Source organism: Oncorhynchus mykiss, chromosome 2, assembly GCF_057628025.1.
Source record: "Oncorhynchus mykiss isolate SJ-2025 chromosome 2, ASM5762802v1, whole genome shotgun sequence".
Classification (NCBI taxonomy): domain Eukaryota; kingdom Metazoa; phylum Chordata; class Actinopteri; order Salmoniformes; family Salmonidae; genus Oncorhynchus; species Oncorhynchus mykiss.
The window spans coordinates 57115123-57187211 of NC_143023.1; the positions used below are offsets into that span (position 1 = coordinate 57115123).

A 72089-nucleotide genomic window follows, 5' to 3' on the forward strand; every position below is an offset into this window, starting at 1 on the left:
CAGGTGTCTTAATCATGGCCGGCTGTAGCTTGATTTCATTGGTCGATTTAGAGATATTTTTTATTTTTTTATTTCACCTTTATTTAACCAGGTAGGCAAGTTGAGAACAAGTTCTCATTTACAATTGCGACCTGGTCAAGATAAAGCAAAGCAGTTCGACACATACAACGACGACATGGAGTAAAACAAACATACAGTCAATAATACAGTATAAACAAGTCTATATACGATGTGAGCAAATGAGGTGAGATAAGGGAGGTAAAGGCAAAAAGGCCATGGTGGCAAAGTAAATACAATATAGCAAGTAAAACACTGGAATGGTAGATTTGCAATGGGAGAATGTGCAAAGTAGAAATAAAAATAATGGGGTGCAAAGGAGCAAAATAAATAAATAAATAAAATACAGTAGGGAAAGAGGTAGTTGTTTGGGCTAAATTATAGGTGGGCTATGTACAGGTGCAGTAATCTGTGAGCTGCTCTGACAGTTGGTGCTTAAAGCTAGTGACGGAGATAAGTGTTTCCAGTTTCAGAAATTTTTGTAGTTCGTTCCAGTCCAATAGATAGATGGGGGGCAATCAGTTCACATATGGTGTCCAGAGCACAGCTGGGGGCAGAGGGTGGTCTATAGCAGGTGGCAACGGTGAGAGACTTGTTTTTAGAGAGGTGGATTTTTAAAAGTAGAAGTTCTAATTGTTTGGGTACAGACCTGGATAGTAGGACAGAACTCTGCAGGCTATCTTTGCAGTAGATTGCAACACCGCCCCCTTTGGCAGTTCTATCTTGTCTGAAAATGTTGTAGTTTGGAATTAAAATGTCAGAATTTTTGGTGGTCTTCCTAAGCCAGGATTCAGACACAGCTAGAACATCCGGGTTGGCAGAGTGTGCTAAAGCAGTGAATAGAACAAACTTAGGGAGGAGGCTTCTAATGTTAACATGCATGAAACCAAGGCTATTACGGTTACAGAAGTCGTCAAAAGAGAGCGCCTGGGGAATAGGAGTGGAGCTAGGCACTGCAGGGCCTGGATTCACCTCTACATCGCCAGGAGAACAGAGTAGGAGTAGAATAAGGGTGCGGCTAAAAGCAATGAGAATTGGTCGTTTAGAACGTCTGGAACAGAGAGTAAAAGGAGGTTTCTGGGGGCGATAAAATAGCATCAAGGTATAATGTACAGACAAAGGTAAGGTAGGATGTGAATACAGTGGAGGTAAACCTAGGTATTGAGTGATGAAGAGAGAGATATTGTCTCTAGAAACATAATTGAAACCAGGAGATGTCATTGCATGTGTGGGTGGTGGAACTAATAGGTTGGATAAGGTATAATGAGCAGGACTAGAGGCTCTACAGTGAACTAAGCCAATAAACACTAACCAGAACAGCAATGGACAAGGCATATTGACATTAAGGAGAGGCATGCTCAGTCGAGTGATCAAAAGGGTCCAGTGAGTGGAGAGGTTGGTTGGGGGTCACGGCGATTTAGACAGCTAAATCGGTAGCAAGCTAGCATAGGAGCAAGCTAGCATAGAATGGAGGTCTGTTATTAGCCAACTCTTGCGTTCCGTCAGTAGATTAGTGGGTTTCCGTGTGGTAGAGGGGATTAATCCAAATCACACAACAACAACAAAAATAAAAACAATAGATATAGTTATAGAGGCCCAAGAAGAAAAATAAATAAATAAATAAAAATAAAATAAAATAAAAATTGTCCGATTGTCTATTCAGATAGCAGCCGATAAGATAGCCAACGGCTAGCAGGCCGCAGATGGGCGCCCAGGCAACGTTGCGCCGGAGGAGCCAGCCGGACAATTCCCTCGGGTAGACAACGTCGGCAGTCCAACTGTGAAGGCCCGGTGGGGCTCCGCGTAGGCAGCAAAACGGGTCCGGATAGGTGACTGCAGCCCAGGAGTGATTGATGGTACTCTTCAGCTGGCTAGCTCCGGAACAATTGATGTTAGCTCCGGAATCGACGAAAGCCGATAGTCACACGGATAGCAGCTAGCTAGCTGTGAGATCCAGGTATGGATGTCCAGAGCCAGCGGCCGAAATCCGGTATGTTCCGTTCCGAGCCGCGCTGCGCTGCACCGCGCCGTACAAAACTGCCGATAGATTCTCGAGCCAAAGGACAGCCGATGACCACAAACCGTGGTTAGCTGGGTACTAACGATTAGCCAGTAAATAAGCTAACTAGCTTCTGAACCAGCTTCAGAGTAGCTTCTGGACCAGCTTCTGGCTAGCTCCCGGCTAGCTTCTGGCTAATTTCTGGCTAGCCTCTCGGAGGATTACAGATCTGAGGTAAATAATAATTTTTTATATAAAAATAAATTGGTGATGCGGATTGCAGGAGAGTGTTCTGAAGATGAGTTTTTGGAAAATTAAAAATGTATGTGAAAAAAAAGTTGTAAATATATCTATATATTTATATACACGACAGGACGAGGACAAAAATACGACTGAACTGCTATGCCATCTTGGAAAGACAAGGAGTATATAAATATAACATATAAAAAAGCATGAATTGATAACATAAGGCCTACAGACATTATTTACAATGAATAGCAAAAACACAATAATCCCAAGAATGGCTTCAGATAAAACTTTACGTTGAGACTGAAGGGAGAAAGGGTCAAGGACCCTAGCTCCCTTCGGTCTAAACGTAGACTTTGATCTGAAGCCATTCTTGTGATTATTGTGTTTTTGCTATTCATTGTAAATCATGTTTGTAGGCTGCAGTGCGTTACGTTACAGCTTTATTCTAAAATATATATATTTTTTATTTCCCTCTCATCAATCTACACATACCCCATAATGTTAAAGCAAAAACATATACATTTTTGTAAATGTATAACAAATAAAAAACTATTCAGAGCCTTTACTCAATACTTTGTTGAAGCACCCTTGGCAACGATTACAGCCTTGAGTCTTCTTGGGTATGATGCTAGTGTAACCGATGTGAAATGGCTAGGTCGTTCGCAAGGTGTGCGCTTTCAATCGGTGACGTCACTCGCTCTGAGATCTTGAAGTAGTTGTTCCCCTTGCTCTGCAAGGGCCGAGGCTTTTGTGGAGCGATGGGTAACGATGCTTCGAGGGTAACTGTTGTCAATGTGTGCAGAGGGTCCCTGGTTCGAACCCAGGTAGGGACGAGAAGAGGGACGGAAGCTAAACTGTTGCATTGGTGCCGTAACTCGGATCACAGGTTGCTGCGGAAAAGGAGAAGGTCAATGTAACTGATGTGAAATGGCTAGCTAGTTTGCAGAGTTCGAGCCCAGGTAGCGGTGAGGAGAGGGACGGAAGCTAAACTGTTACACTACAAGCTTGGTACACCTGTATTTGGGGAGTTTATCCCATTCTTCTCTGCAGATCCTCTCAAGCTCTGTCACGTTGGATGGGGAGCATCGCTGCACAGACATTTTCAGGTCTCTCCAGAGATGTCAAGTCTGGGCTCTGTTTCGGCCACTCGAGGACATTCTGAAACTTGTCCCAAAGCCACTCCTGCATTGTCTTGGCTGTGTGCTTAGGGTCATTGCCCTGTTGGAAGGTAAACTTTCACCCCAGTCTGAGATCCTGAGCACTCTGGAGCAGGTTTTAATCAAGGATCTCTCTGTCCTTTGCTACATTCATCTTTCCCTTGAGCCTGACAATTCTACCAGTCCCTGCAGCTGAAAAACATCCCCGCAATATGATGCTGCCACCGCCATGCTTCACCGTAGGGATGGTATGGGCCAGGTGATGAGCGGTGCCTGGTTTCCTCCAGATGTGAAGCTTGGCAGTCAGGCCAAATAGTTCAATCTTGGTTTCATCAGACCAGAGAATATTGTTTCTCATGGACTGAGAGTCCTTTAGGTGCCTTTTGGCAAACTCCAAGCAGGCTGTCATGTGCCTTTTACTGAGGAGTGCTTCTGTCTGGCCACTCTACGACAAAGGCCTGATTGGTGGAGTGCTGCAGAGATGGTTGTCCTTCTGGAAGGTTCTCCCATCTCCACAGAGGAACTCTAGAGCTCTGTCAGAGTGACCATCGGGTTCTTGGTCACCTCCTTAACTAAGACCCTTCTACCCCGATTTCTCAGTTTGGCTGGTGGCCAGGTCTAGGAAGCATGTTGGTGGTTCCAAACCTCTTCCATTTAAGAATGAATAGAGAACACTGTGTTCTTGGGGACCTTCAATACTGCCCAAAAATGTTGGTACCCTTCCCCAGATCTGTTCCTCAACACAATCCTGTCTCGGCACTCTATGGACAATTCCTTCCTGCTTGGTTTTTTGCTCTGACATGTACTGTCAACTGTGGGACCTTATATAGACAGGTATGTGCCTTTCTAAATCATGTCCAATCAATTGAATTGACCACAGGTTCACTCCAATCAAGTTGTATAAACATTTCAAGGATGATCAATGGAAACAGGATGCACCTGAGCTTAATTTCGAGTCTCATAGCAAAGGGTCTGAATACTTATGTAAATAAAGTTTTTTTTTTTTTTTTTTTTTTAATACATTTGCAAAAATGTATAAAAACTGTTTTCGTTTTGTCGTTATGGGGTATTGTGTGTGGGTTGATGAGGAAAAATGTATTGAATCCATTTTAGAATAAGGCTGTAACGTAACAAAATGTGGAAAAAGTGAAGGGGTTTGATACTTTCCCGAATGCACTGTATCTAGCCAAATTGGATCTATGATATTATGTTATCCATTCATGATTTTTTATATGTTCCATTTATATCTTTAATCAACCAATGAAATCAAGCCACAGCCAGCCATGATTACAGACACCTGTGTATGGCCTTTCAAACTATATAAACTAGTGACCCACAGTGTTTGTTATTATACCCTGACGAAGACAACTTGGCTATAAGATTATTGCATTTGAGCTCCTAGAGGGTACAGCTCTCCTTTTTTGTTCAAGTGTTCTACTCCTCTCACCTAAACATGTGTGCGTTTATTTCACCTCCAGTAGTGTTTATCCCCCTGCACAGTCCCCGCAGCCGGACCATTTTCTGACGGGCTGTGGGGCATTCTCAACCGGTGTTGCTCATTTAGCCGATATACATTTTCACCCGTTTTTCCCCGCTAAGCAAGAGTCAGAGCCCGAGCCTTCCCAAGTCTTTCCTTCACCTGTTACGTGGTCTGAGTCGCCGAAGCCTCCCACCACTAGCTCTGACAAATTGAAATAGCCTAGTCATTGGTGACTCCATTAATCGCAATATTAAGACATACAAATAATCATCCAGCGATCATGGATTGGTTACCAGGGAGCAGGGCTACTGACTTAAACGGCTAATCTGAAGACGGTGCTGGCTGAGGCTAAAATTGGCGAGTGTAGATGGCATAGGGATATTGTTATCCATGTCGGCACCAACAAATTATATTAATCACATGCGCCGAATACAACAGGTACCATGAAATGCTTACTTACAAGCCCTTAACCAACAATGCTGCTTTAAGAAAATAATAGTAAAAAAAAAAAAAAAAATAGTAAAGAAACTATATACAGGGGGTACCGGTACCACACTGAGTCAATGTGTGGGGGTACAGGTTAGTTGAGCTAATTGAGGTAATATGTACATGTAGGTAGGTAGGGGTAAAGTACAAAGATAATAAACAGTGAGTAGCAGCAGTGTAAAAAAAAAAGTGGGTTAATGCAAATAGTCTGGTTGGCCATTTGATTAATTGTTCAGCAGTCTTATGGCTTGAGGTAGAAGCTGTTAAGGAGTCTTTTGGACCTAGACATGCCACTCCGGTACCACTTGCCATGCAGTAACAGAGAGAACAGTCTTGAGTGGCTGGAGTCTTTTACAATTTTTAGGGCCTTCCTCTGACACCACCTGGTATAGAGGTTCTGGATGACAGGACGCTTGGCCCCACTGATATACTGGGCCGTACGCACTAGCCTCTGTAGTACCTTATGGTCAGATGCCGAGCAGGCACCATTCCCGGCGACCAGTTGGTGCAGCTGTATAACATTTTGAGCATCTGGAAACCAATGCCAAATCTTTTCAGTTTTCTGAGAGGGAGTAGGCATTGTCGTGCCCTCTTTCACAACTGTCTTGGTGTGTTTGGACCATGATAATTTCTTGGTGATGTGGACACCAAGGAACTTGAAGCTCTTGACCCGCTCCACTACAGCCCCGTCGATGTGAATGGGGGCATGCTCAGGCATTATTTTCCTCAACTCCACAATCAGCTCCTTTGTGTTGCTCACATTAAAGGATAGGTTGTTGTCATTCTAACACCTGGATATGTTTATTTTTGAACCATTCCATTGTAGATTTTGCTTTATGTTTTGGATCATTGTCTTGTTGGAAGACAAATCTCCGTCCCAGTCTCAGGTCTTTTGCAGACTCCATCAGGTTTTCTTCCAGAATGGTCCTGTATTTGGCTCCATCCATATTCCCATCAATTTTAACCATCTTCCCTGTCCCTGCTGAAGAAAAGCAGGCCCAAACCATGATGCTGCCACCACCATGTTTGACAGTGGGGATGGTGTGTTCAGAGTGATGAGCTGTGTTGCTTTTACGCCAAACATAACGTTTTGCATTGTTGCCAAAAAGTTCAATTTTGGTTTCATCTGACCAGAGCACCTTCTTCCACATGTTTGGTGTGTCTCCCAGGTGGCTTGTGGCAAACTTTAAACGACACTTTTTATGGATATCTTTAAGAAATGGCTTTCTTCTTGCCACTCTTCCATAAAGGCCAGATTTGTGCAATATACGACTGATTGTTGTCCTATGGACAGAGTCTCCCACCTCAGCTGTAGATCTCTGCAGTTCATCCAGAGTGATCATGGGCCTCTTGGCTGCATCTCTGATCAGTCTTCTCCTTGTATGAGCTGAAAGTTTAGAGGGACGGCCAGGTCTTGGTAGATTTGCAGTGGTCTGATACTCCTTCCATTTCAATATTATCGCTTGCACAGTGCTCCTTGGGATGTTTAAAGCTTGGGAAATCTTTTTGTATCCAAATCCGGCTTTAAACTTCTTCACAACAGTATCTCGGACTTGCCTGGTGTGTTCCTTGTTCTTCATGATGCTCTCTGCGCTTTTAACGGACCTCTGAGACTATCACAGTGCAGGTGCATTCATACGGAGACTTGATTACACACAGGTGGATTGTATTTATCATCATTAGTCATTTAGGTCAACATTGGATCATTCAGAGATCCTCACTGAACTTCTGTAGAGAGTTTGCTGCACTGAAAGTAAAGGGGCTGAATAATTTTGCACGCCCAATTTTTCAGTTTTTGATTTGTTAAAAAAGTTTGAAATATCCAATAAATGTCGTTCCACTTCATGATTGTGTCCCACTTGTTTTTGATTCTTCACAAAAAAATACAGTTTTATATCTTCATGTTTGAAGCCTGAAATGTGGCAAAAGGTCCCAAAGTTCAAGGGGGCCGAATACTTTCGCAAGGCACTGTAGGTATACTCTGTGTGTATGGAAGTAGTTTAGTGGCCAAAAAAATAGGTTAAATATGTTTTTTCTTATACCTCCCAGTTTAGGACAGACACTTCAAAACAAACTTCCTGTTGATATATTTTTTGACTATCTGTTTTGCTATTCAATGTTTTGTTATTCAATGCGTTTCTATGGGCTCATAGCAGTCAGACCAAAATCAATGTATAATCCATTTTTATTTTTATACCTACAGGATCCTACATCTCAAAATCAAATAGCAAAATTATCCATTGTATGACCATCTTAAAACAATTCCATATGTTAGCTTAGTAGACCCCCCCCCCCCCCCCCCGTCGCACGCACACACACACACACACTTGAACTTACTCTACTGGATGTCCGTGGTGTTGGTAGAATTTTGAGTAATCAAAGTGACAGCAACACATTCTGTACCGCCTTACACACTCTTGCCTGCATCTAGTTGATCTAGGGTGCAATCATTTGCCCAACAGCTGTTAACGAGAGTTTCTATTGGATAAATTCAGGTATGTTTCAGGTTTATGTAATGTAATGTAATATACACCCCTGAGCACACACAAACACAGTTCACTTTCATAGCAGCCACATACAAACAGCTTGTTGTATATATCATTCCTTCTCAAATCTATCTACGTGCTCTTCTCCTCTCACCTTTTCCCTTTGCTTGTGGACTTCAGTGCATGACACATCAGCTGTCTATGACCAGGCGAAAAAACCTTTCCAAGCCAAACCTTCATATCATGACCACTAACCTCTAAACACAGCCCACATCAATGTCACTTCATAATCAACATAGCTATTAGAACTAACGTGTTAGTAAACCTGCTACAATCATGCAGTACAGTGTACAGTCAGCAGCAAGCAGTTACACCAAAGGCTTACCTTGACTTGGAAGAGTTCCAGTGTTGGATAGCTATAGTCAGCTAGCTAACAAAACATCCCTCTCTTTGAGCTGGGTGTTTGAGTAGGCTAAACTAGCTAACTGCATTCGACGCTAGCTAAGTAAGTGAAAGTGAAAGTCAAGAATATAGCTAGCTCTCTCTCTCTTGCTTCTCCTTAATTTTGGAAGAAAATAATTTGTTCAAAACTGTTGAAGTATTGTCTCTCTCACTCTTTGAGTCAACTACTAACCACATGTTATGCACTGCAGTGCTAGCTAAATGTAGCTTATGCTTTCAGTACTAGATTCAATCTCTGATCCTTTGATTTGGTGGACAACATGTCAGTTCATGCTGCAAGAGCTCTGATTGGTTGGAGGACATACCTCCGGAAGTTGTCATAATTACTGTGTAAGTCTATGGAAGGGGGTAAGAACCACGAGCCTCCTAGATTTTGAATTGAAATCAATGTACCCAGAGGAGGTCGAAACCTAGCTGTCCTCCAGCTACACCATGGTGCTACCCTACAGAGTGCTGTTGAGACTACTGTAGACCTTCATTGCAAAACAATGTGTTTTAATCAATTATTTGGTGATGTGAATACATTTAGAATAGTTTTATCTAAAAAGGAAAGATGTTTCACTTTTTATTTTTATGAAATTCACTGAATAGGATGGTACTCCCCTTCCTCCTCTGAGGAGCCTCCACTGCACTCCACTAAACAGTTATGTGTTTTTTCCGAGGCCTCCCCTTCCAGTATAAGCGCTTGGTCCTACCATGTCTTGAAGGGGACGAGATGGCCTGGTTTGAATTAGACAACTGTTCTGTTGAGGCGACCGTCAGCGCTGCGGTCACCTCTTGATTTCGTTAACCAGCCCTTAACACGCCTCACATTAGCATTGTCCGACTTGGAGAATGGGATCATCAGTTAAAAGGCCTTTCTCGGTCCAAAACGATTTGGCTCAGTGCCCCTCTTGTTGTTTTTTTGTTGTAACTTCTTTTTGGGATCTTTGGGATCTCTTGGCTTCAATCTGATGTTTAGGTATAGGGCTCTGGGGGTAGGATGTACTGTAGTAGCACATTGCTGACTACAGTTAGTAAATTTGTGTCTTTCATTTGATATTGTTATTTTAAGTTGATTAAGGCACTTTCTCATTTACAGCAACAGAGAAGAAATTCACTTTTCTGTCACACGACTCTTAGACTTAAAAAAAAAAAAAAAAAAACTTTTGCCTTTGGCGGTGCTCTTGAGGCCAAAGGGGTCCTCCAAATGGACAGAGATATTGCCCAGAAATTACCTCTCCACACCCATGAGCAAAAGCATAAATGTTTTTGCCCATATTGCATATAATAAGCATATATGGCTGTGTTTACACAGGCAGCCATATTCAGATACTTTTTTCACTCATTGTCATTTTGAACAAATCACATCAGATTTCTTTTCAGAGCTGATCTGACTGGTCAAAAGACCAATTAGTAAAAAAAAAAGAAAAAAGGTCAGAATCGGGCTGCCAGTGTGAACGCTGCGTTCACACTGGCAGCCCGATTCTGACCTTTTTTCTCTGGTAGCCAAAATCTGATGTACACCGTTAGCAACTAGATGTCCATAGTAGATATTTAACAGAGATGAATCCATAGATGACACTCCCTCCAGCTATCAAGAGGGATAGATAAAATGGATAGGCAACACTTTATTTCTAAAATGCTTTTTATGCAATTGTTATGATATGTACTGAAGTGGAGTTCAGCAAAAACACTTGCATTTGCATGCTGCAGTATATACTGTACAATGTACTGTTCGATGTACATTGTATGAACAATTTATTTATCTAATATTCATCTTTTGGGCAACAGAAGAGAGCTGTCTTATAACAAAACAATTGAAACAGAGCATGATGGCAATACCATCTTGAAATAATACAACACTGAAAATCCATGCCAGGGGACATTTAAAAAAAAATCTCAACTGAGCTTAATGTTGAATGAGCCTGGAAATAACCCTCATGATTTTAGTATTAGTTCTTGTTGCTTTGAGTAACTTGGCTAAAATGTAAATGAACATCTTTCTGGCCTGGAAGCCATGTCAATTTGCCAAATGAGGTTATCTCCAACCTCACTGTGATGAAACAAATATTTGGAGAATCAGTTGAAATTACACCATTCTTTTTTAGGAAACTGTAACAATCAAGTGTACATTTTCTGGAAACACACATGGTTATATTGCCCGCATTCTTTTTCAATCTTTCAGCATTATGTGTCGATAAAAATACTCTCTTAAATTCAAATAAAGATGCAGCAGACCTGAACTGTTTAAATTTCTTCGGGCTCGGTTCTCTAACTGAGAGTCAATCCAAAGTATTCTTCCTTCTTCTCAAAGTAGTAGTCGAATCGGGTTATGGCGTACCTGCAGATAGAGGATAAGAGATGAACGACCATGAGGTGTTCCCTGTGTACGATAATAAGGCTGGGATTCAATCCGAGGTGCATTAAAGGCATTTCACGGATATCTTATTCACGGTAAATGCATGTCGGCTCATGTGTAAAATGACCGTAAAACGTATGTTGTAGTGCTCTGCGTTATAATGCACCTTGGATTAAATCCTGGCTTTAAATCGAACTCCCGTCATGAACACACCTGCATGAACACAGGTGGAAAGACATTGGCGGAAAAACACATTTCTTTGTTTACCGTCAACAGTTTAACATAGTGAAGTACAGTTAAATAATAAATATAATTTAAAAAAATAAATATAATTTATACGCCGTAAAACACAAAGAAATGAAACATCTGGTGTTTATTCAAAGATGTTTTCACCTGCTCTGCTAATTAATATTTAAATCATGGATTCACATGCTAATGGGTAAAAATATGATAAATACAATAATTTAAAAAAAAGTGTTGCATTGCTCTGCGAACTACAGCATATCCATTCTGTCAAACGCATTTGGAACTGTATAGGAGATGATTCGGGATCAGTCCCAGTCTTGTTTGGCTGGCCCGGATTGCCTTTTCAGCGCTTTTCTACACTCGTGAACTGTGCTTCAGACTCCAGCGTAGAGACTTATTCATCAACACAAATGTGGTGTGTTGCCATAATGCTTGCTTTCAGGGGAGGAAAAAACATGATTCATTTGATAACCGTTATCACAGTTCTTTCAGTGACGCCAGATAAAAGTGGCTTGTTTCAGTCATGGAAAGGAAGCAAATCAGTGAAAGCACTTTAAATCTTCCTCATTCTACGCTGCCTTTCCTTTCGAGGGGGGGGGGGGGGGGGGGGGGCATGAGAGAGCGCTTTATTGATTTTGACAAATGACAATGATGAAATAAAAATAACATGTTTACAAAAATTGGGATTTATACCAAATGTCATCCTACATTTCATATCCTGTAGATATGCTGATGATATGCTGAGGACTTCACAATCAAATAATCAAACAATACTGATTAGGAAAACTAAGGTTTTCTATTCAATATATTACACATTTTCTTTATTTCAAGGGCAATTTCTCCCTCTTACTTTGGACAAACTGTTTTAACATTTTTTTTCCCCGAAAATGTCTTTTTTTTTCCGAAAAACTGCCTTAATTTTGCTGAACCCCAGGAAGAGTTGCTGCTGCCTTGGCAGTAGCTAATGGGGATCCATAATAAGCACAATAGCATGTTGTATCTTCACAGAAGTTGTCCCAAAATGGCATTGCTTTGTGTACTTGCCTTTCATTACATTAAGTCTGTTTCGACTTTCAACATCTGAACAAAGTACAATTTCTTTTAAAGCCTAGACATGTTTCAAAAGTTTACCAAGAGTAAAGTGGTTTGGTGTTTGTTTGAACCGTGTTGTTCAACACTTCAATACATCTAATGTCTGTGTGTGCTCTTGCCGTTGGCTATTGTGCTCGCCTTTGAAACAGAGTGAAGTTTCAAAAGAACGGAAAATGGAGACATAAAGGACTTTATCGTTAACTCCTCAATGCCTAATCAGTACAGAGTGTGAACGTTACTGGACAGCGTCTTACCTCAGTGATGAAAAGACTCCTTTAGACACAAACAACAGTTGTGTTACATGAATCTCTGTTCCAGTTCTGCCACTTACCCCCTTGGCATTGTGTGCGTTTTGATGTGATTTTGTTGAATTTGTTTGTATGAATCTTTCACTCTGTTAAAATGGTTAGTTTGGGCCTGAAATTGGCAACGACATAATGGAAAGGATGGTAAATTGTTTCCATTGTTCAATTTGAGAAAAAGTTATTTGGTTAACCTCTGAAAAAATGTAGAACTTGTTTTAGAGTCGTCATCTGACTTCTAATAGTAACTTGGTTAATCAGAAAACGGTTATTGTTGACAACGAATGATTACAAATATTTCATTCGTTTTTTTTCCATTGAGCAAGCTGTTGTAATTTGCATTTTTTTCCCCCCTTTTGCTTAAAGATGAAATAAGTCTATGGTTATATGATGAAGGCATACTGTTCGACACGTGACCTCATTGACCACATGAAGCGCAGTAAAGAAAACCTACATGTAACTTCTCCAACAGTATTAAATTAAAATGAAAGTAGAAAAAAATAACCCATGTCATCTTACAATAAAATCTCAAATAAAAACATTTTCCTATTTACTATTTAGAAAAGAGGGGCAAATTCACACACTGAAAAAGCAGGTAAACCATTCCACAATGTGCTTTTGTGCAGGTCCCCATTTTCTTCACTCAAACCATTCCAAACAGTGGGCCTCTTTACTCATTTCCTCATAATAATGTCTTCGTCAAATTGGCTTTGGAAGCATGGAATAACCGCTGCCTTGCCAATACATCCACAAACTCAACCGCTGCCTAGCAGATACAAGTGAAACAAAAAATAAATAAAGTCAATATCAACGGTAGAGTGGGAGGCAGGGAGGGTGGAGATCATGCATTCCCATTGCGTCTCCCTAATATCTCATGCACATGTGGCTTTGGTTAAGTGTGAGGCCTAGCAGTTGCCTGTCACTCGTTGAGTAGTCAGCAGAGACTCGTCTCAGAGGGATAACGCAACAAGTAAATGGGCATAGAGAGAAACACCCCAACAAATCTCCATCGTGAGGACCCTCCTTCTCCAAATCTAGGACATAGGCTCCCTTTTGGAGTCTCTAGAGGGGGACTTTAACCCCTTAAGTGACTGGTGCAAACTCACTGTTGTTTTCCACCTTGTTATGGTTAACCTTGGATTTTGGATATAGGGATGTAATCTGACTCTTGCGACGCACATTGGGGCAACTTGTGCCTGGAGCTTAGTGGGGCCAGACAGGCTAACAGCCACATATGGCCGAACCAGGGGTGAGAGACAGACAGGGAGGACCAATGAGGCTGGAACAATACTGGCTCTGTTCCATCTGCTCCTGCTGGATCGCATTTCCTCCAAAGTTCCGATATAAAGTGGCGGGGCCCCTGTCACTGATCCACAGAGCCGACAGTGAAGCCACACATAGGGGTGGGTGCCGTGTGTCAATAGTGATTAGCGTCAGCACAGTGGTGACTGCTGCTTCTGTGGGGTACAATGGGGCATTGGAGGAGAGGAATATTTTCTGCTCAGAGGACTATGCTGTTTATAATACATTTTTGTCCCCCTGAAAATACAAATATTTGTTACTGGTGCTAATGTGTTACCAGGTGATTCAATTAAAGTTAATGCGTTATTTTTCTTATTTCTCATAACGGTTGTGTGAGTGTTGGGCGGCAGGGATCTGAAGAGAGGAACGGCTATTCATAGTAAAGCTATGTAAACCCTTGTAGATTTGACTTTGTATCAGCATTTAGAAGCAACGCACTGGGGAAAGACATCAGTTCAACATCTAGTTTTGATTTACATTTGGTTGAGTTGTCAAATAATGTGAAACACGAAAACAACAAAATAATTCACCATGTCATTGGATTTAGGTAAAAAGTTGAGTGGAAAAAAAACCTGAAATGCCCTTACGCTGATGACTTTTTACAAATCCAATCAGTTTTCCACATTGATTCAATGTCATCATTGAAATGATGTGGAAACAATGTTGATTCAACCAGTTTTGCCCAATGGGAAAATTGGTCACATTCAAGACTCTAGAGATACAGATCACTCACCTTTCAAAGTCAAAATCAATTGAGGAATATCTGGCCTGCAGGATTGCCCAGAGACCCCATAAAAAGTTGGAGGCCTGCGAATAGATGGAGAAAAACAGAGGGATAAGGAGAAAGCGAGGGAAAGCAAAAGTTAGGATACAGGTTGCATACTTGATCAGGCCAGGGTTGCACTTGACCTCGTCTTCTGTATAAATCGAATGCTTTACCTGGTGACTAACAGAAACAAATGTTGTATGACTATTGAATAGATTTCAGAGTCTTGTCCATCTTAAAGTTCTGAAATTGAAGTACCCACTGAGTGGTCATATCGAGACATTGTATGTAGCCTGCTGTTGAATCTGAAGTGCTTTTGATGCCAAAAAACAATTTTAAAAAATCCTCTCTGGTTATTGTCCTGTATGTCCCCAGCGGCCTTTGTTGAACATTGCTGTGGTTTTGAGGATGTGCCTCTGATGGTGAAAGATTGTGTGCCCACCGGACAGAAATGTAATGAGCTTTCTTATGCCGCGTCCCGGGCGAATCGTGATGGCAGGACAGAAACAGATGTCATTGTTTTCGATGAGACATCGACAACAAATGCTGCAACGGCCGCGACAGAAATACTGCCCACTGCGGCTGGACGGAATTTGAGGCAAGAGCTGAAATAGAGGCCCGGACTCTAACTTGCAAGAGGTGTATTGTTTTGGGATGTTATTTAGGAAACGTTTTCATGACAGGCTTTTGTATACCCATAAACCACATGTGAATTGTGGTTTTCCTTTCCCTGTGTTTTGCTTCTGAAAAATATGAGGAAAAGTCTATAGGTTCCCACGCCTCCATACATTTCTGTTGTCATCCACCCTTATTGTAATTCTCTATGGTGGGACCACTAATCATTTCCTAACGAGTTCCAGGCAGACCTCTGTGCTGTGGCCGAATGATATAATCACATTTTTATTTGATAATCAAATAAAGGGTGGAATGAAATACTGGAGCAGTATGTGGTTTCCCCTCTCGTTTTTTTCTCCTGCCACATGTTCATATGTAACGTCTCTCCTCGGCTCTAGATGGAGATTGAGTGCAGTTTTTTTTTGTGGCTATGATTAATAACATTAAGATGCCATTAGCCTAACTCTAAGCAGAGATGGCCAATGACAGGGAGCCATTCAGAAAAGCCCAGAGACGAAGCATGCTACTAATACGAAATAGAGGAGCCATCACAGAGTCACAGTCTTTGGCCCTTCGGGAACCTGGGAAGGGGTTTCCTGATGGGGACAAAGAAGATTCAGATCAACTTTCTTATGCCACCAGGGGGGGAATTAATTTCGTCATGTGCTTATAAAGACGGTACATAAAACATGAAAACATAGAAATTACACAATGGAATTCATTCAAAGTGCTATAGCTACACATTGAAAGTGCAATATGCTGTGTACTCAAGGGACCAACAGACTATCTATTATACAGGCTGTTGGGAAAAAAAAGAGTCCCCATATCTATCTGTTTTGATTTTCTTTTGAAAAAGTCTCTTTCTCCTTGTCCGGCTGCTGCTGTGACTGAGTTTTGAGTAAAGGGGATGAGTACTGTCCTGTGAAATACACGTTTTAGGAGAATGACTTTTGTGTACCGGTTGGTGGCTGATTCTTGATCTATACCAATTATCCTTTCCACCGTCTTGATCAAGCTTGACTTGGTTTCCAAGCATGCATATATGACCAAAGGACTGCACATTCTGCAGGACAGATTTATAGAACACTTTTAAATATGGCAGTCGATATTATACATTTTCAGTTTGCGTTAAAAAAAAGACATTCTCTTTTGCAATTTCTTTATGTGCCTTGGCTCGCTCTGTCTGGGCTTAAGATGGGGAGAGGAGCAGTAGAGAAGCTCCCATCCCAAGAACATTGGCGGACCAGCACTCCTTAGTGATGCCACAGAGACGATTTGTCTATTAGAGGGCTCTAGGAAATATCAAAACATACCCCAGCAGTTCAGGGGGCATCAGTTCTTTCTCTTTTTGTGATTGATGGAGGGCAATTCCACAGAAATGGATAACGGTAACAAACCATACAACTCTATGCACAGGGACTACTTTGAGCAATTACCATCGAAAAATTCACAAAAATACAGTTACTGGAAGAACTGTGCAGATGCAGCAAAATTTGGTAAGAGAATCGTGGTAAAAATCTTCCTCCGTTTTTTATGCGACCACATTTTCCAAAATCTCTATCAAATATAGTGTTCCGAATTAAGATTCAAAGACGTCTGCAGAAAGAATTGCTTGTCAGCTATGACATGACACCTTGAATTTAAAAAAATCCCTTTTGGTTATTGAACTACAATAAGTGTAGTGGATTTACACCCGGTAAAATATTTACATAATGGGTCCCTGATCTGTACTATACAAAATTGCATAATCGTGGATATATACAGTTGAAGTCGGAAGTTTAAATACACCTTAGTCAAATACATTTAAACTCAGTTTTTCACAATTCCTGACATTTAATCAGAGTAAAAATTCCCTGTTTTAGGTCAGTTAGGATCACCACTTTATTTTATTTTATTTTTGAAATGTCAGAATAATAGTAGAGAAAGATTTATTTCAGCTTTTCTTTCTTTCATCACATTCCTAGTTGGTCAGAAGTTTACATACACTCAATTAGTATTTGGTAGTATTGCCTTTAAATGAATAAAAGTGGGTCAAACGTTTCAGGTAGCCTTCCACAAGCTTCCCACAATAAGTTGGGTGAATTTTGGCCCATTCCACCTGACAGAGCTGGTGTAACTGAGTCAGGTTTGTAGGCTTCCTTGCTCGCACACGTTTTTTCAGTTCTGCCCACACATTTTGGATAGGATTGAGGTCAGGGCTTTGTGATGGCCACTCCAATACCTTGACTTTGTTGTCCTTAAGCAATTTTGCAACAACTTTGGAAGTATGCTTGGGGTCATTGTCCATTTGGAAGACCCATTTGCTACCAAGCTTTAACTTCCTGACTGATGTCTTGAGATGTTGCTTCAATATAGCCACATAATTTCCCTGCCTCATGATGCCATCTATTTTGTGAAGTGCACCAGTCCCTCCTACAGCAAAGCACCCCCACAACATGATGCTGCCACCCCCGTGCTTCAAGGTTGGGATGGTGTTCTTCGGCTTGCAAAGCATCCCCCTTTTCCCTCCAAACATAACGATGGCAATTATGGCCAAACAGTTCTATATTTGTTTCCGCAGACCAGAGGACATTTCTCCAAAAAGTAAGATCTTTGTCCCCATGTGCAGTTGCAAACCGTAGTCTGTCTTTTTTATGGTGGTTTTGGAGCAGTGGCTTCTTCCTTGCTGAGCGGCCTTTCAAGTTATGTCGATATAGGACTCGTTTTACTGTGGATATACAGTGAGGGAAAAAGTATTTGATCCCCTGCTGATTTTGTATGTTTGCCCACTGACAAAGAAATGATCAGTCTATAATTTTAATGGTAGGTTTATTTGAACAGTGAGAGACAGAATAACAACAAAATCCAGAAAAACACATGTCAAATGTTATAAATTGATTTTCTGGAATTTTCCAAGCTGTTTAAAGGCACCGTTAACATAGTGTAGAAATATCCAATATCCTAATTTGCATATTTGGGTATTATTACATTTGGTTGGTTTGTAGCGGACTAAATCTGAACCAATCATAGACGCCTATGTTTCATAAGTTTGGACATCACAGTACAGCACAGTAGGGTAAAGTAGATTACAGTACAGCACATTAGAGTAGAGTATAGTTCAGTACAGTAAAGTATAGTTCAGTACTGTACAAAACAGTTCATTAAACTGTACTATAATCTAGTGTGCTCTACTGTACTGTACTGAACTCTACATGTATTTACTGTACTACACATGTACTATGATTTCCCATTTCCCAATTTGGTAACAGAATTAAGAGATTTAATCACTTATTAATTCATAAACAAAATTGATATCAGTAAAAACACCACAACTAATTGGTAGGTCTACTTCTACATTCCTCTGGGCACCAACTGGTTGAATAGAAGTCGTTTCAATGTAATTTGTCAACGTATTGTGCTGCGGAATCTATGTGGAAAATACATTGAATTTGAAAAAAAGTTAACAGTTGTTTTGAGGGTGGAGTTTCAACCACAGGATTATGTCATCATTGTAACCAATTGTCAACATAGACAAACCTTATATAAAATGTGTTTAATTTGTACCTTTGAAACAACATCAGATCTTCAACGTTATATGCACCTCCTACTGGATAGTTGATCTATCTAAAGCTATTAATTTGGTCCCCTATCCAGGGTTTTAACCACGCCCAGTGCTGCTTAGCTTTGATATTTGCCACTGACTAGTACCAATACACTATCGTGAGAATGATTGCATGATCTCTTAATAACTAAATACATTACAATCTCTCCCTCAAAGTCAGCAAAGCAGAGAAGCTGATCGTGGACTACAGGAAACGAAGCGGCAAGCACGCCCGCATCCACATTAATGTGGCTGTAGTGGAGCGGGTTGAGAGCTTCAAGTTCCTCGGTTTCCACATCACTAAGCAATTAACATGGTCCACACACACCCACACAGTTGCGAAGAGGGCACGACAGCGCCTCTTCCCCCTCAGAAGGCTGAAAAGATTTGGCATGGGCCCTCAGATCCTCAAAAAGTTATACAGTTGCACAATTGAATGCATCTTGACTGGCTTGGTATAGCAACTGCAAGGCATCCGACCGCAAATGTGCTAGAGAGGGTGGTGAGTACGGCCCAGTACATCACTGCCATCCAGGACTTCTATAACAGGCTGTGTTAGAGGAAGACTCCAGCCACCCAAGCCGTAGTGTTCTCTCTGCTACTGCCCGGCAAGGGGTACCAGTGCACCAAGTCTGGAACCAACAGGACCCTGAACAGCTTCTACCCCCAAGCCATAACTGCTGAACAAGACTGCTAAATAGCTAATCATATGGCTACCCGTACTACCTGTATTGACTCTTCTTTGCACGAACTCTCTCGCACTGACTCTCTGGCACACACTGGACTCACTACCCACACACTCACACATACTTACACTGACACCCGAACACACACACTCACACACACTACACACGGGCCACACACATATAAAGCTATGATCCCTTATTGATGTCACTTGTTAAATCCACTACAATCGGTGTAGATGAAGGGAAGGAGACAGGTTAAAAAATTATTTTTAAGCCTTGAGACAATTGAAAGATGGATTGTGTATGGTTTTTCACGCTCAAAACTTTCCTTTGTGTATCAAGAATGGTCTACTACCCAAAAGGACATCCAGCCAACTTGACACAACCGTTGGAAGCATTGGAGTCGACATGGGCCAGCATCCCTGTGGAACGCTTTCGACACCTTGTAGAGTCCATGTCCCGACGAATTGAGGCTGTTCTGAGGTGCAAAAAGGGGTGCAACTCGATATTAGGAGGACTTTCAGTGTAGGCCTAGAGTTTCAAGCTTTGGTTGAGTTCAAATGTAATCTTCAAGTTAATCATTAATATGTTGGACTCACGGCTACATCTCAAACAAAAATAGAAGTTAAAGAATAGGACTAAATCAAATCAAACTTCATTTAAAGTGCATTTAAAGTTTGATTAGATTTTGTCCTATTGTACTGTACAGTACACTCTTTGGAGGCGTAAATCCAATATATCAATTATGAATTTGTCAAACTGGATATTGAATAGTGTTTTCGGTTGTTATCTCAACCAAATATTAACATTTGAAGGAGATATCTTCCGCTTGGATAGTTCCATCTTTGCCACTGACTTAGTCTGGCTTTAATTCCAGTTTGTCTACAAGTGAATCATTTATATGTTCTTAAGTTAAAGAATAGGGCAAAATCATGACTCAATCATGACTTGATTTAGTCCTATTCTTTAACTTTCATTCTTGGTTGAGATGGAGACGTGAATCCAACATATCAATTATTCATTTGTAGACAAACTAAGCCAGACTAAGTCAGTGGCACAAATGTTGATATTTGGTTGCGTTGACAACCAAACACAGTTCAATATTACTTTTGCAATACAGTAAATAGCCTACCCAGCAAACTGGGAACATTCATAGAATATTAGCTAAGATTCCCATTAAGTTCTATGGTTTTATCTAACATTAGGATGATAGAATCCCCCCAAAATGTAAAGAATGATTATGATAATAAAAAAAAAACGTTTCATGTTTTAAATTAAATGTCCTTCGAATGTTCTCCTAACATTCAGTAAAATGTTGTGCACAAACATCCATAACAACCACTACAGAACATCCCCCAAAAGTTGTCATTAGGTTTCTAGGTAATACTGAAAAACATTCCTTTGATATTGACTGAACAGCCTTTCTGAGTTCTTTAAAGGTTCCCAGAACATTTAATTAGGTTGTGGGAACAATGTGGATACATTACAAGACATAGGTTACCAAAACACAAAATATATATTGATTTGTTTAACACTTTTTTGGTTACCTCATGATTCAATAAATGTTATTTCATAGTTTTGATGTCTCCACTATTATTCTACAATGTAGAAAATGGTACAAATAAAGAAAAACCCTTGAATGACTAGGCGTGTCCAAACTTTTGACTGGTACCTTATATATGTTTCATGATTAACTACTCATGGTGTGATGTGGTAACGTACAGGAACTCAAGTTATTTTGTTCTCCCGATCTGGAATATCTCACCATCAACCATATTTCCTCCCGAGATCATTTTCTTTGGTCATTGTCAAGGCCGTGTATACCCCCTCCCCAAAGGGGGTATAAACCGCAACAGCAAGGAAATACACTGGACTTTGTACAAACCGGAAACTGCATATCCTGAGGCCGCATTTATTGTAGATGGGGACTTTAATAAAGAAAATCTGAGGAAAATGCTACCAAAGTTCTATCAACACATCTCCTGTTCTACTCGCGCATCGAGCACTCTTGACCATTGCTACTCCGCCTTCCGGAATGGCTACAAGGTCCTCACCTGCTCACCTTTCAGGAAATCAGATCACGCCTCCATTCTGCTCCTCCCCTCCTATAGGCAGAAACTTAAACAGGAAGTACCCGTCGTAAGGACTGTTCAACGTTGGTTCGACCAATCAGAATCTATGCTTCACGTTTGTTTTGATCACGCGTACTGGGAAATGTTCCGGGTTGCCTCTGAGAATAGTATTGACGTATACATTGACTCGGTGACTGAGTTCATCAAGAAGTGCATAGAGGATGTTGTTCGCACTGTGACGATTAGAAGTTATCCTACCAAAAAAACGTGGATAGATGGCAGCATTCGGCAAAACTAAAAGCGCAAACCGCCGCATTTAACAACGGCAAGGTGAATGGGAACATGTACTGGTACAAACAGATTAGCTATGCCATCTATAAGGCAATCAGAGGCAAAACGAGTGGAGTTGCAATTCAGCGGCTCAGACAAAAGACACCTTACCTGACACCCTAGACCCACTACAGTTTGCATACCGCCCCAACAAATCACCATCGCACTGCGCACTGCCCTTTTCCATCTAGACAAGAGGAATACCTATGTAAGAATGCTGTTCATCGACTACAGCTCTGCCTTCAACAACATAGCACCCTCCAAGCTCACTAAGCTTGGGGCCCTGGGTCTGAACCACACCCTGTGCAACTAGATCCTGGACTTCCTGACGGGCCGACCTTAGGTGGTGAAGTTAGGCACCAACACCTCTGCCACACTGATCCTCAACACAGGGGCCCCACTGGGGTGCGTGCTCAGCCCCCTCCTGTACTCCCTGTTCACCCATGACCAGGTCACCTCCACAAGGGGATAAAAGTGGGCTTACACCCTCAGTTGAAACTTGTGCCCCCTTAGTTTTAGTTTCATGTCCCTATATAAATAGCTAAAGTGTTTAAATGATTGAGTGAAAATCTGTATCTCCGCTGCACTGTGTCAGCACAATGGATAGAGCGGGCCGCGGTGTGTGTAGGGGGGCTATGGAAAGCTACTGGGGTGGTTAGGTATGACTCCTTCGGGTTTCCATAAAAAACGGGGAAAAACATTACTCATCTGTGGTAGGCTAAGTGAATAACGTGATTCACCTGTAATATTTGATTTAGATTTATAAGGGCGGGGTCACATTCACTGTTGAAGCTGCTTAACTCAACTCTACCTCATGCCCCACCACTACAGCGTTTAGTTAGCTTCTTAGCTAGCTGTAAGAAAACGTTAGGGTTACTAGACTTAGATTAGTTGGCTTGAGCTAGCTAAATAGGCTATCAGAAATTGGCTTCACCAAAGTACCTAAACAAAGCCAAAAGTAGGAGAGCAGTGTTGGAAAAATTACCCAATTGTCATACATTAATAAAAATATAGATACCTTAATAGAAAGTTACTCAAGTTACTGCAGCGCCAGCTGTGCCATCAGAGTCCCTGGGTTCGCGCCCAGGCTCTGTCGTAACCGGCCGCGACCTAGCGTCGCCCGGGTTAGGGAGGGCTTGGTCGGTAGGGGTGTCCTTGTCTTATCGCGCACCAGCGACTCCTGTGGCGGGCTGGGCGCAGTGTACGCTAACCAAGGTGGCCAGGTGCACGGTGTTTCCTCCGGCGCATTGGTGCGGCTGGCTTCCGGGTTGGATGTGCGCTGTGTTAAGAAGCAGTGCGGCTTGGTTGGGTTGTGTATCAGAGGACACATGACTTTCAACCTTCGTCTCTCCCGAGCCCGTACGGGAGTTGTAGCGATGAGACAAGATAGTAGCTACTACAACAATTGGATACCACGAAATTGGGGAGAAAAGGGGGTAAAAAAAAAAATAATAATAATTTTAAAAAAAAAAGTTACTCAAGTAAAAGTAAAAGTCACCTAGTAAAATACTACTTGAGTAAAAGTCTAAAAGTGATTGGTTCTAAACCTAAGTATCAAAAGTGCATGTAATTGCTAAAATACACTTAAGTATCAAAAGTAAAAGTAGAAGTATAAATTATTTCAAATCCATTCTTTTAAGCAAAGCAGATGGCACCATTTACCAAAGATGCATTTGTATTTAGTGAGTCCGCCAGATCAGAGCCAGAATGGATGACCATGTGTTGTCTTGATAAGTGCTTGAATTTGTCCATTTTCCTGTCCTGCTAAGCATTCAAAATGTAACGAGTACTTTTGGGTGTCAGGTAAAATGTATGGAGTAAAAAGTATTTTCTTTCGAAATGGAGTGAAGTAAAAGTTGACAAAAATATAAATAGTAAAGTACAGATATCCCCCAAAACTACATAAGTAGTACTTTAAAGTATTTTTACTTAAGAACTTTACATCACTGAAGGAGAGCGATGAGCGGCATCAAACCACAGAGGCTGCTGCCAAGACCTGCAGCAATGATTTTGCCGAGCTCCAGCTAGGCTCCAGTGCAGAGCCAACCCACTAAACCAAAAGCGCCGCCAATAATGGCTCCACAGCCCCCTCTGCCTCCGACTGTTCCTGACAATCTTGGACCAGAGGAGGCAGCCCAGGTTAGCCTAGAATCCTACCCTAGCCGCAGGTTTTCTGTCCAAAAATTGTAATTTAATAGCAACTGGTTCATAGGAAGAGTGGCTGAAATACTTGGTTACTGCAGAATTCAATATAATTCCAATGCAAGAATCCAAAAGGCATCCCTAGGTACAGCTACAGTTGAAGTCGGAAGTTTACATACACTTAGGTTGGAGTCAATAAAACTCAGTTTTTCAACCACTCCACATATTTCTTGTTAACAAACTATAGTTTTGGCAAGTCGGTTAGGACATCTACTTTGTGCATGGCACAAGTAATTTTTCCAACAATTGTTTACAGATTATTTCACTTATAATTCACTGTATCACAATTCCAGTGGGTCAGAAGTTTAAACAGCTTGGAAAATTCCAGAAAATTATGTAATGGCTTTAGAAGCTGCTGATAGGCTAATTGACATCATGTGAGTCAATTTGAGGTGTATCTGTGAATGTATTTCAAAGCCTACCTTTAAACTCAGTGCCTCTTTGCTTGACATCATGGGAAAATTAAAAGAAATCAGCCAAGACTTCAGAAAAAAAATTGTAGACCTCCACAAGTCTGGTTCATCCTTGGGAGCAATTTCCAAATGCCTGAATGTACCACGTTCATCTGTACAAACAATAGTACGCAAGTAAAAACATCATTGGACCATGCAGCCGTCATACCGCTCAGGAAGGAGACAAATTCTGTCTCCTAGAGATGAACCTACTTTGGTTCGAAAAGTGCAAATCAATCCCAGAACATCAGCAAAGGACCTTGTGAAGATGCTGGAGGAAACAGGTACAAAAGTATCTATATGCACAGTAAAACGAGTCCTATATCGACATAACTTGAAAGGCCACTCAGCAAGGAAGAAGCCACTGCTCCAAAACCGCCATAAAAAAAGACAGACTACGGTTTGCAACTGCACATGAGGACAAAGATCGTACTTTTTGGAGAAATGTCCTCTGGTCTGATGAAACAAAAATAGAACTGTTTGGCCATAATGACCATTGTTATGTTTTGAGGAAAAAGGGGGATGCTTGCAAGCTGAAGAACACCATCCCAACCTTGAAGCACGGGGGTGGCAGCATCATGTTGTGGGGGTGCTTTGCTGCAGGAGGGACTGGTGCACTTCACAAAATAGATGGCATCATGAGGGAGGAAAATAATGTGGATATATTGTAGCAACATCTCAAGACATCAGTCAGGAAGATAAAGCTTGGTCTTAAATGGGTCTTCCAAATGGCCAATGACCCCAAGCATACTTCCAAAGTTGTGTCAAGATGGCTTAAGGACAACAATGTCAAGGTATTGGAGTGGCCATCACAAAGCCCTCATATTCCAACGTGTTGCTGCATGGTTTCCCATGTTTGAAGCGGACTTATATGCCTATTTGTTTGGCGAGCCAGTAGTGCATGGCTGCATCTCACTTTAGAAGTGGTAATTTGGATCTCCATTCGCCTTTTGTTGACTGTTTGTTGACTGTTAATGGAACTAGCCTAAATATTGATTGTGTCAAGCCTTTATCAATCTGATATTTTGTTTTACTAGGCCTACTTGGTACCACTGTTCTGTTCGGTTCACATTCATTCGATCGCATTCGCAGTTGTGTCGTTATTCTAAGCCAGTGGTTCCCGAACTTATTCCCACATTTATTTTTTTGGGGGGTGGGACTCAGTCAGGTTTACAACTTACTCTTGAAAGTTGTAATAATAGAATGCACTAGCAGAATCCTCTTGTCATGTCAGTTATTTCATACCTTAGAGTAAGGTTTCCAAAAATCGGTCCCAGGGCCCCACCGGGTGCACGTTTTGGTTTTTGCTCTAGCACTACACAGCTGATTAAAATAACCAACTAATCATCAAGCTTTGATTAGTTGAATCAATCAATGTGTAGTGCTAGGGTGACACGGATCCCTCCGGAACTGTGTCATTACCCACACCTGGTCACCATTCCCACTGATTGTAATTATATAAGTGTGCCCTTTGGTTTAGCATTGGGCTGTCGATTATTGTTCCAATGTCTGTTGTGCCTGTGACTACCTGTGCCTTGTTTTGACTCTGGTGGTGCTTGTATTGCACAGATGATTACGGGTCTTGTCCCATGTGGTATTATTGTGCACTTGTGTACTTATTTGAGGTACTCCTTGCTCTTTTGTTTGGGTTTCGTTCCCGTGCCTTTACATGGCATACTGTAATTTGGGTAAATAAAAACCCCTATTACGCATTCCTGCGTCTGTCTCCTGATCCCTTTATACCAACTTGACATAGGGCAAAACCCCAAATGTGAATTCGGGGGGGGGCCCAGGACGGAGTTAGGGAAACCTTGCCTTGAAGAGCTATTTTGAAATGTCAGCTAATGTTTTTTAGCGCATAGATTTTGTTGTAACATTTGAGTCACTCAAATATCACATGAATGCACTTTAGACATGGAAAAATGTATAGAATTGCTTGAAAAATTGCTTGAAAACTGCAAAATTGTCTCTGTACCTCATGACAAAATGAGTAGAATTGCAGGAAATAAGCTTTAAAACCTGCAAAAAGTTCTCTCTGCCAACAAGAGGGTTGTGAACAATTTGTGTGATGAACAGTGCTTGTGCCCATAGAAATAGACATGGCGGGGGGGGGGGGGGGAGGGGGGGGAAGCTAATAACTAGGCTACTACTTTCAGCATATAGGTTGCATTATTTTGGTAAGACAGCTGTGTGTACGGCTGTATTCACACAGCCTATCTATCCTGTAGCCTATATTCATTACCAAAACGGCCTTGCTTTCCATCTACAGCACCCGGTGTCACAGGAAGGCCAAGAAGATTTTCAAGGAACTCTGTTCAACCCGCTACCATCTAGAAGGTGGAGACAGTACAGGTGCATCAAAGCTGGGACTGAGAGACTAAAAAATAGGCCATCAGACTGTTAAATAGTCACCACAAGCCAACATCCGCCCAGTACCTTGCCCTGAACCTTAGTCACTGGTACTAGCCGGCTATCACCCGGTTCTCTACCCTGCACGTTAGAGACTGCCCTATGTATTTATGTACTGTATTCACCTGTATGTACAGTATTCTAGTCAAGGCGCATCCTATATAACTACTGCTGTACACACCTCTTCTGTGACATCCCTTGGTGGCGTAGAGGGTTAATGATCTGACTTCAGAGCTGAAGACTGCAGGTTCAATCCCATAATCTTTTATCCATGTTTATACAAAATATTTGGGGAAATTGTGTAAAAAATATTTGTTTAACTTTTAACTTTTTTTTATTTTTTAAACACACCCAATATAATTCCTACGTTGAGGTTCTTGATATGGTCCCTTCTGTCTTATTTCCCATAAGAAAAGTGATCCTAAATCAGCACTCATAGTCTTGGATACCTTGTAAATAAGGGCCAAGAAGTATGCAGCATTTAAAGAGGATAGGTGAAATGATGGGGAATAACCCAGTTACCAGTACTTGGGTTAAAAGACTAAAAAGGAAGCATGGAATTCCCGATTGACCATACCGCCATGGCTGTTTACTGAAAAAAAAGAAGGAAGAGAGCCTCACTGGTGGCGCAGCGGATAGAAGACCTGTCTTAGAAACCAAACATTTGAGTTTCAAACCCCACATGTGCAGATGGTCAACATTACAGTACTCAGTATTAAAAATATTGTTCTGTCTAATATGAAATGCTGTTCAATGTTCTATGAATGAAATTAAGATATATCAAATGCACATTTCCATTAAATTAAAGCCAAACAATGGGTATGGATTCCAATCTGCTTTAAGGAGCTACAAATTTGCATGCTGAGAATTTAAGTAAACCTTTAAATGTTCTTGGAGGACCTCCAAGACAAGGTATATTGCATGAACATCAATGGAATATTATGTTTAACCTAAGGAAAATATGCTATGAACATCATAAAATCATACAGTGCATTCAGAAAGTTTTCATACCCTTTGACTTTTTTCCAAATGTTGTTACGTTACGGCCTTATTCTAAAATTAATAAAATAAAATAAAAATCATGCATCCTATTTCCATTGATCATCCTTGACATGTTTCTACAACTTGATTGGAGTCCTCCTGTGGTAAATTAAATTGATTGGTCATGATTTGGAAAGGCACACACCTGTCTAAATAAGGTTACACAGTTGACAGCGCATGTCAGAACAAAAACCAAGCCATGAGGTCGAAGGAATTGTCCGTAGAGCTCCGAGACAGGATTGTGTCGAGGCACAGTATCTGGGGAAGGGTATCAAAACATTTCTGTGGCATTGAAGGTTCCCAAGAACACAGTGGGTAAATGTAAGAAGTTTGGAACCACCAAGACTCTTCCTAGAGCTGGCCGCCTGGCCAAACTGACCAATCGGGGGAGAAGGGCAGTTCTTGGTCAGGGAGATGACCAAGAACCCAGCGGTTACTGACAGAGCTCCAGAATTCCTCTGTGGAGATGGGAACCTTCCAGAAGAACAACCATCTCTGCAGCACTCCATCAATCAGGCCTTTATTGTGGCCAGACAGAAGCCACTTTTCAGTTAAAGGCACTTGACCGCCCACTTGGAGTTTGCAAAAGACACCTCAAGGACTCTGACTATGAGAAACAAGATTCACTGGTCTGATGAAACCAAGATTGAACTCTTTGGCCTGACTGCCAAGCGTCACGTCTGGAGGAAACCTGGCACTATCCCTACGGTGAAGCATGGTGGCAGCAGCATCATGCTGTGGGGATGTTTTTCAACGACAGGGACTGGAGACAAGTCAGGATTGAGGGAAAGATGAACGGAGCAAAGTACAGAGAGATCCGTAATGAAAACCTGCTCCAGAGCGCCCAGAACCTCAGACTGGGGAGAAGGTTCACCTTCCAACAGGACAACAACCCTGAGCACACAGCCAAGACAATACAGGAGTGGCTTTGGTGCAAGTCTCTGAATGTTCTTGAGTGGCCCAGCCAGAGGCTAGACTTGAACCCATTCAAACATCTCTGGAGAGACCTGAAAATAGCTGTGTAGGGAAGCTCCCCATCCAACCTGACAGAACTTGATAGGATCTGCAGAGAAGAATGGGATAAACTCTCCAAATACAAATGTGCTAAGCTTGTAGCATCATACCCTAGAAGACTCAAGGCTTTAATCACTGCCAAAGGTGCTTCATCAAAGTACTGCGTAAAGGGTCTGAATACTTGTGTAAATGTTATATTAAATGTTTTAATTTTTAATAAATGTGCATTCGTTTCTTAACACCTGTTTTTGCTTTGTCATTATGGATTATTGTGTGTAGATTGATTGAGGGGAAAAAAAACAATTTAATCCATTTCAGAATAAGGCTGTAACGTAACAAAATGTGGAAAAAGTCAAGGGGTCTGAATACTTTCCGAGTGCATTGTACTTATTTGGAAATTGTGGAACAATGTTCTGTGCAACCTATGTGAATATCCCAAAAATATTATTGCAACATTCTAGACAATTTCCATAACTTAATTAAATGTTCTGGGAACTTTGTACCAGGTGTTCCGTCAACATTCTTACAACATTATAGGAATGTCTTCTTGGAAGAAATGTGTTATGGGAATGTTCTTGTAACATCAGTTGAACGTTTTCTGCACCCTAAAATAAACATTTTTAGAATCATCCGCACAACTGGACAGTTTTTGTGTTTTGGGCAAATACATTTTGTGATGTCCCTCCATTATGGCTGATTTTTAAGATGGAAAACAGTTGAAAAATGTATCTATGCCTTCTTTTTCCAAAAATATAAACTCTTTATTTGACACCGAATTTGATATGCTCCTACGAACTTCACATGTTGGTGCTCATGGGTCCTTTACATGGAAAGGCCATGGACAAAATAAGCTTCCTTTCAGTGGACCTGTAGGCTTTCCAATTAACTGGCATTGCACTCTAAAATCACTGGCAAACTACAAACAGCCTGTCAAATAACTAAAGACCTTAGTATAGGAGGGATATTGGGATTTTTCTAGTCATATCTCGAAATCAGATTTAAAAGGTCCAATTTTTATCTCAAAATCAAATAATTTCTGGGTAACAACGAAGTACCTTACTGTTGTTTAAAATCAAAATGGTACAAAAACGAATTGCTTCTTAGCTAAGAGCAATATCTCAAGCAAAAATGTTTTTCGGACTGTCTGGGTGTGGTCTGAAAGAGGCGTCTAATTGGATGAGTCTCAAGGGAGGGATATGTAACCTGAAAACTAGCTGAAAACAGACAGGTTTGAAACTCTCTATGTTATTGGTATTATTAACTTATAACGCCTGGTGATGTTGTCAGGAATGCCAAAACTCAATCCCACCACAACAGGCTGAAATAACAGGCGGCCTTTTCAAACAGTTCTTAAACTATAAGGATATTATCAGAACTTTCAAAATGTCACAGTAGTATTCCAACCTCATAGTGTGGAAATATATAGAAACTCCCTAAAAAAAAAATCACGTTTTTGACTGCACTGGGCCTTTAAATGAAAACCAGCTACGCCAAACATTTTTTTCTCGTGATTGTTTTGATCAACAAGCATAACCACCATCTCCACGCCAGACTTGTAAATTACTTGGACTGGAAACTTGACACAGCCATTTGTTGTCAGTGAGTGAGTGACTTCTCCCACTTCATCAATCCAGAGTTCTTGGTTTGTCACAGAAATCTGATTTCAATCAACAAGATGTTATCGCTGCTCTTATTCATTTCCAGGCCATCATTTTTTTCTTTCTCCCTCCACGTTTAGAGGAAAAGAAAATGCCTTGTCATCATTTCTGGGCTATTTTGAGAGACATCGACACTACCCCAAAGATTACCAAGACAATCTTGCATATTGTGTCGAGTTATGAAAGCAGCATTAGTCTAGCCCAGCTCCACTCGAGCCTCCAACGACTGGAAATTGTGGTTGTAAAAAAAAAACCATCTCGGCTGCTGTCTGTCATTTTTTTCTTGCAGTGGTTTCAACTCCGATAGAGTCTGTCAAAGCGCACAGAGCGGTAGGACGATCATACTTTGGTTTTTGGGAATCTGGACCCGTAAACGGACATAGTTGGATGTTAGTTTGAATTTTGAACTACAGTGAAATTCAGGCTCCCCTGCACAAACTACTACTTGTCTCTACATCAACAAATACTCATTAAATGGATGTCAGCCAATGAACACAAAAAAATGATATGCGAGTTAGAAAGTAGATATCAATGCCGGATAATGGGTGCTGTGCCTTTGACTCTCACCAGTGAGAACTTGCAGACTTGAACGTAGAGCTTCTGAACCTCTAGTTCTGTAACTGTGGCCTCCAGCCCCACACTGTGCTTGTAGCTCTCAAGGTAAGCAGTCAACCAGTCCCTCTGCAGTTCAGGTCTGGGATACAGGCTGTAGTCAGTGTCACTCGTACCTTGGGGGATGGATCAAACACACAGATTAATAATGAGAACTTGTCAAACCATAGGGTTTGATTACATAGCCTTAAAGGGACATTTTACTCATAAATGTAACTTGTCAGTTTATCTTTTCTATACATTTGGGGTGGAGGCATATACTGTAGATGGACAGGGGTCGTATCTTGACATTAGAGATCTGAAAAAATACTTCTTTAGAGGTCTGAAAACAAACTTTGAAAGTGTAATGTCCATTTAATGAGCTTGGTTAGTACAAGTTCAATGTTGAAGGCAAAATTAAATATTGAAATACATTTAAATAAAAACATTTCAAGTTCTCTCTGATTCCCCGTCTGTGAGAGAAAGCCTAGTGACAAACAACAATAGCCACTACACCTGTCAAAAAGTTGACTTACTTATGTGATTTTGCAGTTTACACTATGCCGCTCTCAGCTAAGGCTTCAAATAGAACCAGCTGACGTTAGCTAGCTAGTTAAGAAGCCCTTTAGCAAGCGCTTTAGACCAAAGCCTGAGACTGATGGGGCTAACTTGTTGGCTAGCGAGATTAAATAGTCTACTGAGGCCTTCTAGCTAGCTATCTAACATTACATTTTTGTACTGGCTATATTTGTTGGGTTTGTTTCGTTTTGCATAGTGACATTGCTAATCTACTTTTGGCATTAAACTATGCAGTTAACCCGGTCCAGGTAATGAAAATAAGTCTCAAGTTCCTCCGAGATACACAGAAATAAAACAACCAGTCACGGATCAGGGGCCACTCCATATGAATTATAAACTGAAGTAACGTACCTGCAAACTCATTGAAATGGTTGCCTATGTCGAAGGCCTGGTAGTTAAAATCAGCATACTCATAGTCAATGAATCTCACCATGCCTAAAGGAGGAGATTAATGTAGGGTTAATGCAGCTTATTACGATGACACACATGCACATTAGTAAACTGTTCTTTGGCACTTCAGTAATAGATGTATTTGAATCCAGATCTGGGTTTCAAATACTTGTAAAAAAATCAATTTAAATACCTTACCTGGACCTGTTGGCGCTTGCCTGGCTTAATAAATCAAAGTCCCAAAACTGTCAACTCCACCCACCAGGCAGACTTCAAGGATTTGAAACCCAAGTCTGTACTCTATTCATGTTGCTATAATTGATAGTGTGCTTCTGAAAGCTTCAACAAATAGTAATTTTGGGGGTGCTTATATTTGTCGTGTTACACACTTGTACACGTGTTCATCATTCCAAGTTTGTAATGGTTAATGTGCTTCTTGCGAATCCAAACTCCCCCTGAGACACCCGGATGGAGTGGGGTCATGGCCAGGGTCACCATTGTCCAGCGCCCCTGGAGCAATTGGGTTTAAGTGCCTTGCTCAAGGGCATAGCGGCAGTTTTTTTCAACTTTTCGGCTGTGAGATTTGAACCACCAACCTTTTGAGCCTAACCTCAAGGCTACATGCCGCACCTTAGTCAACACCCAAAAGTCAAGGCGAAATTTCCTCAATTAGATACAATGGAATGATTAGATTATGTTCCAGTATCATAGGCTTTTAGTTTGTGTTTTACTGTTGCAACTACAACGTCCCTGACAAGATTCACAGAGAAACATGAATCATTTCCTTATCATAATCGTGTGCCTTACGTGCATCCATAACACTGCCGCAAGAAAAATGAAAAGAGGATTAAGGGAATAGGGTATAGGGTTCGTATGCATGGCAACATAAAGGAGAGCTGTGGGATAGATCAAGACTGTTTTGTGAACCACGTTTTGTCAAAGTTGTCCTACAATCAGACCACTTTATGGAAACAAGTGAAATCGAAGGGACATCAGAGTTATTGAGTCTAAAATATGGCAATCTTGTATTCTTACCGACACTGATGGTCTATTGCTCCAGATTGGCAGAACAAATGCTATACCTAATCAGTTGAATTCGAATGAATCCAGTTATACTTCACGCCGCATTGCTTTTTTTTAACTACTGTACAAAATGAACTCGCTTGGATCGCTTTCCATGTCAGTGTTGCAATTTAAATTCCAGGCACTAAAACACATCATACACCCTCACCCACCCTCTTTGTTGTCGAAGATTATATTTTTAGTCAGGAGGTCGTTGTGACACAGCACGGTTGGCGAGCCGATCTGAGAGAGGTGTCTTTTCAGCGTCTCCATTTCATCTGACAGGGTTTCGATGCTAGGGATCTCTTGCAGCAGCTTGGAACTATGTGGGCAAAAAAAATAAAATAAAAATAACAGTTACTCATTGCAGGCACTGAAAGTATCATCACATTCAAATGTATTTCATGCTATTACACATGCTGTTTTAACATAGATGAAGGAAGGTATAATGTATATTATAATGTACTAAAGATTCATGTGCTGTAGCCTTTCTTGTCACCGGCTATTTTAATTATGTGTCATTAAGACACGTGATGCCAAACTTCCAACATCTCCTTCGCCATTAGGGGCGATAAAGTCCTAAAACACTGTTACTCTACCCACAAGCAAGCGTACAAGGCCCTCCTCCCTCATCCCTCATCTGCCATTCGGCAAATCAGATCATGAATCGGTATTCCTGCTTCCCTGTTTACAAGCAGAAGCTCAAACAGGAAGTACCTGTGACTCACCCCGTTGAGAAATGTAATCAAAATCAGAGATTATGCTACAGGACTGCTTTGCTAGCGCCAACTGGAATATGTTCCGAAACTCCGCCGATAACATTGACGGAGAGTGAAGGTTCGCTGCTTCGGAGCCGGAGAATATTCCTGGGCGCATTCTCAGAGCATGTGCTGATCAGCTGGACTGAACTTCTCCATCTGCAATTGGATCCTGACGGCCAAACTGCCACGCTGCCCCTCAACACGTGGGCCCCACTGGGGTGTGTGCTTAGTCCCCTCCTGTACTCCCTGTTCACCCACGACTGTGTGGCCACGTACGACTCCAACACCATCATCAAGTTTGCTGACAGACACAACGGTGGCAGGCCTGATCACCGACAATGATTAGACAGCCTACAGGGAGGAGGTCAGTGACCTGGCAGTGTGGTGGTGGGACAACAAACTCTCCCTCAACATCAGTGAAACCAAGGAGCTGATCATGGACTACAGGAAACGGGGGGCGAGCATATGGATCCCCCATCCATCGTTGTGGATGGGGGATCCACAACGATGGGGCTGCAATGGAGGGGAGCTTCAAGTTCCTCTGAGGACTTAAAATGGTCTACTCACACAAGTCGAGAGGTTGAAAAGGTTTGTCATGGGCCCTCAAATCCTCAAAAAGTTATACAGCTGCAGCACTAAGAGCATTTTGATTGGCTGCATCACTGCTTGTTATGGCAGCAGCACCGCCCTCGATCGCATGGTGCTACAGATGGTGGTGCGGACATCACTGGAGCCGATCTCCCTACCACTTCTATATTGGGTGGTGTGAATGGAAGGCCCGGAAAATCGTTTAAAGATTCCAGCCACCCAAGCCATTAGACTGTTCTCTCTGCTTCCGCAGAGCAAGCGGTACCGGTGCATCAAGTCTGACGCCAGCATGCTCCCGAACAGCTTCTATTCCCAAGCCATAATTCTGCTAAATACTGTAGCTGACATAATGGCTACATGGACTATCTGAGTTGACCCTTATACTGTATTTAATTTTTTGCACTGTCTCTATGCACACTCACGGAACTCTACACACTCACGGGACTCTACACACTCACGCACACTGACACTCCAACACACACATAACATGCACACACATTAATGCAGACTACACACCCGCATACACACACACACACACAAATCATCATTTATGCTGCTGCCACTCTGTTTATCATGTATCCGGATGCCTAGTCACTCTACCCTTATACATATCTACCTCTACCACTCCAGCACATTGTTAATAAAAAATATTCTATATTAGACTTATTTCCACGTTTCAAGTTGTTGCATCGCATCAAGTCCACGTCGGCCATTAATCTATCAGTAGATACAGAGACAAATAAAGTCCATTACTTCCTGTGCCTGCAAAGACTTGAAGGAAGACTAGAAGAGGAAAATGTCTGGCCCGGTCTTTTATTCTACCAGGGGGAGAATTACTTAATGCAGTAGTTCGCCAACCTGTAGATGCATTCTCCAGGCCTGCATGCGTTTACATAAAAACAAGTTGTTTATGACACTAGACAGCACACAACATATCATCCGGAGAGGTGACATGCCTTCACAATGTTTTGTTTTTCCTTCTCGGGGAAAGCTCTATCAATCAACAAAGGTCTTATTTTCACGGACGCCACTCGAAAATGCACCTGGGAAACGCTGCGTAAGCGTTGTGCCGTTCAAATTTTTTTTTTTTTGGTGTGTCTCTTTTCAATCGCCAAAGGAAAAAAATAAATAAAAGAAAGGTATTTAAACACTGTTATACCTATTTATGCAACGGGACAAACAGTTGTGGTGTTATTATACACAGTTGTCGACATAATTTAGTGGGGTCTGTTAGGAACGTACAATTAAAGCAGAGACGTAGGCCGTTGTTTACAGTCATGACAGAGCTCTTTTCCCCTCCTACAGACCCTGCACTATTTTCTCAGACCCACAGTCACTCATTTGGATGGAAGATTATCTTGTTCAGCTCCGTTGAATCATTTTTCATTGTAGTTGCGAATTGACACTTTGCTCATCACTCATAAAGGCTTTGGGCCCTATTCAGTCAAAATTGTTATCTGTATTTCTGGGATATAGCCTACACTGTAACACAGTTTTGTTCTTACAACATGTGTTCTTGCAATTTTAGAATAACCCAGTTTTTTCTTAGTTTTTTACTTTCCCAGAAACTCTTAAAAATAGCCTAGTACAGGGGGTGGGAGGTAGCCTATTGGTTAGAGCGTTGGGCCAGTAACTGAAAGGTTGCTGGATCAAATCCCTGAGCTGACAAGGTAAATTTCTGTCATTCTGTTCCTGAACAAGGCAGTTAACCCACTCCCTGGTAGGCTGTCATAATAAATAAGAATTTGTTCTTAACTGACTTGCCTAGTTAAATAAAACAGTATGATATTAGTATTTCATTCATATATTAGCTCTTGATAGGCAATTTATTTGTATATCAATATTCATTAAAATATGTCCTATTAAATGTGGTTCGCAAATTCCATATCTCTTTCAAAATGCAAACTCATTTTTTATTCTGTTTGCAGAATAACAGTACAGAAGAAAACAAATGTTTGTTCAAAGGCAGAATCCATGGTAAAAAAAGAAAACTGGATTAATTCCGATCAATTATTCTATCTTGAAAATAAATTCAAACAACAAAAACAAGCTCCCAAACATTTTACATCGCTACACCACTCTGCTATCTTGAACTCCCCCCCCCCCCCCCTTCTCTTGCCCAACTCCTCTGCCTTTCAGATGCAGGCGGTCGTGAAGTATGCTGCTAGTCTCCCGGCTCCCACTCCTCTCATTTCTTTCAGTGAAGTTTCTAGAGAGCTAGCTACAGTAATTAGAGGAATTTCCTCTTCTGGCGGCTCGTTATCAATGCGCCTTATTTACAGCTGATTACCAGCTCCAGTGGAGCAGCAGTGATTATGGCAGTATTGTGTGGTTTGTGTTGAGTGTTAAATGGAAGAATTAGCAGGAGGGCTTTGAGCAGAGCAGGAGGCTGCTCTCTACGGCTTCGCCACTCTCCTCGGGAACTGTAGTGCAGCTGTATCTCTCCTTTCCTCTCCTCTCATGTTCTCTCTCTGTCCTGCTCCGTCCTGTTCTCTCCTCCCCCACTCTTCTCCTGTTCTGCCCCCCCCCCCCGCCCCCCCTCAACACCACAGATGTATCTCCTCTCCTGTTCTCTCCTCTCCTTCCTCTCCTCTGCCTCCCACCCCAGCGGGTGACTGTCTGACGCTGACTGAGGGGGCTCTTCTGCAGGTGCAGCCTCTTCCTGCTCCCCGTCTACCTCCGTTTCCTCGGAAGACACTCTTTCACAAGCACTTTTACATTCCCCAAGTACAAAAGTCTCTCTGATGCTTTTGTGTGTTGTCCGGTTCTCAACCTCTCCCTCTGTGGCTCCTTTTAAATCACACACAAAACCACGTTACAAACAAACATTCAAAGCAATAATTTGAAATGTATATTTTATGGACGATTGACTTGTAAGAGCCAATAGATTGAGAGATGTGAAAAATATAAACTAATTTGTTCGGCACAGAAATCACCCATATTTGATTATGTCATGCACTATGTATACAAAAGCATGTGGACCACCCCTTCAAATGAGTGGATTCAGCTCAGTGACTTTCCACGTGGCACTGAGTAGCCCCTGCTAGAGCAGCCCCAGTAAGTTCTGTTGCTGTGAAGTGAAAATGTCTATAGTAGCAACAACGGCTCAGCCTCAAAGTAATAGGCCACACAACATCACAGAACGGGACTGCAGAGTGCTGAAGCTCGTAGTGTGTAAAAACCGTCGACCCTCGGTTGGAACACTCACTACCGAGTTACAAGCTGCTTCTGGTAGCAATGTCAGCAAAATAATTGTTTGTCGGAAACTTAATGAAATGGTTTTCCATGGCCGAACAGCCTAACATCACCATGCGCAATGCCAAGCGTTGGCTGGAGTGGTGTAAAGCTTGCATTGGACTCTGGAGCAGTGGAAACGTGTTCTCCTGAATGATGAATCACATTTCACCATCTGGCAGTCCGATGGACAAATCTGGGTTTGGCGGATGCATAGTGCCAACTGTAAAGTTTGGTGGAGGAGGAATAATGGTCTCGGGCTGTTTTTCATGGTTTGGGATAGGCTCCTTAGTTACAGTGAAGGGAAATCTTAATGATATAGCATACAATGACATTGTAGACGATTCTGTACTTCCTACTTTGTGGAAACAGTTTGGGGAAGGCCATTTCCTGTTTCAGTATGACAAAGCCCCTGTGCACAAAGCGAGGTCAATACAGAAATAGTTTGTTGAGATCGGTGTGGAAGAACTTGACTGGCCTGCACAGAGCCCTGACCTCTACCCCATCCAACACCTTTGAAATTAATTGTAACTATCACTATTGCTCTTGTGGCTGAATGGTAGCAAGTCCCCGCAGCAATGTTCCAACATCTAATGGAAAGCCTACCGAGAAGAGTAGAGGCTGTTATAGCAGCAAAGGGGGGGACAAACTCCATATTAATGCCCATGACTTTGGAATGAGATGTTCGACGAGCGGGTGTTCACATACTTTTGGTCATGTAGTGTATAAACGTACATTTAAATATTGATCTAGACATCCAAAACAGTGGAGGCTGCTGAGGGGAGGGCGGCTCATAATAATACCTGAAACGGTGTAAATGGATTGACATCAGACACATGGAAACCGTGTGTCTGATGTATTTGATACCATTCCACCTCTACATTTCCACGAGCCCGTTCTCCCCAATTAAGGTGCCACCAACCTCCTGTGTATCCAAATGTCTGGAGACAATGTTCAACCTTTTAGAGGAGCCTTTCTGCCTTTCTATTTGCTCTTTTTTTTGTCCTATGAATTTCATTTAGAGACGTAACTGTGGGTCGACTGATCCAGGTTTAAAAATGTATCACAATATAGCTCCATCTATTGGACGTCCGAATGCGGTGCAACTGTGGTTAAAGCTGCTGTACGCTCTGCAAAATTAATAACGCCCTTCCTGTAATGAAATTGCCTACAGGTTAGCAATTGCCTATACATACTTGGGTTTAACATCATCTTGGTTACTTCTAAGATTCTTGAAAATTGTTTGCTCATACGCCCATTATCATATTGCAAATACCACGACCTGTGTCATGCCATATCATGTATACGTCTAAGGAAAAGCGTGAGCTGGCGCACACCCAGAGAAATGATTTTGTGGAGAGGTGGTGACTAACGGCGAGAAAACTGTAAGCTATCAAAAATAAATAGAGAGTCGCACGCTATATATAAACTTCCTGTAATTTCTTTGGGTAAACCACCGACGTTTCGGCATCGCTGTGCCTTCCTCAGAGGAACGTTGTGAACGCTTGAGCCAGGTTATGTCGACAAACAGTGCAACTAGTGCAACCAATGACAATAGTGAGGGGGGTGTGTCATAGTTACTAGGTTGATGAGAATGAATTGAGTGAAAACGTTACAAGACAATAAATAGTTTACAGCATGTTGAATATATTAGGCTATCGTTATCATATGGCAACATAATTAGATATTGTACATCATATTAGCATCAACATACATTATTGTTGAATTTTATTTCATATATATTTATTTGCTTCCATTACATTTCATTTTTGTTACATGTCATCTTTTGGTTCAACCATAATGCATAATAAGCACGCTGATAGGCTGTAGAAAGAATGTATTCATTTATAAGAAGGGGAAATGTTCATAAGAAGGGCTTGAGATCAACGTCAATATTCAGACCACTAGGGGTCAGTGTTTTTAGACAGGATATCCTGTAGGCCTCCCTGTGTAGTAGTAGGGTCTCGATGTTACCTCCTCTCCTAGGTAGAGTAACAAATCAAATCAAATAGTATTAGTCACATGCACCGAATACAACAGGTGTAGGTAGACCTTACAGTGAAATGCTTACTTACAAGCCCCTAACCAACAATACAGTTGAAAAAATGTGAATAAGAAATAAAAGTAACAAGTAGTTAAAGAGCAGCAGTAAAATAACAATAGCGAGGCTATATACAGGGGGGACCGATACAGAGTCAATGTGCGAGGGCACTGGTTAGTCGAGGTAATTGAGGTAATGTGTTCAGTTATGCATTGTTTAAATTGTCTTTTCGTTTGTCCTATCTATGCTTTTCCACATGAACAGGTGATGAGATAGATTTCTCCCTTTGTCTTGCATGAGATGATACCCCGAGCAGAGATTTTTCGACCTGTATGTGGGTGTCTGAAGAAGGATGTTTATGTGGTGCTACTGCACTGGGTGCATCAGCCACATTCGTAGTTCCCATTTGGAATGGGTGTCAGGAGTGTCAGAGTGGGCTCAGGGGTCACGTCAGACTAAGCTATCCCCAATACTGTGGCCATGCTTGTAGACCACCAGTATGACACGCCTCCTCACTATTGTCATTGGTGGCACTAATTGCACTGTTTGTCTACATAACCTGGCTCAAGCATTCGCAACGTTCCCCTGAGGAAGGCACAGTGATGCCAAAACGTTGGTGGTTTACCCAATAAATTACTGGAAGTTTATATCAAGCGTGTGCGACTCTCTTTATTTAAAATAGAACTTATATGGGATGTTACATATCCCACATCCCATATAAGTTAGTTGTTAGTTGTCTGCGTCTTGTCATAGCAATGTTAAAAAGACTACTAGAGACACGCTGACTACATCTCATATGTATGCAGAAAGCTGCTTCCATCTTATCATAGGGATCCCAATCTCCCCATCGTACTTCTATGTTAAATAGATGACCCACTCCACAGCTAATTGCCCCCCCCCCCCCCCCCCCCCCCCCCCAAACACACAAAAAAAACCAGAAAGAACATACTTGACTAGTGTGGTGATATTCTTTCAATCTGAAAAACTAAAGCAGACCCAGTACTTTGGGACTCGAGTTTGACTCGAGTTTGCATGGACTTCCGACCCCTCTTAGCTAACGTAAACAACGCAGCACATTTGACTGATAAGGGAGAGAGCGTTTCAAGGAAACCGAGCCAATGTCTGGTTTTATCTGTAGTGTCTGGAAGTTCCATCTCACTTTTCACCCTGTGACCCTGGCTAAGATAGCACAATGGCATTACCACAGTCGCTACTCCCCCACCTCCTCAATTGGCCAATCACTTCTTCTCATCTTTGTGTCCCCACATAGCAAGAGAGAGGGCACTAATGCTGCGTTCATAACAAAGTAGGAAGCTAGTAATTTCCACTTGTTCAGTCTTAAAGCTACAATATGTAACTTTTTGGGCAACCCTAGCAAATTCACATAAAAATATGAGTAATAGATCTTTCATTGAAAGCAAGTCTAAGAAGCGGTAGATCTGTTCTATGTATGCTATTTCTATGCTTCCCTTTCTGTAGTTTTGTTTTTGAGTCTTTTACTTTGGTTGTACAACAGCTGAAATATAAATATTTTTGGTTATGGAAAACACCGGTTTAGACAGTACAATGATTCTCTACACAATGACTGCTTGTTTTGTCATACAACTGAAATTAGGCGAACTATTAGAATTTTAGCAACCAGGATATGGCTGAGCGATTTCTGCATAGTGCTTCTTAAAATACGAGTTGGATGCATTCACATGCTTTGAATCAATTGAGAAACACAAATTGGCTGAAGGCAAACAAGCTGTGTCAACCCTAATCTAAAAGTACACATTAAGCTCACAAACAAATGATAGTGTTTAAAAACCATATTAATAGATTGCTTTTTATAAATAGTGTTTTGTTGTTGCATTTAACTGCCGAAAATACTGTTATCGAGTTATTTCCTTAATATGTGAGTTCAGCACGTGAGTAATATGCGAGTTCAGCAAGAGTTCAGCATGTAGGATAAATCGGAGCTCAGGTGTGATAGACTTATTTACCAATAGTAATTACCAGTTGGAGGGACATTCAACAGGATTTTTCCCAGCTGTATGTGGTAAATACCACCTTCCCACTTGGTTATGAAAGCAGCATAATAGCAACAGTAACAACTGGCTAAATGAGTCAGACTGCACCATCAATACAACTCATAAAAGAGGAGGAAAGTGAACGACTATCACAAATCTTTGGTTTACAAAAAACATTTAAGGAACAATAAAATGTCTAAGTTTCTAAGTAGATCGGGTTGTGTTAACTCACCTATGTGGTGCTGTTGTGTTGCTCAGAGCATTATGGACAAGTTTGAGAAACTGGGCCATCTTCTTCCACAGAATATTCTCCACAGGGTTGTCCGATTCAAGCTTGATCGAGTGGATTTTTCCCATTTCTGTCGCAATCAATCTACAGAAGGGGGAAAAAATTTATAATTGCATAACATAACTACAAATGAGACTGAGCCAAGATATTGCACACAAAAAAAAGCGACCTGACTTCTTGACCCGTTTCACTCGGCTTGGACCCAGTCAGCCCTCCGCCCACAATTAAGAAGGTAAGAGACCTTATTCAAACATCACTGTGAGGTACTGTCCGTTTTCCAGCCGAGTGTTAATGGTGAAAGATCTCTTGTCCTCCTCATCCACAACATTTTGGGGTTCAATTTGGCAGAACTATTTTCCTGTAATGATTCATCTGGCCGGTGAACAGTAGGATTTAACTAAATTGATCCAGAGTTGACCTACAATCACGTGTAGAACCTAAGGAACCTAAAATTGATCAATGGGAGTAAAAACTAAGGAAGCTGGTTTAGAGAACCTAAGGAAACTGGTTCAGGGGATCAAAGGAAATGTATCCAGGGAGTAAATCTAAGGAAACTGATTTACATTAAATAATAGGCATAATATTTATAATTAAATACAAGCACAATATACAGTATATAACTGATTTGCACACATGAGAGGTAGTGAATTACCCGATAGTGAGGCAGTGAGCATATTTAATGAGGTTGGTAAAAGTAAGTCAGAAGGTTGAAGGTCATAGACAGAATTTTGACTGTAATTGTTTGGTTGGTATTAGTACAGTTTTGAGTCCAACAAACATACTCTTTACTCTGGTACCCACTGAGAAATCATTATCCAGACCCAAATCTAAATCAGCGCCCCAAACTCACACTCTGAGAGACTTACATAAAGTAACACACACACACACACACACACACACACACACACACACACACACACACACACACACACACACACAGCCAGCCAGCATGCCGGTGCTACTCTAAAGAAAACCCTCTAAGAACCGGTTTTGTTCTCTGATAGCTCAGCGACCCTATCCTCTCCTCTGATACTCCTAAAAAACAGAGTACTGCGATGACCCTCCCCCCCCCCCCTCCCCCCCCCACCAGACACATGAATGGATAACCCTCTCATTCCTCCATTCCCATGGTCCACTGTTATGATACACTTTCAGATCCAATGTGAGACCCACTGGATTGACACTGCTACTGCACCCTATGAAAATGACGCGTTCCTACGTCATACTTCCAGGTTCATGTACCATAATCTCTTGACTAGACTTCAAGATGATATATAATCAAATTCACGAAAAGTCATTTCATATATATATATATATATGTATATATATAAAACTATATTCGAATTTGTGTATTGATTAAATCCCACCTGATGCTTTTTATCAAGATATTTGACGCTCAAGACATAAGACACTTCGCTGAGAGTTAGAACATTTGCATTGGAACTACAGTGCCTTCAGAAACTAGTCGTACCCCTTGACTTATTCTCAAGTTTGTTGTGTTACAGCCTGAATTCCAAATGAATTAAATATTTGTTTTTCTCACCCATATACACACACACAACACCCCACAATGATAAAGTGTTCTTTAGAAATGTTTGCTTATTATTGAAAATGAAATATTCCATTTACACTGGACAAAAATATAAGCACAACATGCAACAATTTCTAAGATTTGACTGAGTAACCAATACAGTCAATATATAAGGTAATTAGTCAATTGAAATAAATTCATTAATCCCTAAACTTTGGATTTCACCTGACTGGGAATACAGATATACATCTGTTGGTCACAGATACTGTACCTAAAAGGGTAGAGGCGTGGATCAGAAAACCTGTCAGTATCTGCTGTAGTGTGCAGCACGACACATTTCCTTCGCATAGAGTTGATCGGGCTGTTGATCGAGGCCTGTGAATTGTTGTCCCACTCCTCTTTAATGCGAAGTTGCTGGATATTGGCGATAACTGGAACACGCTGTCATACACGTCGATCCAGAGCATCGCAAGGAAACTGGGTGACATGTCAATGGGTGACATGTCTGGTGAGTACACAGGCCATGGAAGAACTGGGACGTTTTCAGCTTCCGGCAATTGGGTACAGATCATTATCACGCGTTATCATGCAGAAACATGAGGTCATGGTGGTGGATGAATGGCACGACAATGAACCTCAGGATCTCATCATGGTATCTCTGTGCATTTAAAATGCAACTGTGTTCATTGTGTTACATCTGCTCCTGCCATGCCCTCTACTGCTCATCCTGTGTCTCTTTGACCTGCCGCCACTCCCCCAGTGCTCTCTCTCCCTCTCCCTCTCTCTGTGTGTGGGATTGTGTGGGCGGAGACAGGTGTGCTGGAGTCAGAGCAGATCCCCACCAGCTGCAACCTGTTTCATAATCAAGACCTCCACAAATACTCAGTTCTTCCACTTCCACACTGCCAGATCGTAATCTCTGCTCAGTCAGTCTACGTTTCTAGCCGTTTGTTACTATTTAGAGCCTGTTATCCTGTTGTGCCTGTTTTTCTTGTCTGACATGGTTTTCCTCCCCGCTACAGTTCTGGCCCCCCTGACTCTGATCCCTGTCTCCGGTCCCACTTCTCCTCATCCTGCCCTGGATTCCCCACTCTACTGCTCCCTTGGATTCCCCTCTGGACCTGCTTACCCTGTCCCAACACCTCTCGCTCCAGCCTCAGTCTCCGCACCTGGTTTCCTGCAACCCATCTGAGCTTCCCCTGGCCTGCACTCCATATTCCCCGTGTTCCAATAAATACCTTGGTTACTTCCTCCCAGTTGTAATGGGGTGCGTAACTGGTGGCAGTGAAGTCAGACACAGGAGAGCAGAACTAGGTAATAGCTGGAGCAGTTTAATTTTAAAACCAACGGAATAAAGAATAAACCAATGGGTACCAGTAAACATGTGCACAAGCACTTACAATAAACAATTCCACACAAAGACATGGGGGGAACAGAGGGTTAAATACACAACACCAGTCGTCCACCGCAGGAGCCTCGGTCTGACTCTGATACCAAGGTGACAGAACTGGCTGATACCCCAGTACGCACTGGAAGGGGGAGAGGTTAGTGGAGGAGTGGCGGAGCGAGTTCTGGACCATCTCTGCCCAGGGCACAAATGCCGCCCATTCCCCCGGCCGGTCCTGGCAATAAGACCTCAGAAACCTACCCACATCCTGGTTAACTCTCTCCACCAGCCCGATACTCTTGGGGTGAAAACCCGAGGTAAGGCTGATCGAGGCCCTCCAAGACCCTCGAAGTGAACTGGGGACCCCGTTCAGACTCTATATCCTCAGGCACCCCGTAGTGCCGGGAGACGTGCGTAAACAAGGCCTCCGCAGTCTGTAGGGCTGTAGGGAGACCGGGCAGAGGAAAGAGACGTCAGGACTTAGAGAAACGATCCACAACAACGAGGATCGTGGTGTTTCCCTGGGATGAGGGAGATCGGTCGGGAAATCGATCGACAGTTGCGACCATGGCCGTTGTGGAACGGGTAAGGGTTGTAGCTTACCTCTGGGCAGGTGTCTAGGAGCCTTACACTAAGTGCACACATTCTTGGCCAAAGTGGGCCACCAGTACTTCCCACTCAGACAGCGCACCGTCCGACCGAGGCCTGGATGACCAGAGGAAGGTGACCTAATAGATCAACCGATCACGGACAGCAGACGGAACGTACAGATGCCCAGCGAGACACTGAAGGGGAGCACGCTCTGCATGTAACGCCTGCTCAATGTCCGCGTCCAGTGCCACCAGGCAGGAGGCCGGGAGTATGGGGGTAGGATCCATGGGCCGCTCCTCTGTGTCATACAGCCGGGACAGTGTGTCTGCCTTCACATTCTGGGAACCTGGTCTGTAAGAAAGTGAGAAAACAAATGGAAACTGAAAAGTGGATCGACAATGGCTAGAAGACCGGCGATGCTGACCACTGCCCGAACAAGGAGAGGAACCGACTTTGGTGGAACTCGTGACACCAGTCTCCTCGTCTGAGTCTGCTCTTGGGTTTCCCTGTTCCACTCCGTGTAAACACATTGTCCGTAGCTTTTTGCTGCCCATACCATAATCCCACCGCCACCATGGGACACTCAGTTCACAACGTTGACATCAGCAAACCACTCGCCCACACGACGCCATACATGTGGTCGTGAAGAGGTCACAACAACGCCTATTCCCCCTCAGGAGACTGAAAAGATTTGGCATGGGTCCTCAGATCCTCAAAGTTCTACAGCTCCACTATCACGAGCATCCTGACTGGTTACATCACCACCTGGTATGGCAACTACTCGGCCTCTGACCGCAAGGCACTACAGAGGGTAGTGCGTACGACCAAGTACATCACTGGGGCCAAGATTCCTGCCATCCAGGACCTTTATACCAGGCGGTGTCAGAGGAAGGCCCTAAAAATTGCCAAAGACTCCAGCCACCATAGTCATAGACTATTCTCTCTGCTACCGCACGGAAATGGTACTGAAGTGCCAAATCTATGTCCAAAACAGCTTCTACCCCGAAGCTACCCCGAAGCTACAAGACTTCTGAACAGCTAATCAAATGGCTACCCGGACTATTTGCATTGACAACCTTCCCCCACCACAATTTTTTTACGCTGCTGCTACTCTCTGTTTATTATCTATACATAGTCACTTTACCTCTACCTACATGTACTTATTACCTCGACTAGCCGGTGCTTTAATTGTGTTATTTTTCTATTTTAATATTTTATTATTATTTACACTTATTTTTCTTAATTAACTGCATTGTTGGTTTAGGGCTTCTAATTAAGAATTTCACTGTAAGGTCTACACCTATTCGGCACATGACAAATAGAATTTGATTTGATGAGGCTGGTTGGACGTACTGCCAAATTAAAATGACGCTGTAGAAAAATGAACATTACATTCTCTGGCAACAGCTCTGGACATTCCTGCAGTCACCATGCCAATTTCACGCTCCCTCAGAACTTGAGACATCTGTGGCATCATGTTGTATGACAATTTGTACATTTTAGTGTGGCTTTTTATTGTTCCCAGTACAAGTTGCATCTGTGTAATGATCATGCTGTTTAATCTGCTTCTTGATATGCCACACCTGTCAGGTGGATGGATTATCTTGGCAAAGGAGAAATGCTCACTAACAGGGATGTAAACACATTTGTGCACAACGTTTTTGAGAAATAAGCTTTTTGTGTATATGGAACATTTCTGGGATCTTTTATTTCAGCTCATAAAACATGGCATGGGTCCTCAAAATTCTATAGCTGCACCATCAAGAGCATCCTGACTGGTTGCATCACCACCTGCTATGGTAACTGACCAACACTTTACATGTTGTGTTTATATTTTTCTTAAGTACATGTATTCACACCCCTGAGTCAATGTATGTTCGAATCACCTTTGTCAGTGATTACAGCTGTCACAGTCTTTCTGGGTAAGTCTCTAAGAGCTTTACACACCTGGATTGTACAAAAGCTCTGTCAAATAGGTTGTTGATCATTGCTAGACTACCATTTTAATGTCTTGCCATAGATTTTCAAGCAGATTTAAGTCAAAACTGTAACTCGGCCACTCAGGAACATTCGTTGTCTTCTTAGTAAGCAAATCCTGTGTAGACTTGTGTTTTAGGTTATTGTCCTGCTGAAAGGTGAATTCATCTCCCAATGCCTGATGGAAAGCAGACTGAACCCTGAATCCTATAGGATTTTGCCTGTGGTTAGCTGGATTCCATTTATTTTAATTATATATATATATATATATTTGTATTTAACCCCCCTTTTCTCCCCAATTTCATGATATCCAATTGCGATCTCATCGCTGCAACTCCCCAACGGGCTCGGGAATGCGTTCCCCAAACATGACCCACCAAACCCTGCTTCTTAACACCCGCCGCTTAACCCTGAAGCCAGTTGCACCAATGTGTTAGAGGAAACACCGTTCAACAGACGACCGAAGTCATCCTGCAGGCGCCTGGCCCACCACAAGGAGTCACTAGAGCGCAATGAGCCAAGTGAAACCCCCCAGCCAAACCCTCATCTAACCCGGTCGACGCTGGACCAATTGTGCGCCACCCTACGCGACTCCCAGTCACGGCCGGTTGTGACACAGCCTGGGAACGAACCCAGGTCTGTAGTGACGCCTTAATTACTGCAATGCAGTGCCTTAGACCGCTGCACCACTTGGGAGGCCCATTCTGTTAATTCTTTATCCTGAAAAACTACCCAGTCCTTAACGATTACAAGCATATCCATAACATGATGCAGCCACCACTATGCATGAAAATAATGGAGAGTGGTACTCAGTGATTTGTTGTATTGGATTTTAAAAAACACTTTGTATTAAGGAGAAAAAGTTAATTGCTTTGACACATTTCTTTGCAGTATTACTTTAGTGACTTGTTGGAAACAGGATGCATGAGATGGAATATGTGTATTCTGTAAAAGCTTCCTTCTTTTCAATCTGTCAATTATGTTAGTATTGTGGAGGAACTACAATGTTGTTGATCTAGCCTCAGTTCTCTCCTATCACAGCCATTAAACTCTGTGACTGTTTGAAAGTCACCATAGGCGTCATGATAAAATCCTTGAGGATTTAACAAAAAAAATGGTGTTCTTCAAATCTGTACTGTAAATGTATGTCTAAGACATTTAGAACTTTTCACAGATACCTATAGATGGCAGGCTGTGTGAGCAGTGTGTCGTCCAACACGGTCCCCCTCACAAACTCGTAGCAGATGCCGTTCCGGAAGCTGCAGTAGATCTGCGGGCCGCAGTTGTGAGAGTGGAGTATCTGGAACATCTCCACCTCTCTCTCCCGGTCCACATAGAGCTCTGTCATCCTCCCGTACACACGCACCAGCACGGCCCCTGACTCTTGGAGCGAGCCCACGAAGCAGCCCATCAGCTGGTTGGTGATGCCCTCTGTGAACACCTGAACACAACACAACAACATCAGGATAGTGTCGATAGCGGAAACAATCTTTTCCATTTTTGACCCCTTTTTCTCCCCAATTGGTAGTTACAGTCTTGTTCCATCGTTGCAACTCCCTTACGGACTCGAGAGAGAGAGGCGAAGGTTGAGAGCCGTGCCACAGGAGTCGCTGATGCGCGATGGGACAAGAACATCTCTGCCGGCCAAACCCTTCCCGAACCCGGATGACGCTGGGCCAATTGTGCGCCGCAGCCGGCCCCGGTCGGCGCTCCGGGCTGCGACAGAGCCTGGACTCGGCCCCGGGCTGCGACAGAGCCTGGACTCGGCTCCGGGCTGCGACAGAGCCTGGACTCGGCCCCGGGCTGTGATAGAGCCTGGACTCGAATCAGGATCTCTAGTGGAACCTTTAGACCCCTGAGCCACTCGGGAGGCCCAGTAACGATCTTGATTCTCATTCCCATATTAACCCTCTCGTGAGCTGTAAGTTCTCTGCTCTGAGGTTTCACAAACAGCGCAAGCTCAGCTGCGATGTCACAGCCCACCCATGTGTATACCTGTTTTGCCGAAACAATATGTATTGTGATTTTCACAATTATATATGTATTGCAATTTGATACTGTGATTATATTGCGATTCGATGTTCCAAACACATTGCTCACCATATATGTCTGATGCAGAGGGACAAGAGAGAGCCATGAGAAAACGAGTTTTGATCAGTCATGGAAATAAAACTGCTGAAAGCAAATGATCTCCCTTTTAAAAAGAAGATGGAGAACAAGCTATGAAGAAAAAAATACTGGAGTTTTGGTGCAGGTATAGCCAACTAATCCCAAACAATAATATTGCGAGATTGTCGAAACGATACAATTTCTTGTAAACAATTATATCCCCATATGTAATTGTGTCGATTTGTTTGAGTGTCTCCCACTCCCACTCTCCCTGTTTTAAATCAGATTGAATCACTTTTACTGTCACGTTCATTTAATGGAGTAGACCAAGGCGCAGCGTACGATGAATACATACTTTTTAATGAAGACAAAGAACACTTAACTATACAAAACAACCAACCGTGCCGCTATATAATACTAGTGCAGACACAGGCAACTAGACATAGACAATAACCCACAAATAACCCACAAATTACAAAAAAAATTATGATTATGGCTGCCTAAATATGGTTCCCAATCAGAGACAACGATAAACAGCTGCCTCTGATTGGTTCTCAATCTAAGCAACCATAGACATACAAAACACCTAGATAGTAAACAACCCCATAAACATACAAAACCCCTAGACAGTACAAAAAACACATCTCACCCTTGTCACACCCTGACCTTACCAAAAGAATAAAGAAAACAAAGAATACTAAGGTCAGGGCGTGACATTTAGGCATGATGTCTACATCAATGATGTTTTGTATGCTTAGGGTGAAAGGCCTGTGGACTCAATCTCTGTTCCTCAACAGTCCAAAAATGTCTAAAAATATGAATGAGGAAAGAGAGGAGAAAAGCACACAAAAAGATCAGAATAGATCCAAACAAAGGTAGAGGTTTGCAGTGCTGTGGATTGTTCCACGAGGGCAAATACTGTTCCGTAACAAACTAAAACATGAAATATAACACGTGTGTCCTAACATCAAGTCATAAGTTCCTGTTTAAAGTAATCGCATAACACTTCAATTGGGCCAGCATTCATACTGTCTTTAAAGTTATGTTATTTTGACAGGTCGCAATAGTTTATGACCTCCAACTTTACACCACAATAAGAATAACAATGTTATGATGATTGAGCCCATGATTAACCAAAGAGAGACAATCCCATCTCTTATTCAAAGCAGGTGGAGACTCGTCCAGGGAGGGAGAGGGGTATGGTCCTACTCATTAAAGGGATGGTTCACTAAAATTCCATACTATTACCATCAAGAATTTGTTCTTAACTGCCTTGCCTAGTTAAACAAAGGTAAATAAAAATAAAATAAATACAAATTCCCTGTAGAAAGTGGCCAGATAAACAAAACCATAGCATTGACTGCTGTCTTACATTGTCCATAGACTGCTTACAGGGTAAGGAAACTAATATGTCATTTTGTAATTTGAGTGAAATATCCCTTTAATTTGAGGAACTATTAAAATGAAACATTAAAACATCCTGCTTGTAAGCATTTATAGTCACTCCAGTGTATTATGTAACTGAGTGGGAACATTTCAGGGACAAATCCTACAGGCCACTTTCATTACTGAGTATCGACTGGAAATGTTCAGTGTTTATGATGTGGTGTTGTCGCAAAGAGGTATGAGAACCAGTAAATGAATTGGATGAATTGGAGTGCTGTAAGAATTCTTCCATCTTTGCCACGGAAAAAGTAGATTAAGTCTAGGTAGTCCCTCCCGGTTTCAGGATGTTTTATTCGGTTTCATGTCTAATGAACACAACCCAGTCAGTGAAACTAGATGTCTTGGTCTAAGCTCGGCTGAGGATCACTTCTCTATCCAACTGACTGAAAAGTCTCTCTCCCTAATTTATTCTGACTCATATCTATTCAACTTGGCCTCTGAATTATGTTGAACCATGCCTGTCTAGGAATTGAGATTGACAGAGCAAAGACATTTGAGCCAGACAGAAAAGGTTAAATTCAACCCAGAGAGTTTGAGAGGCTATACTACCTACTTTTTGAGAATTTCTCGGAGATGTCTATATATCCACTTTTCTCTCGTTTCTGAACAGCTTCGTCTTTATGAACCAAGAGTGTATATTTTTGGTTTCATCTTTTTTGCTCAGAGTCCTCACCAACCGAGATACAATAGTGATTGAGAGGGCTTGAGGGGGAAATCTGGGGGTTATAGCGTTCATCTCTCTGTGTGCTTAAACTAGACCTGTTCTAGATTGAGAGGTCAGTCCTGCTCCACTGTGACCCTGACAAACATAGATCCTATTTCTCTGGGAGATTGCCCAACTGTTTGCACACACGAATGGAGACCTTAAGAGAATCTATGTTAGCTGAGGACAGACGTTCTACTTGATTCCTATGGTTTTCTATGACCTTATTGCTGAGGTTGTTACCTCTGAGTGGTCTGTTTGAAGGTTGAGGGGAATGTTTTTTCATTGAAACATGTCCAAGGTCTGATGCGCACGAGAACAAAACTAGGGGTTAATACTACTCACTTCTCAGAATACTAATTCTTCTCGCTTACATTCCAATGGGCAAAACTGGTTGAAATGACAGCATTACAACGTCATTTCAACCAGTTTTGCCCATTGGCATACTGATGTGACAATTTGATACCTTCACTTACCTTCATCTTGATGTCCTGTGGCTTCCACTGGGGCCTTAGTCTCCCGAGGAGCTCTAGGACACCGCCGCGAGGCTTCTGCTCATCCACACACACATCCAGGTGCAGGAGCTGACCCCTGGTGCATTTAGAGCCACCCTCCATGGCCCCCTGAAGCAGGGTTACTACTCAAGATGGGTCAGGGTCTGAAACTTGGTCGGAGGAAGTCGGCCCAAGCTGGTTAAGTCGTTTTTAGACCACGTTGACCGGTAGCCAGACCAAGTTGAGTGGTAGTCCAACCAAGATAGTGTAGTGGAGTAGTATTTAGAACAAGTTGAGCGGTGTTCCGACCAACTAGTAGTAGTAAGTCCCGAGTGTCGTTCAACCAAGTGATGTAAAAGTGATGTCCAAATATTCTCAGTCCAACATGCGCTTTTCAGACAGTGTTCAGACACAGCGTTGTCTTGCGGTGGTGTGGGCCCAGTCAAACTGTCATTATGTGAGCTAACTTGTCACCTATTTGTCCAGTCGTGTGTCCAGTGACTCAGCATGCAACACCAGCTGGCTTATCAAAGCACATCTCCACGAATCCAGGTTCAGTTAGTTTGTGGGGGTTACACATTAACCATCAAACTCACAGACACTAGTCACAGCCAAAGCTAAAACATACTATAGACATGGGCTAAATGTTAACAATTTGTGTGGCCGCCTGTCTAGAACATGTACCTTTGACTGCAGGCGGAAATCACTAATGTGCTGCAGATTGTGTGCGATGGGTGAAGAAGATTTTTGATAGAGTTGGCTGGGGTAATTGCAAAGACGTTTTACCAAGGGAACTGCCTGAGTAAATAAATAAAAACATGTTTTGCTTTGAGGGCACTATGGTGTTGAACGCTGAGCTGTAGTCAATGAATAGCGTTCTCACATAGATGTTCCATTTGTCCAGGTGGGAAAGGGCATTGTGGAGTGCAATAGAGATAGCATCATCTGTAGATCTGTTGGGGCAGAATGCAAATTGGAGTGGATCTAGGGTTTCTGGGATAATGGTGTTGATGTTAGCCAGGACCAGCCTTTCAAAGCACTTCATGGCTACAGTGAGTGCTACGGGTGCCACGGGTTGGTAATCATTTAGACAGATTACCTTAGTGTTCTTGGGCACAGGGACTATGGTGGTCTGCTTGAAACATGTTGGTATTAGACTCAGTCAGGGAGAAGTTGAAAATGTCAGTGAAGACACATATGCCAGTTGATCAGCGCATGCTCGGTGCATCCTGGTAATCTGTCTGGCCCTGCTGCCTTGTGAATGTTCACCTGTTTAAAGGCTTTACTCACAGAGAGAAGAGCGTGGACACACAGTCGTCTGGAACAGCTGATGCTCTCATGCACGCTTCAGTGTTGCTGGCCTCGAAGTGAGCATATTAAGTAATTTAGCTCATCTGGTAGGTTCGTGTCACTGGGCAGATAGAGGCTGTGCTTCCCTTTTGATGTCTGTAATAGTTTGCAAGCCCTGCCACATCCGACGAGCGTCAGAGCCGGTGCGGTACAATTCAATCTTAGTCCTGTATTGATGCTTCGCCTGTTTTATGGTTCGTCGGAGTGCATAGCGGGATTTCTTATAAGCTTCCGGGTTAGAGTTCCGCTCCCTGAAAGCGGCAGCTCTAACCTTTTGCTCAGTACAGATGTTGGCTGTAATCCATGGCTTCTGGCTGGGATATGTACAGTACGTACAGTCACTGTGGGGACAACATCATCGATGCACTAACTGATGAAGCCAGTGACTGATGTCATCGGAAGAATCCCGGAACATATTCTGGTCTGTGCTGGCAAAACAGTCCTGTAGCTTAGCATCTGCGTCATCTGACCAATTCTTTATTGACCGAGTCACTGGTACTTCCTGCTTTAGTTTTTGCTTGTAAGCAGGAATCAGGAGGATATAATTATGGTCAGATTTGCAAAATGGAGGGCGAAGGAGAGCTTTGTACGCATCTCTGTGTGTGGAGTAAAGGTGGTCTAGATTGTTTTTCCCCCTCTGGTTGCACATTTAACATGCTGGTAGAAATGAGGTGAAACAGATTTAAGTTTCCTTGCATTAAAGTCCCCAGCCACTAGGAGTGCCACCTCTGAATGAGCATTTTCCTGTTTGCTTATGGACATATACAGCACATTGTGTGCACTCTTAGTGCTAGCATCGGTTTCTGGTGGTAAATAGAGAGCAAAAAAGAATATAGATGAAAACTCCCTTGGATAATAGTGTGGTCTACAGCTTATCATGAGATACTCTACCTCAGGCGAGCAAAATATTGAGACTTCCTTAATATTAGATTTCGTGCACCAGCTGTTGTTTACAAATATACACAGACCGTCACTCCTTGTCTTACTGGAGGTGGCTGTTCTTGCCAATGCAGCATAAACCCCGCCAGCTGTATGTTTTTTTCATGTTGTCATTCAGCCACGACGCGTGAAACATAAGATATTACAGTTAGTCTATTTTGTTATCCAATGATTGTACATTGGCTAATAGGACTGATGTTAAAGGAAGATTACCCACTCGCCGTCGGATCCTCCGTCTCTTTCTCATGCGAATCACAGGGATTTGGGGCTTGTCGGTGTCTGAAGTAAATCATTTGCGTCCGACTCGTTCGTCCAGTACGAGGTGAGTAATCGCTGTCATGATATCTAGAAGCTATTTTCGATCATTAGAGACGGTGGCAGGAACATTGTGAACAAAATAAGTTTCAAATAACGCAAAAAAAAAAAAACACACACAATAGTACAATTGGTTAGGAGACCGTAAAATGGCAGCCATCTCCTCCGGCAACATTATACATAGCCATCTCTGTGGTGTTCTTTAAAACTTATTTAAACATCATTTAGCATCCTTTCAGCATGACTAATCATGCTACTTCACTGCCATGGAATGTGTTAAATGGGAAGTTTTTACTACTTGATGTTAGATGGTTCGGTTTTCTGTTTAAAAAAAAAACTTAACCATGCATTACAGTTTCTCGTTTTAGGGTGAGGAGTCATCTAACATCAAGTTGTAAAAACCTAAACTTCCCCTTTAACATTCTACCATATTGAATAACAGTCTGTTTACATTTTTTATTATTCAGAACATGGTCCAAAGTTCTACATTTACATAATTACAGTAATTGCTTAGAAGTCAAGAATGTGCTGATAATCATGAATTCAATGTTTCCTAGGCTTTTAGACGCAAATTAAATTCAGTTGTCATCAAAGGGCATCAAAGAAGTTGTGTACTGAGAGATATGAGTGTACACATAAATTATTTAGAAGAACAGTATAAAGCGTGCTGGGGGGCACACAGACACAGATACAAAGACAGACAGACAGACACACTTTCTTTTCTGTCTTTCCTTCACTTTTTCTCACAGACTTTCACTTCGTCACTACCCCCCCTCTCACTGAGGCGTTGATCAATGCGATTACAACCTATACTCACCCTCTCAAAAAGGCAGCTGAACGTTATCATCACTATGCTTTCAACAATTCAAAAGCACAACCAAATTCCAATGGAAAAAAACGCTGTCTGATTTTTGGTTTAGTTGTCACCCAAATGTCTTTCAATGCGTTTTCAACCATTTAAAAACACAGCAAAGTTCAAATGGGAATATGTCAGATACTTTGTTTATTCAATCAACAGATTGTTATCACTGTGCTTCATCTATCAAAACCAAATTACCTAGAATGCAGTTGAGATTACATTAAAAAGACATTGCGCAAGTGATCAATGCCGTTCGAGATGTTGAGCGGACTGTTACAGCAGTTGTGAAGATTTCCACAAAACTGTGACCTATGCATGCCATGCTATCTTGAACATGCACACTTTATATGATTACATAAGACATTTTTAGTTACAGTAACCTCAAATGAATGTGTTACGCATTTTAAGGATTAATGTTACATTTGTTTGTAAGATAGCCTTAAACTGTAGGCTATTTACTTTATTACAAAAGTAATATTGAATTGTGTTTGGTTTACAACACAACCAAATCTCCTATACAGTCATGGCCAAAAGTTTTGAGAATGACACAAATATTAATTTCCACAAAGTTTGCTGCTTCAGTGTCTTTAGATATTTTTGTCAGATGTTACTATGGAATACTGAAGTGTAATTATAAGCATTTCATAAGTATCAAAGTCTTATATTGACAGTAACATGAAGTTGATGCAAAGAGTCAATATTTGCAGTGTTGACCATTCTTTTTCAAGACCTCTGCAATCCACACTGGCATGCTGTCAATTAACTTCTGGGCCACATCCTGATGGCAGAATATCAGTCTGCCCCTGATGTTTTTCCTGGAGAGAAGTGGCTTCTTTGCTGTCCTTCTTGACATCAGGCCATCCTTCAAAAGTCTTCGCCTCACTGTGCATGCAGATGCACTCACACCTGCCTGCTGCCATTTCTGAGCAAGCTCTGTACTGGTGGTGCCCCGATCCTGCAGATGAATCAACTTTAGAAGACGGTCCTGGCGCATGCTGGACTTTCTTGGGTGCCCTGAAGCCTTCTTCACAACAATTGAACCGCTCTCCTTGAAGTTCTTGATGATCCGATAAATGGTTGATTTAGGTGCAATCTTACTGGCAGCAATATCCTTGCCTGTGAAGCCCTTTTTGTGCAAAGCAATGATGACGGCACGTGTTTCCTTGCAGGTAACCATGGTTGACAGAGGAAGAACAATGATTCCAAGCACCACCCTCCTTTTGAAGCTTCCAGCTTCCAGATCACTCTTCATAACATCCTGGAGTATATGCAAATTGCCATCATACAAACTGAGGCAGCAGACTCAGCAAATTAATATGTGTCATTCTCAAAACTTTTGGCCATGACTGTACTTCAGGAAGTATTCATACCCCTTGACTTTTTCCTCATTTTGTTGTTACAAGATGGGTTTAAAATGGATTTAATTGTAATTTTTCATCAAATTTCTACACAAAAAAACTCTGTAATATCATAGTGGACAAACATTTTTACATTTGTAAAAAATTATTAAGATCTAAAAAATGAATATATATTGATTACATAAGTATAATACACCTTTGGCAGCGATAACAGCTGTTAGTCTTTCTGGATAAATCGCTTAGAGTTTTGAACACCTCAATTGTCCAATATTTGCACATTATTCTTTAAAACATTCTTCATGTTCTGTTAAGTTGGTTGTTGATCATTGCTAGACAGACATTTTCAACTCTTCCATAGATTTTCAAGCCGATTTAAGTCAAAACTGTAACTAAGCCACTCAGAAACATTCAATGTCATCTTGGTAAGCAACTCCAGTTTATATTTGGTCTTGTGTTTTAGGTTATTGTCCTGCTGAAAGGTGAATTTGTCTCCCAGTGTCTGTTGGAAAGCAGAATGAACCAGGTTTTCCTCTAGGATTTTGCCTGTGTTTAGTTCGATTCCATTTATTTTTATCCTAAAATACTCCCTAGGCCTTACCGATGAGAAACACACCCATAACATGATGCAGTCACCGCTATGCTTGAAAATATCAAGAGTGGTACTCAGTGATGCGTTGGACTTGCCCCAAACAACGTTTGTATTCAAGACATGAAGTGAATTTCCTTTGCCACATTTTTTGCAGTTGTACTTTAGTGCCTTATTGCAAACAGGATGCATGTTTTGGAAAATATTTTGTATTCTGTACAGTTTCTGTCTTTTCACTCTGTAATTTTGGTAAGTTTTGTGGATTAACTACAATGTTGTTGATCCATCCTCAGTTTTCTCCTATCACAGCCATTAAACTCTGTAACTGTTTTAAAGTCACCAGTTGTAATGATTTTTGTTGGTGGAAGGAGAGGACCAAAGTGCAGCGTGGTATGTATCCATAATACTTTTAATCCAGAATGAATACACGAACAAAACCAACAAAACGATAAACGAACAGTTCTGACAGGTGCAACAAACACTAACCAGAAAATAATCACCCACCACTCAAAATGGGAAAACAGGCTACCTAAGTATGGCTCTCAATCAGAGACAATGATAGACAGCTGCCTCTGATTGAGAACCATACCAGGCCAAACACATAGAAAAAGAAAACCTAGACCTACAACTTAGAATACCCACCCACATCACACCCTGACCAAACTAAAAATAGAAACATACAAAGCAATCTACGGTCAGGGCGTGACACCACGTATCTTTGTAATGACTGGGTGTATTGATACACCATCCAAAGCGTAATTAATAACTTCACCATCCTCAAAGGGACATCCTCAATGTCTGCTTTTTTAGGTGCCCTTCTTTGCGTGGCATTGGAAAACCTTCCTGGACTATGTGGTTGAATCTGTGTTTGAGATTCACTGCTCCACTTAGGTTACCTTACAGATAATTGTATGTGTCGGGTACTTAGATGAGGCAGTCATTCAAAAATAATGTTAAATACTATTATTGCACACAGAGTGAGTCCATGCAATTTATTATATGACTTGATGAGCACATTTTTACTCCTGAACATATTTAGGCCTACCATAACAAAGGGGTTAAATACATTTCAGCTTTTCATTTTTAATTCATTTGTAAAAATTGACATTATGGGGTATTGTGTGTAGGCCAGTGACACAACAATCTAAATGTAATACATTTTTTAATTCAGGCTGTAACACAACAACATGTGGAAAAGACAAGGGGTGTGAATACTTTCTAAAGGCACTATTTAATACTGTACGTTTTCTTGAATTTGTTCTGGAATTGGGGACCTTGGAAAGACCCCTGTTAGCATGTCTGATAGTTGTAAGTGTGTGTGTCAGAGTTGTGTGTAAGTTGACTATATAAGCAATTTGGCAATAAGCGATGCAGTAAATCTCTCCTCTACTTTTAGCTAAGAGAGACTGGCATGCATGGTTTTGATATTAGCCCTCTGAATTATTAAAAACAGGACGTGCCTCTCTGTTCTTGGCCAGATGCAGTTTTTCTTCTTTGCAGCACCTGACCACATGGCTGGACAATAATCAAGATCAAATAAAACTAGAGCCTGCAGGACTTGCTTTGTGGAGTGTGGTGTCAAAACAAATCTGAGCTCTCTTTATCAGAGATCTCTTTATCTCGACAGACCTCTCCTCATCTTTACAACCACTGAATCAATAGGTTTTGACCATGACAGTTTTCAATCCAAGGTAACACCAAATCATTTAGTCTCATGAACTTGATCAACAGCCACATTATTAATTATCAGATTCAGAGGAGTTCTAGAACTTTGTACCAATTACAATGCTCTTAGTTTTAGAGAAGTTCAGGACTAGTTTCTCATAAGAAACTAGCTCCCTGGTACACAGAAAATACCCGAGCTCTGAAGCAAGCTTCCAGAAAATTGGAACGGAAATGGCGCCACACCAAACTGGAAGTCTTCCGACTAGCTTGGAAAGACAGTACTGTGCAGTACCGAAGAGCCCTTACTGATGCTCGATCATCCTATTTTTCTAACTTAATTGAGGAAAATAAGAACAATCCAAAATTCCTTTTTGATACTGTCGCAAAGCTAACTAAAAAGCAGCATTCCCCAAGAGAGGATGACTTTCACTTTAGCAGTGATAAATTCATGAACTTTTTTGAGGAAAAGATTATGATTATTAGAAAGCAAATTACGGACTCCTCCTTAAATCTGCGTATTCCTTCAAAGCTCAGTTGTCCTGAGTCTGCACAACTCTGCCAGGACCTAGGATCAAGAGAGACGCTCAAGTGTTTTAGTACTATATCTCTTGACACAATGATGAAAATAATCATGGCCTCTAAACCTTCAAGCTGCATACTGGACCCTATTCCAACTAAACTACTGAAAGAGCTGCTTCCTGTGCTTGGCCCTCCTATGTTGAACATAATAAACGGCTCTCTATCCACCGGATGTGTACCAAACTCACTAAAAGTGGCAGTAATAAAGCCTCTCTTGAAAAAGCCAAACCTTGACCCAGAAAATATAAAAAACTATCGGCCTATATCGAATCTTCCATTCCTCTCGAACATTTTAGAAAAGGCTGTTGCGCAACAACTCACTGCCTTCCTGAAGACAAACAATGTATACGAAATGCTTCAGTCTGGTTTTAGACCCCATCATAGCACTGAGACGGCACTTGTGAAGGTGGTAAATTACATTTTAATGGCATCGGACCGAGGCTCTGCATCTGTCCTTGTGCTCCTAGACCTTAGTGCCGCTTTTGATACCATCGATCGCCACATTCTTTTGGAGAGATTGGAAACCCAAATTGGTCTACACGGACAAGTTCTGGCCTGGTTTAGATCTTACAGTGCCTTGCGAAAGTATTCGGCCCCCTTGAACTTTGCGACCTTTTGCCACATTTCAGGCTTCAAACATAAAGATAAAAAACTGTATTTTTTTGTGAAGAATCAACAAGTGGGACACAATCATGAAGTGGAACGACATTTATTGGATATTTCAAACTTTTTGTAACAAATCAAAAACTGAAAAATTGGGCGTGCAAAATTATTCAGCCCCCTTAAGTTAATACTTTGTAGCGTCACCTTTTGCTGCGATTACAGCTGTAAGTCGCTTGGGGCATGTCTCTATCAGTTTTGCACATCGAGAGACTGACATTTTTTCCCATTCCTCCTTGCAAAACAGCTCGAGCTCAGTGAGGTTGGATGGAGAGCATTTGTGAACAGCAGTTTTCAGTTCTTTCCACAGATTCTCGATTGGATTCAGGTCTGGACTTTGTCTTGGCCATTCTAACACCTGGATATGTTTATTTTTGAACCATTCCATTGTAGATTTTGCTTTATGTTTTGGATCATTGTCTTGTTGGAAGACAAATCTCCGTCCCAGTCTCAGGTCTTTTGCAGACTCCATCAGGTTTTCTTCCAGAATGGTCCTGTATTTGGCTCCATCCATCTTCCCATCAATTTTAACCATCTTCCCTGTCCCTGCTGAAGAAAAGCAGGCCCAAACCATGATGCTGCCACCACCATGTTTTACAGTGGGGATGGTGTGTTCAGGGTGATGAGCTGTGTTGCTTTTACGCCAAACATAACGTCTTGCATTGTTGCCAAAAAGTTCAATTTTGGTTTCATCTGACCAGAGCACCTTCTTCCACATGTTTGGTGTGTCTCCCAGGTGGCTTGTGGCAAACTTTAAACCACACTTTTTATGGATATCTTTAAGAAATGTCTTTCTTCTTGCCACTCTTCCATAAAGGCCAGATTTGTGCAATATACGACTGATTGTTGTCCTATGGACAGAGTCTCCCACCTCAGCTGTAGATCTCTGCAGTTCATCCAGAGTGATCATGGGCCTCTTGGCTGCATCTCTGATCAGTCTTCTCCTTGTATGAGCTGAAAGTTTAGAGGGACGGCCAGGTCTTGGTAGATTTGCAGTGGTCTGATACTCCTTCCATTTCAATATTATCGCTTGCACAGTGCTCCTTGGGATGTTTAAAGCTTGGGAAATCTTTTTGTATCCAAATCCGGCTTTAAACTTCTTCACAACAGTATCTCGGACCTGCCTGGTGTGTTCCTTGTTCTTCATGATGCTCTCTGCGCTTTTAACGGACCTCTGAGACTATCACAGTGCAGGTGCATTTATACGAAGACTTGATTACACACAGGTGGATTGTATTTATCATCATTAGTCATTTAGGTCAACATTGGATCATTCAGAGATCCTCACTGAACTTCTGGAGAGAGTTTGCTGCACTGAAAGTAAAGGGGCTGAATAATTTTGCACGCCCAATTTTTCAGTTTTTGATTTGTTAAAAAAGTTTGAAATATGCAATAAATGTTGTTCCACTTCATGATTGTGTCCCACTTGTTGTTGATTCTTCACGAAAAAATACAGTTTTATATCTTTATGTTTGAAGCCTGAAATGTGGCAAAAGGTCGCAAAGTTCAAGGGGGCCGAATACTTTCGCAAGGCACTGTATCTGTCGGAAAGATATCAGTTTGTCTCTGTGAATGGTTTGTCCTCTGACAAACTGTCAATTTCGGTGTTCCTCAAGGTTCCGTTTTAGGACCACTATTGTTTTCACTATATATTTTACCTCTTGGGGATGTTATTCGAAAACATAATGTTAACTTTCACTGCTATGCGGATGACACACAGCTGTACATTTGAATGAAACATGGTGAAGCCCCAAAATAGCCCTTGCTAGAAGCATGTGTTTCAGACATAAGGAAGTGGATGGCTGCAAACTTTCTACTTTTAAACTCGGACAAAACAGAGATGCTTGTTCTAGGTCCCAAGAAACAAAGAGATCTTCTGTTGAATCTGACAATTAATCTTAATGGTTGTACAGTCGTCTCAAATAAAACTGTGAAGGACCTCAGCGTTACTCTGGACCCTGATCTCTCTTTTGAAGAACATATCAAGACCATTTCAAGGACAGCTTTTTTCCATCTACGTACAGTGCCTTGCGAAAGTAATCGGCCCCCTTGAACTTTGCGACCTTTTGCCACATTTCAGGCTTCAAACATAAATATATAAAACTGTATTTTTTTGTGAAGAATCAACAACAAGTGGGACACAATCATGAAGTGGAACGACATTTATTGGATATTTCAAACTTTTTTAACAAATCAAAAACTGAAAAATTGGGCGTGCAAAATTATTCAGCCCCCTTAAGTTAATACTTTGTAGCGCCACCTTTTGCTGCGATTACAGCTGTAAGTTGCTTGGGGTATGTCTCTATCAGTTTTGCACATCGAGAGACTGAATTTTTTTCCCATTCCTCCTTGCAAAACAGCTCGAGCTCAGTGAGGTTGGATGGAGAGCATTTGTGAACAGCAGTTTTCAGTTCTTTCCACAGATTCTCGATTGGATTCAGGTCTGGACTTTGACTTGGCCATTCTAACACCTGGATATGTTTATTTTTGAACCATTCCATTGTAGATTTTGCTTTATGTTTTGGATCATTGTCTTGTTGGAAGACAAATCTCCGTCCCAGTCTCAGGTCTTTTGCAGACTCCATCAGGTTTTCTTCCAGAATGGTCCTGTATTTGGCTCCATCCATCTTCCCATCAATTTTAACCATCTTCCCTGTCCCTGCTGAAGAAAAGCAGGCCCAAACCATGATGCTGCCACCACCATGTTTGACAGTGGGGATGGTGTGTTCAGGGTGATGAGCTGTGTTGCTTTTACGCCAAACATAACGTCTTGCATTGTTGCCAAAAAGTTCAATTTTGGTTTCATCTGACCAGAGCACCTTCTTCCACATGTTTGGTGTGTCTCCCAGGTGGCTTGTGGCAAACTTTAAACAACACTTTTTATGGATATCTTTAAGAAATGTCTTTCTTCTTGCCACTCTTCCATAAAGGCCAGATTTGTGCAATATACGACTGATTGTTGTCCTATGGACAGAGTCTCCCACCTCAGCTGTAGATCTCTGCAGTTCATCCAGAGTGATCATGGGCCTCTTGGCTGCATCTCTGATCAGTCTTCTCCTTGTATGAGCTGAAAGTTTAGAGGGACGGCCAGGTCTTGGTAGATTTGCAGTGGTCTGATACTCCTTCCATTTCAATATTATCGCTTGCACAGTGCTCCTTGGGATGTTTAAAGCTTGGGAAATCTTTTTGTATCCAAATCCGGCTTTAAACTTCTTCACAACAGTATCTCGGACCTGCCTGGTGTGTTCCTTGTTCTTCATGATGCTCTCTGCGCTTTTAACGGACCTCTGAGACTATCACAGTGCAGGTGCATTTATACAGAGATTTGATTACACACAGGTGGATTGTATTTATCATTATTAGTCATTTAGGTCAACATTGGATCATTCAGAGATCCTCACTGAACTTCTGGAGAGAGTTTGCTGCACTGAAAGTAAAGGGGCTGAATAATTTTGCACGCCCAATTTTTCAGTTTTTGATTTGTTAAAAAAGTTTGAAATATCCAATAAATGTCGTTCCACTTCATGATTGTGTCCCACTTGTTGTTGATTCTTCACAAAAAAATACAGTTTTATATCTTTATGTTTGAAGCCTGAAATGTGGCAAAAGGTCGCAAAGTTCAAGGGGGCCGAAGACTTTCGGAAGGCACTGTAACATTGCAAAAATCAGAAACTTTCTGTCCAAAAATGATGCAGAAAAATTAATCCATGCTTTTGTCACTTCTAGGTTAGACTACTGCAATGCTCTACTTTCCGGCTACCCGGATAAAGCACTAAATAAACTTCAGTTAGTGCTAAATACGGCTGCTAGAATCCTGACTAGAACCAAAAAATTTGATCATATTACTCCAGTGCTAGCCTCTCTACACTGGCTTCTTGTCAAAGCAAGGGCTGATTTCAAGGTTTTACTGCTATCCTACAAAGCATTACATGGGCTTGCTCCTACCTATCTCTCTGATTTGGTCCTGCCGTACATACCTACACGTACGCTAGGGTCACAAGACGCAGGCCTCCTAATTGTCCCTAGAATTTCTAAGCAAACAGCTGGAGGCAGGGCTTTCTCCTATAGAGCTCTATTTTTATGGAACGGTCTGCCTACCCATGTCAGAGATGCAAACTCGGTCTCAACCTTTAAGTCTCTAATGAAGACTCATCTCTTCAGTGGGTCATATGATTGAGTGTAGTCTGGCCCAGGAGTGGGAAGGTGAACGGAAAGGCTCTGGAGCAACGAACCGCCCTTGCTGTCTCTGCCTGGCCCGTTCCCCTCTTTCCACTGGGATTCTCTGCCTCTAACCCTATTACAGGGGCTGAGTCACTGGCTTACTGGGGCTCTCTCTTGCCGTCCCTGGGGGGGGTGCGTCACCTGAGTGGGTTGATTCACTGTGGTCATCCTGTCTGGGTTGTGCTTTGGCAAAGTGGGTGGGGTTATATCCTTCCTGTTTGGCCCTGTCTGGGGGTGTCATCGGATGGGGCCACAGTGTCTCCTGACCCCTCCTGTCTCAGCCTCCAGTATTTATGCTGCAGTAGTTTATGTGTCGGGGAGCTAGGGTCAGTTTGTCATATCTGGAGTACTTCTCCTGTCCTATCCGGTGTCCTGTGTGAATTTAAGTATGCTCTCTCCAATTCTCTCTTTATTTCTCTCTCTCGGAGGACCTGAGCCCTAGGACCATGCCTCAGGACTACCTGACATGATGACTCCGTGCTGTCCCCAGTCCGCCTGTGATTATTATTATTTGACCATGCTGGTCATTTATGAACATTTGAACATCTTGGCCATGTTCTGTTATAATCTCCACCCGGCACAGCCAGAAGAGGACTGCCCACCCCACATAGCCTGGTTCCCCTCTACGTTTCTTCCTAGGTTTTGGCCTTTCTAGGGAGTTTTTCCTAGCCACCGTGCTTCTACACCTGCATTGCTTGCTGTTTGGGGTTTTAGGCTGTGTTTCTGTACAGCACTTTGAGATATCAGCTGATGTACGAAGGGCTATATAAATACATTTGATTTGATTTGATTTTGATTTGGCCACCCATTCTAAAACTGGCTGCAACTCTTTATTTAGCAATGATTTCACTAGCTGTGGTTGCTGACGCGTATAGGGTTGCACCATCAACAAACATACACACACAGGCTTTGTTTAATGCCAGTGGCAGGTCATTAATAAACATAGAAAATAGTAGAGGGCCAAGAAAGCTGACCTGCGGTACACCACAAATAAGAAATTCCATTAAAGAAAACCCTCTGTTCTATTAGATAGATAGCTCTGAATCCACAATATGGCAGAGGTTGAAAAGCCATAACACAAATGTTTTTTCAACAACAGGTTATGGTAAATAATACCATAAGCTGCACTGAAATCTAACAGCTTCCACAATATTTTTATTATCAATTTCTTTTGACTAATCAGTCATTTGTGTCAGTGCAGTACATAGGTGCCGTTCTCTATTAGCATGATCAATGTCTGTTGTTAATTTGTTTACAGAGGAATAGCATTGTATATGGTCAAACACAATGTTTGTACAAAAGTTTGCTAAGAATCAGCAGCAAGCTCATTGGTCGGCTGTTAGAACCAGTAAAGGGAGCTTTACCATTCTTGGGTAGTGGAATGACTTTGGCTTCCCTCCAGGTCTGGGGACAAACATTTTTCTCCAGATTCAGATTTTAAAAAATAGGACAAATAGGAGAGCAGAATTGGGTAGCAAACGGAGCAATTTATTACGGCGAACAGACACAAGGCACTAAACAATAAACAAATATGGGTTGACATAACATAGCACAAACCAGTCTGACGTACACATACACATAACAACAAACAATACCACACACAGACATGAGGGGAACAGAGGGTTAAATACACGTCAAATAATGAGGGATGTAAACCAGGTGTGCGGGAAAACAAGACCAAACAAATGGAAAATGAAAAGTGGATCGGCGACTGCTAGATGACCGGTGACATCGGCCGCCGAACGCCGCCCAAACAAGGAGAGGAACCGACTTCGGTGGAATACCTAACATTATTAGGTATTTTATACGTGAAAAGGATGGCTCACAGTTTGTTATTGGCATTTCATGCCTAAGTTTGTCTACTTTGCAAATGAAATAATTATTAAAGTAATTGGGAACATCAAAAGGTTTTGTGATAAATGAGCCATTTGATTCAATGAAAGATGGAGTTGAATTAGTCTATCGGCCCATAATTCCATTTATTTCCATCATACATTGTCATTTATTGTGGTTTCAATTTTTATTTATTTTTCTTATTTTTGTTCAGTTTAGTCACATCCTTTCTCAATTTACAGTAAGTTTGCCAATCAGGTGTGCAACCAGACTTACAGTGAGCTCAAAGTATTAGGACAGTCACACATTTTTTGTTGTTTCGACTCTGTACTCCAGCACTTTGGATTTTAAATGATACAATGACTGTAAGGTTAAATTGCAGACTGTCAGCTTTAATTGTTGGGTATTGTCATCCATATTGGGTGAACCTTTTAGAAATTACAGCACATTTTGTACATGCCAAGAGTGTGCAAAGCTGTCATCATGGCAAAGGGTGGCTATTTCAAGAATCTCAAATATAAAATATAGTTAGATTTGTTTTACACTTTTTTGGTTACTACATGATTCCATATGTGTTATTTCATAGTTTTGACATCTTCACTATTATTCTACAATGTAGAACATAGTAAAAATAAAGAAAAACCCTTGAATGAGTAGATGTTCTAAAACTTTTGACCGGTAGTGTAATATGAAAAAAAAAACACAAAGCATGACAAGAACATTGGCTAATACTAGTAGAGCCCGATCAATATGTGATTTTTGGTTCCGATACCGATTTTAGATTGGGAATATTCACTGATAACTGATATATATGCCAATATTTGTATTATTCTAGCTGGAATGAAAAACTGTATGGATTGCGCTTAAAACAGCCCTACAAAGTTACTCAGAAAGCCTTCTTAAGAAAGATTTGAGGAAAAAACATTAATGTAAGCCCCATAGAAAATTTAGGAGCACCAGAAAGACAACATTTTTTAATGGAAAAACTTACTCTAGTGAAAGGAGGATAAACTGCACTGATTCCGGCAAAAAAATGGTCCCAGGCTCTGAAGACTGAGCCACCTCATGCTAGCCTGATGGAAAACAATGACATAGGACACATTTTCAATGTATTGATATTGAGCAATGTTTTCATTGATTTTAGGGCTGTAGCCACAAAAATTCTGGTAGTTTTCACTTGTAAGGAAAAACATCAATCACAGAATTTGCCGCTGTCACAGCGCTGCCTCTCATCCCAAGTGTTGACTCAGTGAACGGTCCTTACTATCTGGGTTAAGTAAGGGTTGTGGTTAGCATAGGGGTTCAAGTTAAAAACGCAGCTATGAAGCGCTACTTTGTAAACTGCCATGATTATTTAGTGTCTCTGAAAACATTTGAATGACAAGAGCTTGAGGAATAGGTTACACTTTGCAAAAATCTAAAATAACACACTAGATTCACTAAAGGGCTGTAAAGTTAACTTTACCACCGAACAGCCTACCATGACACTTCATGTAACAGTAGCCTACTATATATGGCCAATGCACATGTTTTGCCCTGGTGTAGTTGCATTGGTTTATAGTGTCCACTCTTGCTGTAGCGCGCCAAGGCAAGATAGGCTTAAAGCCATGTATAGAGTGCCCTCTTCAGGACAAATAATCAGTGGTGTACTGATGCTTGGAGAAGTGGGTATACTGTAATTTTGCCAACAAAAAATCAAAAAGGCCTGCGCCTGGCAATGAGGTGCCCGGTGTGAAAAATTTGATGAGAAACAGTGACATACACTCTGAATGACCTAAATCAGATCAATTATTCTGTCAGCTGAGACAGAAATTCACGGTTTTCATGTTTCTTTTTACAGGTTTTCGCTCTCAAAGGTATACTTCTTTGACTGAAAAACAACACAATTGTATGTTCTAAGTCATAACAGTGCTTAAACCACATCAGCAGACCACTTTTGAGATCAAGGACAAATCTAAGAAATGTTGATTTTTGAGTGTAGCTACCCTTTAATTCAAGTGTGCAGGCACCTAGAACTGTTGTAATATAGGTGTCTCTGTAGCACATGAGATGGAGTTTGCAAAATAAATGGCCACTGGATTGATGCAAATAATCATGATATCATTTTAACAGGTAGGCATCTTTAAATCCCCCCTCTCTAAATTTTCACTAAACAGATATTTGTCTGTTAGAGAGTTTTCCTACAAATTGCACTTTGGAACATTCATGATCATGAGTGTGCCTATTGCAATGTGTACATTGCTGCAACTAAAATGTGAAGAAATAGTTTATCAATATTTTAAGCTAAACATTCTGATCTGTTACAGCAACCTGATTAATTGATATGGCAGATACAGTGCTTTCGAAAGTTCTCGACTTTTTCCACATTTTGTTACGTTACTGCCTTATTCTAAAATTGATTAAATATAAAGGTTTCCTCAGCAATTTACACATAATACCCCAACAAAAATACCTTATTTACGTAAGTATTCAGACCCTTTACTATAAGACTCGAAATTGAGCTCAGGTACATCCTGTTTCCATTGATCATCCTTGAGATGTTTCTACAACTTGATTGGAGTCCACCTGTGGTAAATTCAATTGATTAGACATCTTTTGGAAAGACACACACCTGTCTATATAAGGTCCCACAGTTGACAGTGCATGTCAGAGCAAAAACCAAGACATGAGGTCAAAGGAATTGTCCGTAGAGCGCCGAGACAGGATTGTGTCGAGACACAGATCTGAGGAAGGGTACCAAAAAATGGCTGCAGCATTGAAGCTCCCCAAGAGCACAGTGGCTTCCATCATCCTTAAATGGAAGAAGAAGTTTGGAACCACCAAGACCCTTCCTAAAGCTGGCCGTCCGGCCAAACTGAGCAGTCGGGGAGAAGGGCCTTGGTCAGGGAGGTGACCAAGAACCTGATCGTCACTCTGACAGAGCTCTAGAGTTCCTCTGTGGAGATGGGAGAACCTTCCAGGAAATCAACCATCTCTGCAGCACTCCACTAATCAGGCTTTTATGGTAGATTGGTATCATGACTGTCCACGAGATTCAAATAGGTCAGATCAGGTTTGCAATGAATAACTTCAATCAGACCCCTTTCACCCGTAGAGGGAGAAGGAGAGAACTAGTGGGAATTAACAAATCAAGTCCTGTTGTAAATCAAGGGAGAGGATCAAGTCATGCACGCTCCAAATTCACTAAAGGAATGTGCTTTGTCTCAACAGACCTTTTTCCCTCTGAATCTCTAACATGTTCAAAAGCGAATACTGGAACAATATTTCTAATGAGGAATGTGGGGAATGGTCAGAGGTGAACACTATCTATAGAACACTAATGTCATTTTGTGATGTCATTAAAAATTTTATAAAGGAAATACTGTAACTTGGAAAGTCCAGCCATTTCTGGACCTGTGACCAGTGGGCTAGAGAACTACAAAGATTACAAGCGTGCCACGAAAAGGCCCAATCCCCTTTCCAAGGTTGCCCTGTTCACCAAGAGATGGTGAACCCAGGCATTTCACGAAAATACATGAAGTGTTGTGTTTTTTAAATGTTTGTTCAGTGTATAAAACGCTCTTAGGCCTCACTCACCCCTATCTGAGATACCCACTGCAACCTTCATCCTCCACATACAGCTCTCGTTCTGCCAGTCACATTCAATTGCTGTGAGCGATGCTGTCTGTCCCAGGATCCTGCCAGATTCCGCATAGGGGGAGAGACACGAAAGCCCAGCTAACCTAGCTAGTCTCAAATGGAGGCCGCTATTGAACATTTCCAGTGTTGCAGGAGCTGTGTTTACTTTGCTTTGTTCTGGGACAATGTGGACTGAGCTGACTTTCAATGTAGCAACTGCTTGCTTGCGGAGAATTACAGGAGCGAAGTAGCTACATGCCTACTTTTTCATTTTCTTCCACCCCAGTAGCCACTCTGGTTTGGTGGAAGTTTTGCAGCCGTATCGGGTATCCACATCCGACTGGCCGGTGCTCGACAGGGTTCCATCCCTGAAGGGGTCTCCACCTTCCCTGGAGAACGGAGCTGCTCTCGACCCAACCAACCAGCCATGGAAGTGCATCACTCGCCGTGGAAGTCAAAGAAATTGCATCCTCTGGCAACGTGGGTCTCCATGGTTTAGATCCCCGGAGCTCCCACCCTCATCAGACCGTGAGGCTGAGAGACCGTCCCATTCAACATCACCAGCTGTCATCATAGGCAGCTCTATGGTGAGAAACATCTCGGTTCCCAAGGCAAAAATCATGTGCTACCCAGGAGCACGAGTACAGGACACAACAAGCCTGCTTCCGACTGTTCTACCACAGATGCCGGGAGCTGACACTGTCGTAGTCCATGTGGGGTCAAACGACATCAGGAGGGCTAGCTCCGAACTGATTTTTGTATTAAAAGACTCCAAACAACGGCCAATCATTTCAGGTCCAGTACCATCGTTAGGCCGCGGGTGTGATAGATTCAGCAGACTGCTGGCATTACACATCTGGCTAAAAGACTACTGTAGCTCTGCTGGAGTCGCTTTTATAGACAACTTTGACACCTTCTGGAAACAGAAGATACCCTACAGGAATGACGGAGTCCATCCAAATCATCTTGGCTCCCGGACTCTGTCCAGGTTTTTCAAGGCTGCATTGAAACAATGAATGGTCAATGATCCAAGACCAGATCAGTTAATCCCTACCGTTGTGACAATGAGTCGTCATAATGCTGCATCAAATGTACATTATCCTAGGGGCATTGGCAAACACAATGCAAGTAATTTAATTTCTGTACCCTTAATTGCACCGAATACTTCCGTTTATCCTACAGCTATTGTATGCAGTAATCATGAGACTATGAATCAGAGTTACACTGTTAGCACTAAGGCGGTGTGCCCTAGTAGGAAAAACACTTTGTGCAGCTCACCCTGCACTATCAGCTCCAATGTAAATAACATGAGTAAGTCTACCTCTGATAAGCTTCCCAGTAAAAGCCTTAAAAACAATCAAGCAACCCAGACAAGTGCTAAAATAGCTCATATTAACATATGTAGCCTAAGAAACAAGGTCCATGAAGTCAATAACAGATGACATTCATATTCTGACTATCTCTGAAACTCACTTAGATAATACCTTTGATGATACAGTGGTAGCAACACATGGTTATAACAACTACCGAAAAGACAGAAATCCCAACAGGGGCAGTTTTGTGGTCTATATTCAGAACCACATTCCTGTAAAGCTTAGATACGATCTAATGTTAAATACTGTTGAAGTAATATGGCTACAGGTTCATCTGCTTTACCTAAAGCCCATTCTTGTGGGAAGCTGCTATAGACCACCAGACCACTAACAGTCAGTATCTGGATAATATGTGTGAAATGCTTGATAATTAATGTATGTGATATCAACAGAGAAGTATATTTTCTGGGTGATTTAAATATTGACTGGCTATCATCAAGCTGCCCACACAAGAATAAGAAAAA

The 72089-nt window shown here is 41.8% G+C and overlaps 1 protein-coding gene across 4 annotated transcripts; it reads right to left on the reverse strand.

Moving 5' to 3' along the window:
* Positions 1-9985: 9985 nt before the first annotated feature.
* Positions 9986-53141, reverse strand: zgc:113516 (ETNK_euk domain-containing protein). Of its 4 annotated transcripts, none has more exons than XM_021566546.3 (8): positions 52252-53141; positions 48696-48958; positions 41975-42115; positions 33280-33428; positions 32006-32089; positions 31052-31212; positions 14393-14466; positions 9986-10699 (listed from the first exon to the last, which is right to left on the reverse strand). In XM_021566546.3, the coding sequence occupies exons 1-8, from the start codon at positions 52390-52392 to the stop codon at positions 10630-10632; spliced, it is 1083 nt and encodes a 360-aa protein (XP_021422221.1). In that variant the 5' UTR covers positions 52393-53141; the 3' UTR covers positions 9986-10629. The 4 variants fall into 4 exon arrangements, with proteins under 4 accessions (XP_021422221.1, XP_021422238.1, XP_090059380.1 ...); XM_021566563.3 differs by lacking the exon at positions 52252-53141 and adding an exon at positions 51626-51838; XM_090203254.1 differs by lacking the exon at positions 48696-48958 and having other exon boundaries at positions 52252-52803.
* Positions 53142-72089: the final 18948 nt, after the last annotated feature.

Coding starts and splice junctions, on each gene's coding strand:
- zgc:113516 (XM_021566546.3), bottom strand. CDS start 52,392: ATGGAGGGTGGCTCTAAATGCACCAGGGGTCAGCTCCTGCACCTGGAT. Junction 33,429..41,974: donor AACACAACAGCACCACATAG/GTGAGTTAACAC, acceptor TTGCCCACATAG/TTCCAAGCTGCTGCAAGAGA. Junction 10,700..14,392: donor ATTGATTTTGACTTTGAAAG/GTGAGTGATCTG, acceptor CTCTATCTGCAG/GTACGCCATAACCCGATTCG.